The 72,089-nt window shown below is 37.6% G+C and overlaps 1 long non-coding RNA gene and 1 pseudogene across 2 annotated transcripts; both read right to left on the bottom strand.

Annotated features, from left to right (window-relative positions):
• Positions 1-24,152: 24,152 nt before the first annotated feature.
• LOC147910551 (uncharacterized) lies at positions 24,153-26,634 on the bottom strand (annotated as a pseudogene).
• Positions 26,635-29,410: 2,776 nt separating this feature from the next.
• LOC147910550 (uncharacterized) lies at positions 29,411-54,812 on the bottom strand. Of its 2 annotated transcripts, none has more exons than XR_015544224.1 (2): positions 54,741-54,812; positions 29,411-29,735 (listed from the first exon to the last, which is right to left on the bottom strand). It is a non-coding gene; the product is annotated as an uncharacterized LOC147910550 (long non-coding RNA). The 2 variants fall into 2 exon arrangements; XR_015544223.1 differs by lacking the exon at positions 54,741-54,812 and adding an exon at positions 29,898-29,999.
• Positions 54,813-72,089: the final 17,277 nt, after the last annotated feature.

Genomic DNA, 72,089 nt, shown 5'->3' with positions numbered 1-72,089 from the left:
TATATTTCATATACAAATCTTTTTAGCAGTATAAATGTTTAAAGAAATATAAAAGCAAGAGATACTTAAAAATATAATATGAAAGATGATCTCGCCTAATCTTCGATTAATTTAATCGGTGGGAAACTCGATCAGCAAAATTAAAGATCTCTATATATAATTCGTTGTTCTTAATCTTTCTTTGATACATTAAATATAATTCTATTAATTAATTTAATAGTTTTATACATATGTGATAAAATATATTTAAGTATTGTATATTTAAAGAGATTGCTTTATCTATTAATGTAAATTGTCGTTTATTAATTATTATTATATAATTACATCTATGTAACATATATGTGTAATTAAATTTTAATAATTTCATTTAATATAATGATTAATGAATCAATTCTTATATGATTCTGTTAGTTTACATTGTTTGTATTTAATAATATCTACACAAAGAGAATGTAGAGATACACTAGATAGAGATTATGCACGTTTTTTTTTTGAAATTTAGATAAAAGACAACTAATTTTTACGAGGTTATACATTATCGATATTATGATTTATTCATTTATTTGCACATGTTAAAAAAATAACGTCATGATATATATAATACACTAAATATACTAATTCTAGATATGGAATTCTAGATGGGAGCATAATAAATGTATAACTTAACGTTACTGACTAAATAAACAATTATTATTTTAGTAATCTTATCACAGAATTTTTTGAAGTAATAAAATGTCATGTTATTACATTTATAGTTTACTATTATTTGAGTTAATTTTATTAAGAATTATCGATATAAATAATTATATATAAGATTTTATCTAATTTTAAGAAATATCACAAATAGATATGTAAATAGATTTGTGACAAATCAATACATAAATAAAATCATAAATAATTAAATATGCCGTATGGTTGCCACGTACAGAATAGCAGCGATGAATGAGACAGCATACGTCACGTAATTAAATATGGAGAGGGTAAACTTGATGTGGCAAACATCGGGCCGGAATACCGAAAATTAAATCACGTGATTCAGATCGCGCGTTGAGATTTCTCATTCTTGTGAGTGGAATTTGAAATTTATTTCCGAAATATGCAAACATAATATGATATGTATCCCCGTAATATATCATCGTGTTTATACGTTAACATTGCTAATTATTGCTCCATGATACATTATAAACGAACTACTTTAGTGGCCGGAAATAAAAATAACAAAATCTGTTTGGAATGAATGTTATTTCATGTCTAATGTAATAAATGTAAGTGTTATAAATAAATGTAGATGGATTTTTACATTGGTTTATATTAATTCACATTGTTCATTATAATAATATATATAGACATTGCATAGAGTTATTGTATATTTTTTTAAATTTGGATGGAGACAAATAGTTTTTAGAAGAATATATATTGTCGACATTACTTATTCTTTATTTGCACATGTTAGAAAATATAACATCATAGATATATTACCACTAAATATATTAAACTCATTTATATAATACAAGATAAATCAATTCCTTTTTAACTAAATTAAAAATTAATTTTTCACATTTTATTTTATTAATATAGTTTTCTGAATTATCTGTCCTCTCTCTCTCTCTCTCTCTCTCTCTCTCTCTCTCTCTCTCTCTCTCTCTCTCATGATTATTATAATGTACATTATCGTAATATAAATGTAATCATTATAAATAGATAATTTATAGACGATATTTGTATAAAATGTTTTAAAGTACAAATCCGATATATCTAAAAATTCTAAAATATAAGTATAGGCATAACTACTTCGCATCAAATTTTTTCTATGTCCTATCGACAATCTCTGTAACGCTATTTCAGACGTACTTCTCATATGCACTCGTGCATATGTGCGTAAGTGCATACAGACACCGGTAAACGGTGTCGAAATATTTTTCAGGCATCCTGTAGTACGCGCTTATCTTCCCGAGAGATAACGCCTCGATACCGAAAATACGAGCCGTTCGATCGACCGCGTCGTATCGAAAGCCCACTGCCGTCTCTCGAATGGAACCCCACCCGGTATATACATCCCTATGCCTATGTATTGGCCGTATGTATTCACGTATGTACCCTTGGAGTCTGCGGCCCTACACGTACACAACATACATACAAACGCATACATCCGCAAATAAACGCATACACATGTGTACGCGTGCCGGCACGTAAGTGTGCTCGCATCGGGCATACATAAGGGTTGATAGTGCTCGGGCGAGCGAGTCACCCTTACGTGCAGGGCGTGGCCAGGGTCCACCAATCAGAGGACGGGGAGAATCTCACCGAAAGACCAAATCGAACGAAGTAAAAATTTCAGCGGTCGCGTCAAACGCCGACGCCAAAGGGGATGAGCGCGGTTGATCCGGGCTTACATTTTCCTTACTTACCCCTCGTAGGAACCCACACCGCGCTACGCCACGCCACTCCCGAATCCTGTTCCTTTCGAACGATCTTTCATGTGTGACTGTAATTTTACTTGCAGGCTCGTTTTACTGTTTGCGATTTTTTTTTCCGCTGACTGTTTCTTATGAATTTGTACTAGCTACGTTTAAGTCCAGTCGTTTTTTTGCAACTTCATTAATTAGAAATTGATTAAAATCTTGTTTAATTGATTTATTATATCAACATTCAACAACGAGAAAATTATTGGGCATTTATAAAAAACTTGTATTTACGTATACAACTATATATTGCTTAACAACTAAGATATGTGAAAATAATTCTGCATATATATATATATATATACAGAATGTATATAATTCTTCATTGAAATTCATATGAAATAATAGCAATCAATTTTTATAAGAATGTTAAGGAATCTTTCTGAGCATGGATTCTTCTACGGATTTCCTATCGAAATTTTGGGTTGCACAGTTTATATCGAGGGTTCCACAGAAGGGGGTAAGAAGAAATACGTATATAAGGGGAGAGTGTGTCGGAAGAGAAGACGAAGTGGTAGGGTCTGCGTTTAATAGCCATAGTGTTACCTCGGAGGCCCTTCACCATTAAGAATCCCGCAAGACCGTCCCAGGGAGTGCCTCTCTCTCTCCCTCCCTCCCAGCTTAGGCACCCACTCTGGGTCGTCCACCCCCTCGGGCTTCTCCGGGACATATTACACCGCACCCCGGTAACGCAGATACGATACGTGGCTATACGTGCTTGCCTATATATTGCCAGAGAGGGTATACCACGGTATACTAAAATCATTAGAAGCACGTGCGCCTCGCAACGCGCAGAATCCCGATCCCTTGCCATTAGAATGTTTAGACGACGACGCTGTCCTATCCGGAGATCAATATCAAAACAACGGCGTGACCGCCCACAATTGTAAAATGACGCAAATCCAAAGACTTTGTCATTATCTCGCGAATGAATTCTGTCAGTGTAAGAATATTTTTCTTCTCCATACACAGAATTACTTAATCAAGAATTTTTAATGTAAATAGGTTTAAATAATTTTGAAAGTCACAATCTATTAAATTGCTGAAGAAATTAAAAGTTCAGGGAAAAAAAAGGAAAATATAAAATCAAATATAATTTTTATATATTATATAATTTTTTCATATATAAAATTCTTTTCAAATAATTTTTGGAAGCAATTAACATGATCATTAATAATAATAGTTTATCTTGTGTTTTAATTATTAACAAAAATATTTTTTAAGTGCAACAGAGAATCTCACGATAGATCGTTCTTCGAGTAACACCGAATAACGACCTCGCCTATGTCATCATCTTCATGTTTTGACCGCCAAGCCGAAGGAAAAGAACGTCGCTTACACAATCTTGGCGCATCTACTTTTCTAAATTACGTTGCCCTTCTTCACCATCTCGGTTCTTGCATATAAGAGGTCGCCTCAAAGGAGAAAGAGCGAGTGAAAACGAGCGACGGAGGGTGCTGGAAGATATGGAGAGCACCGCGAAAGAGAGAGAGAGAGAGAGAGAGAGAGAGAGAGAGAGAGAGAGAGAGAGAGAGAGAGAGAGAGAGAGAGAGGGAGAGAGGAAAAGAGCGTGTGAAGAGAAGATAGAGATGACGAAAATAAGCGAGCTGCAGAGAGAGAGAGAGAGAGAGAGAGAGAGAGAGAGAGAGAGAGAGAGACCTGGTACTCTCTTCGTCGTGCTGCTTAAAATTCATAAGGCGCTCTGTTTACTTACTAAAGATACGCGGCTTGCCCCCGTCGCACCCCAATCCCGTGCCCCTCAACGTGGTGGCCCACGCCACCCCCGCGCTTTGGGGATGCACGCGAGCGCCGTGCTTTATCGCGGAAAATAAAATTATTGGTTGCACTTTTCTCTCGCGAACGGCTAGAAAACGAGCAAGCTCGCACTGTTCCTTTTTGTCATCACCTACGCCGAGAGAATCTCAAGGCGCGAATTTTTCCGCGACGTTTAAACCAAAGAAGACTCTTTGAACGTTGCTCGTTCGTTCTCGCCGAATACATTCGTTAAGCTATAGAATAGAATCTCGCGTGTGTTCGCATATGTTAATGACGGTGGAATAATTGTAATACTTATTATTAATAAAAAATAATCTGCAAATAACAATTTTTCTTCAAATTTTTTAAAGAAGACAATCAATTCCAGAATTTATTCGAAATTATGGTTAATAAATTTAGAATAATTTATCAATTGCTGATATTTGTACTATTTGTAGATAGAGTTATTATTTTAAGTTAAAACTCTTTTATCTTATTTATATATCTATTATAATTACATCTTATAGATCGGTATTCCACAGTTAGTTCTTATATTTAAGATCATCTGCTGTCATGAATTAATCACATTACTATCTTAAGATATTATTTAATATCTTGAAATAAGAACGATCTATGAATATATCGATCGACTCACGTCGCACGTGCGAATCAATGAGGAGAAACGATCAAAATGTCAACCTCAGTTTTTTTTTCATTAACTGGCACTCATTTATTACTTTTTACCCTCGTTCTGACCACCAAAAGGGTCCGGAGGGCTGTTAATTAGCGCGAGGGCGCGATTATGAACGCCGCTTCGATCGGCGTGAGCAGCGCGCGCCGACAGTAAATCAGCTGCCGCCGCGGGCGACCTTGCCGCGGCAAAGAAGAGGAAAAGTCGTTCAAGGCTGAGAAGAGAGAGATCGGCGCGACTTGAACGCCTTGGAAGGTGGGCGACGGAAACGAGATAGTCGTCTGATTATGTCGGACGAATTTTCTCAACGGCTTGCTCGCTGTCGACAACGCCGTTACGCATATACTTCTTCCGGATATGAGGGAGCGTGTGGTTGTATGTATACACGCGAAAGTACGCGCGTGTATGCGTGCGTGAGTGTAGCTTCACTCACACCTACTCCGCCGCGTTATAATCTCGTTGCTCCCGGCGACGTCGAATAAAGTACTTCCCGGTACTGCCGGTAACGCGAGGCACCAACTATTAACTCATTAGTCGAAGTTCTTCGTATTATCGCATTCTCTTTGAGAGACCGCGCCGGTGTTCCCGTACTTACGGCACCGTACGGTCTTACCCGCCGGGTGGATTGGATCGGGCGTTTGAGGAAGACGGAAGTGGAAACAGAAAGGGAAAGAGAAAGATATGCAAAGGGAGAGAAGGATGGCGTACGTGATGGGTGAAAGGAGTGGGTGGTAGTGTGCGTTGCGGATGGTAGAAGCAGTGACGCCGTGCTCACAGAGTTGAGAGCTATGAGTGACGGGGGGGGGTGGAAAGGGGGGGTGGTCGGAGGAAGAGACGGGCGATGTGGGTGGTCGGTGGTAGAGCGTATAGGTAGCGGTAAGGGTTGGTGTGGTACGGAAAGGATGGTGGCAACGTCGTGGAAGAGCAGAGTGCGACGGGGGTGGTTGGCCGGAGAAAGGGTAGTGGGCGAGCGCGAGGGTGGTTGCACGCCCGGCATTGTTTCGAACAGGCGTGTACACGTACATACATCTATTTGGCACATAGGTAAAGCATCTTAGAGACCGCGTAGAAGGGAACTACGGCAGCGGCCGTAGTGAGCTAGAGGAAGGGTTGAGGCGAGAGGAGGGTAATGGTGGGTGTGAGGGCTAGAAAGGGAGACGACGTGAGTATAGAGAAGCAGAAGCAGAAGCAGAAGCAGTAGCTGCGGCAGCGGCGGTGGCAACAGCCAGCCAGCCAGCCATCTTGCCACAAACTTGACTCGACCAATCAGCGTCGAGGCTGTGGTCACCGTTGTACCTTCGGCCCCTTTCCCTCCCACGTCCTGATGCTTTTCCCTCTAGCTTGGATTCCCTCCGTTCCTCTCGCGACGTGGCTCTTCCTTGCCGCTACTCGTTCCTCGGGCTCTCTTCTTCCTCGGTAGATCTGCAACAGCCCCCGTAACAGCACCTGCCAGCCAACCCTTTAATTCTAATCAATTTACTCTTGCGCGAGACCCCAACCCCTCATGCAAGCGTATCCTCGTGAGCGCGACCGAACCTCAAGACCTCACCCTCTAAACCCCTTCTTGCTACTGATGCCCCTGCCGCACCCCACAGCCGCTATTCGAACGATCCTGCTACATCCGATAACGGAACGCTGTTATTCGACCGTCCGGGACTCTCCCAGTAACCGGCTAAATAATTAGCGCTGGGAGATTAATCGCCGGGAGTTAAGTCGGGGCTGCGCGTTAACGACCCTCTCGTGACCCATACCTATGCACTAGCGGGACATTTTCGGGATCGAGTCCAACCTAGGGATTTTAGTTTCTCGTAATTCGAAAACTCGGACGAGGTATGTTATAAATAAGTCTAGAATTAATTCACCCCTGTTAAATTATTTCTTTAAAAAAGTCTATGCAAAGTAATAGTCGCAAGAACGAGTTTCGTAATTGTGTCTATTTGTGTAATGGTATTGTTTTATTTTCCAAACAGCGGGAGTTCACAATAACTTATACAAAATGTGCGAAAAAACTGAATAACGACGTATATTGATATTCACTATCATGTAATATATGCGATATCTATTACGTGGAGTTTACGAGCAAAAATGATTGCGAAACTTCGTTCTGGGTCGCGAAGGGCTAATGATGAACGTAAGTTAGAGCAGCATATGTGGATGGTATGAATAATTCGATCGATCCAGATCCCAACGCGATGGCTGAAGTTTACGCGTGCTACGTTTGCAGGAGTTCGGTGGTGCTTGCATAATTTAGTTAATGGCTCGTAGACTAATGGTTAAAGTCCATGCTTAAGCGTCGTACCAAGAACCCTTCCCCTTAAGAATTCGTCTCGAGATTCCATATAGCCTTCTCATGTTCTAATTTACAAGCATTTTATTATACTGTTTTCATTATTTAACAATAGCATGAGCTAAGATTTTGCATGAATGTTTTTTAGCATATCTAAGATTATAAATATAATTTATGTATTTCTAAAAAGAACGGTTTTACAATCAGGCAAAGAATGTGCATTGATACACGAATGATTAAAAAAAAGACACAGTGAAAACAACTATAAAAGTAACAATACAAGTTTTATATGTAGAATTAATGAATGTAGAATTACATATTATATATAATTGAATAAACTATTTTATATACAACAATCTATACAACAAATATATACAACAAATTTTTAATTTTGTACAATTATGCGGTCGTAATATATTTTTCAAAAAAACTTTTACATTCTGACTCTCATTCGCCCTTTAAACTGTCTGTTATTATTTTATACTGAAAGTTCTGTATTTTTATTAATTTGAATAAACTATTTTATAGTTACTGCAATTATAAAATAATTTATTCAACTATATGTACATCAATTTTATATATAAAATTTATATAGTTGTTATATAAAATCTTTATAGTTGCTACCATAATGTTTCCCTCTAAGTATAGGAAAAAAATTATAATAAAAAAAAAATATATATATATATATATATGTGCGCACATCACCCATGTACGTTAATATAATATGTCAATGGTATGTACATTACAAGCATGGCGAATAAATTTGTTTCGTGAGCGAGGCGAGAGCGTCGCATACGATGTGTCACCCAGGAGAAAGTGCAAAAATATATCTCCTTTATCGTCGCCGATATATCGGCCACATTGTACGTGGCGGTGATAAAGCTGTCTCAAATAAATCGGGAACGTCGGCCTGATTACACATCGTTCCACGAGACTGGCAGAGAGTAAGCACGGCTTAACGACGGATCTCCAATCCGATCACGGGAGCGGCACAATCGTCCTATCCGATCACTTTCCTTTTTCTTTTTATGCACGCTGACGCGTATTCGCGATGCCTGATCGAGTGGCGGGGATTCCGGGCCGACGGCGAAGGAATAGACGGGAAGCACGATTTATTTATATGTCGGCGATTGGGAGAATCGGGGAACCGAGGGCTTCTTCTTCGCATTAATACCGGAGGGTCCTCCGTAGGATAGCTTCCGTTCCTATAATTCTGATACGAATTCGACGCGCATCGAGCCTCATTTTATCGCGCGAAAGAAAACTTATACTTCTGGAAGAGAGATTCGAGAGGATCATTTAATTTCGTACACATTCTTGAGATTGAATTATAAGCGGAAAAATAAGCATTTTTTTTACTCGATGCAAAGTAAAGAACACATGTACGCGCTTATTATGTCATTTACATAAATATCACAATATAAAGATGCGTTAATGTTAGAATTCTCGTTTTGTAATCCTGTTTGGCGACCTGACAAATGTCTTGAACAGAAGAACGTGAACCTGTCGGCATTTCTCAAACTCGTTATAATAAGCGACGCGTGCACGTGAAACAAGTTTATTACCCTTTAAGAGTTTCTAAGCAGTCCCGACACCCCGAAGAGGGCGCGGGGTGCTCTCGAGGTCTTAAGTTCTTGACACTTTAACCTGACGAGAAAAAGTACCTTAATTTTCCTCCAGAAAAGCTGTTAAAGCTGGAACTTATCGTCTATTCGCTCCAAATTACATACTTAAATATGGTATTACCAAACAATTCTTTTGCAAATCGTATATCATTTGTCAAAAGTATCTAATTGAAGAAAGCTAAGAACTTGATATTTAGTAATAATTTATTAAAGATTAAATAGATAATTATAAATATTTAATAATACATTTTTTTTCAAAGGCTATAAATAAAGAATGACTATCTTTGAACGATAATATAATGATCTTTATGATCATGCCTAATGAGAACTGTCGGCGAAAATTGCTGTTAAATGTGTGTGATTATTAATGAATGAGCGATCGATCGCGAACGAGAATACTTAATTGACGCTGATGATAATTATATCGCAGACACGCTGGATCTCTAACGGTCCTCGAATTCGGCCGTCTAACATCCGAAATAACTCCAAGTTCAACAATGTGTTATATATATACCTATTCACGTTCGTACCTGTGCATTGATCGTCGTGCCGCATAATCGGTCTCAACTCTCGTTGGACAGCAATTAGAACAAAAATTAAAAGAGAAATGGATGAGGATGCGCAAGTTAATAAAGTCACGCAAAATATTCTCTTAATTCGCGCAAAACTACTTAATAAGCGGATGAATGCGTGGCTCTATTGACTATTTGATGGGCAAAATATGGACAGAGAAGTCGAAGTGATTAACCCGCGAAAAGCAAACTGGGGTGGTAACGATGGTATAAATGATAGTGGGAGGAAAAGAGTAAAAACATGGACAGGAAGGAGGAATAGTCGATCTTTTTCCCGAAGGTAGATCTCACCGACGTGCGCGACACTACCATGACGACGACGACGGTGGCAGCGACGACGACGACGACGGGTCGAGTGGTTTTCAAGCTAATAAAAAAATTACCCCGTCGCATGAAACCCGACGATGTATAAAACGTCGCTGAGTACGACTCACCCTCTCGTCGCCACTCCTGTCATTGCCGTTGTCGTTGTTGCTGCTCTGACTCGCCCACCCAAAAAAGGGGAGAAATATATGGAGCCGATACCCTTTCGGTCTACTTTTATTTATTTAGGCGAAGAGTTAGACTGCATTCATTTATTTAGACTACTTATTTCGTCCCTTACCGTTGGAATATATATTTTTGTTGAAATCAGGAAGATATGAACAAATTGTAAACGAATCAATTTTTATTTATTGATAGCAATAATAAAAATGTGTTTAAAATTATAAATGAAATAAATAAAATATTATAAATATAATATTATTTTTTTAATATTATAAATATAATTTTTTTTTTAATACTATTATGCGCAGCTAATAATGATTAAAAGCAATTTTTAGAGAATTAGAACTGTAAACATTAGTTTTTTAATTATTAAACGCATACAGGTAAGATTAAAAAATCTTACCTGTATGCACATTTTTGGTAATAAACTTTTCAGTGAAAATTGGACTTGATATTACTTCGAAAATATGTTCATGATTTATTAAAACGGAAAGAAAGGAATGTGCCAAAAATCGAATGTATTCTTCGGATATTAATCAGCGAATTCTTCGGAGTAAACGCGCACAATGACATTTGTAAGTAAGGTCAATATTTAAATCCTTTTTCTCTCTATTCAAATCTGGCCGTTAAATTGGCAATAGTGCCAAATGCAGTAAAACGGCTAACATTTTACGCTAGATAGATAATGCTGAAATTTTTGTAAATCTGCAATAAAAAGTGATTCTTTATATATTAAAAAGACGATTTTTTATATATTATTTGTTTTGCTTATCTTAATTTGAGCCTACCTTCACTCATGATGTGCTTAATTTCCTTTAACAATCAAACATTGTTAATTATCAAATTTATATTATTGATAAAGACTAAATTATTTGATAAATAAAATATACTATATTTAATAAACAGAATATTTATATAATTCATTTCTACGTTTCACAATTCTAATTAGAATAAGAAGTGCTAATTACAAAATCTTAAAATTGTGCAACAAATTGAAAAATAAAAAGAAAAATAATCACTCAGATGAATAAATTCTAAATTGAGTTTGTTTTTTCTACAATCGCAATTTTGAAGTACAACTTGGTTGCTAATTAAAAGCAATCCTGCACGTGTCTGAAAGCCTTTGCAGGCCAAGCTTACAAAAAAAAACTAGACAAAAGTTTTTTAAGTTACGCCCATCCTCTCTGCATCCTGTTCTTCCTTTTTCTTCATCTCTCTCCTTTTTTTATTTTTCTTCGTTTCTTTTCTTTGCTTTCATTCTGTCTTTCTCTTTTTCCTCCCTGATATTTCCATAGCCTATTCTTTTTCCTCTCTCCATTATACTGTTCAGGTCTACTCTCTTTCTTCAGCTTCATAGCACAACCAGCACTGGCAGGTTGGCTTAATTATCGTTCAAGTGTTCTTTAAAGAGTGAATTACACGCTCGATATTTACCGCTTTTCACTTTCGTCGTGTCTTCCGTCGTGTCGCTTTCTTTTCCCCGTTATTCGCTTCGCAGCAGTGTTTCCTAGGGCATTCAAGGAATGAAAGAGACAGTGAATGGAAGAAGTAAGTTGTTCACTAACATTATTTCTTTTACACCTTACAGAGCTTTTTATGTCCATAACTTTTTATCATGTTTTGCGTAGCGTAACAGTTTTAGTATTCTCCTTTCGCGTCGTGTCTTCTTCTTGGTTGAAAAAAAAATTTAGTTAATATTTCAAAAGTATTCAAGTTATTTTATTTCACCGTAATAAACGTCCCAAATTTTTTGCTCTTAATTATAATAATGAATTTTAGAATTCGTTTTCTTACATGACTAACAGTTTCCAAGTTAAATAATCAGCTATAAATTAAATTTTTTAAATGTAGAAAATAATATAATTATTAATTTCAAATTACATTAATTTATTTTTTCAGAAATATTTTCATACGATCTTCTTTCTATGAATAATTCTTCATATTTTTCAATTTTTAACAAAAATAAATATTTTATTATTTGTTTATGTAACATTATATATAGATACTTAAATGTATACATACACACGGCAGATATTTATTCAGGTAGCATTTCTTCAATTCTTGTATGTCTCGTGTGAGTTGAAGACAGGAAAAGTCTAGACGGAAAAGAAAGAAAGATCTATTCGAACTGTGACTAGAAGACTGCAAGAATAGCGATTTGTATGTCGGAAAAAGAATTTTCTAGTGATACTAGCAAGTTAAGAAAGACAGTTCTCCAAAGAAAGGATCCTTTTATCATTTTTTCCGTAACTGCTATCCTGTTAAGAAAGACAATAAGAAGAAAAGAAGAAACTATTCTACTTTAGCAGAAATTCAATATTTTTATACTAACGACAAATCGTTATGTTTACAATTTGTACACTTTTATAGAATACTGAGAATTTTGTTATTGTTCCACGATGTACAAACAACCATCAATTATTTTAATTTGCTAAAATTAATTGTAATTTAATTTAGATTAGGAAATAGATTAAAACGAAGAAATTTTTGAAAATTAATCAATGAAAAAAAAATTTTTAATATATTTTTTCTCACAATTAGCTTTACATATTTTTTTTATTCCTTTCACAAATACTACACGAAAAAGGAATGCAAGAAGGTGCGAGTGTAAAATATAGTTGAGCAAAAAAAATCGACGTTCATTACCGCTCGTTTCGAGTCACGAGGCGGGAAAATGCGGGCATCTCGGGGTACTTAAACATCGCGTTTTCTATGCTCGAAACGCGAGGCAAGTTGCACTTTCATCTTGAGCTCAATTCAAAGTAGAAAGGAACCGACTCGTGATGTTCATTCTTAACGCAGAATTACGGAAAAATTCGTGTGACTCGTTTACTTAACAAAGTACGCTTTCTTTTTATCAATTTCATTATAAAACGGAATAAATATTTGTTATGTGTTTATAATATATAGTTGTTAAGCTCTAGAATAAGTCCCTAACTCTACTAATAATAAAAATAAGATAATAACTACATATAAATTTAATGTCAGCTTTATAAAAAACAATTTTATTATTTATAGCGATAGTGGAATAATTTCAACAGTTAAAATATATTTTAGTGTCTTTAATAAAGATTTTATTATTAAATAAAAATAATCCTTTAATAAACTAATAATTTTTTGTAAAAAATTACATATCAGAAATTAATTATCTATATATGAATACATGATAATCTTTGAAACTTCGAAAATTCATATGTAAAATATATTCATATCTCCATGATGTTGTCGAAGTCCCATTCTCGATTTCCGACAGAATGTACTTCATCTCAAAAAATAAAACAGTTGCTGTGTAGAAATCATACGAATTTCCAAGCAATCCTCCCAAGTAACAACGAATACGAGTCACAGTCCCTTAGTTCTTCGCATTTTCTCTCTCATCCTCCCCCATTCGATTTTCCACCATTTCCCAATCGTCCGTTTCCCCCTCATCTCGTCCATTTCCATCAGTCTCCAGTGACGTTTATACTTTGGAGAACGGACCCAGGGGCTGTACGGGGCCGAGTTAAGGGGGTGGTCGTGATCGAGTGGGTGCCAGGGATGGGAGTGAGAAAAGATGCGGGAGAAATAGGGAGAAAGAGAAGGAGAAGGAGGAGAAGGTGGCAAGGAAAACGGTGTAGAGGAAGGAGAAGTAAAAAGGGGGAGTACGAGAAAAGGGGGTGGTAACGGCCACCATCGGTCGGGAGCGAAGCAACCCTCGAGAAGGGTCTCCTTCTGATATATTGCCTCACCCGCAACCCTCACGCGCCCTAAACCATCCCTTATAGCCGCCATCTTGAAGGACTCCCCTTACCTGCTCTATTTCTCTCTCTGTCTCTTTCTCACCCTTTCTATCGCGCTCACCCCCTCGGTTCTACTCCCTCTCATCCCCGGACTGCGGCCTGCACTCACCCGCCCACCTACGATCGGAAATCCCGTTAGACTTATACGGGCTTAGTCCATCCATTTTGACGACGAGCTGCGTGCCACCCTTCGTCAGCCACCCTCCAGTTCTTACGGAATTCCGTAGGGTTTTTTTCGCGCTGTCGAAGCATCCGCTGTTTGCCAAATATTTCGTGGGGTACATTTCACATCATAGTTGTATAGTTTTTTTTTTCAACGAGAGTGCAATCATTTAAAAATTACGTTATCCAAAAAAAGTTTAAATAACAACAGTTATCGCATTAATCAACAATATTTCTATTAGTATATTTAATTTAAAATTTGCGTAAGTAGATAGTAAGTATAGAGAATATGTTGACTATTAATTTTATAAAGATGAATTAATTTTGTATATGTTATAAACTTTGTAGTTATTAATTTGTAGAAATGCTTATTTAAATCATAAAGAAAAATAGAGAAAAATTTATAATAGACATAAAAATTCACAATAAATATATTATTATTATACTAATTTACTATTATAATAGTATAATAGTATACTTATTATAATAGTTTAATATATAATAATAATAATATTATATTATTATTATAATGTGTTATTATAATAGTTTAACTTGAACATATACCAGAAATTGTTATAGAAAGTAATTTAAGACATTCTATATACTGTCATATTCTCATTATCCAAGATTGGCAACTTTAATCTCATATTGCTATAATTTTAATGAATACGTTGATTTAAAAAGTTTTAAAAGTTAACACATCAAGTTCTTCGCATTACTTTACTTCATTCTATTTAATGTTATGCGAAACAGTCGCTGTATTCTGCAACGTCGAACGACTTTTAGTGTCGATTTTTAGCTTCGCGCCAAAGATGGGATCATTATTCACGAGTACCTCCACAAGTAGTCTGAATATGTTGCACAGTCAATGTACAAGAACTCCATTTTGATTGCACCGGAGGCTACCCCGAGTTATCCTTACGCTCATCGCCGTGAGGATTCATGGGATCTCGCGCGCACAGAATGGGTGGGTGTTTCCGGTTTATTCCCGGAATTCCGCTACGAAGGGTGGTTGCGCCAACGGCATCCCGTGAAGAATCCCTCTTATGACCGCGTGGGGTCCATCAGTTCATGTAGCAATTGTAGAAGGGCGATCTGCATTTTTCGGAGGCCTCGCGTGTTCGCGGCGAGGTTTCACCCTCTCGGCGCTACAAGGGGTGCACTTCGCATTCTAGTACATTGTCGTGAGATTTGATTATGCAAAGCGGCAGACTCCTTCTTAGCCCGTTTCCACTTTTTCTCTCGATACGCCTTACTTTATTCTCGTTTCGCGCTGCCGCGCCGTTTAGTTTGATAACTTCACAGTTTTTTCCAATTTTATTTATCAATACCAATCATTCAATTTTTCATAGTAAAAATTTTAATTATTTTATTTATATCTTCTCTGAAATTTTAATATCGAAAAAATATTAAAAAAGATATTTTTCAATCATTTTAATGGTAAAATTTTGCGAACATAAATTGTGGATATTAGTCGTTAGCCATTTTTTTTTACTTATTTAACCATTTTTATGTACTTATTTAATCGTCAAGTTATATAAACATACACACACACACACACACACATATATAAAATATACATGAAATAAATGATAATTTTAAAATTGATGTAAAATAATAAAGAATAATATGATTGCTCTTTTTCCGGCTTTATTTTGTAGCGACAAACGAGACTCACTTCTTTCTGTAATTTTCGCAACCTGATATAACGACGCGGCAAACACCCACCGTCATTTTAAAAGCGCGGCTTGTACACTTTATCGAGGCAAGTTCTCGTCGCAATCATAAATCTTCCCAGGCTCGCGACGAGGTACTAAACAAAGCGTTCTTCCGACATCATATTATTCAGAAGTAACGACCGACGCTTCGAAATATCGTCAACGAGAGATTCTTTCGACGTTTCTTCTCTTTGCGCTTGCCTGTCCGAAGATCACTTCGGTCCAGCCGGAAATGGACTTCTCTCTCCGGCGTTCGGTCATTACTTCCGGCAGAATGAAAATCGATTTCCATAACGGCGCCGGTGTTTCCGCAAGAATATATTCTCGCGAGAATTTCTGCTGGCGAAGACATTCTTATATTTAAAGTAAATTATACTTAATGCTCTCAATTAGACGCTCTATTTGTTTTCATCAATATCAGTATAGTTTGCAAAATTCGTAACAAAATTATGAAAATATTAATATGAAATACAAAATGTTATAAATAAATTTATTTTAAATACGTAACGGAGTTTCATTTAGCAATTATTAAATGCAAAAATAGAATTAAAAAGGTCTAGTCTATCTTTGATGTACTATGGATCACAATTTATAAATTATTTTTTTTCGCTAGTATTTTAATCATGATGCTATCAACGATATTATTTCGTATTTACCACTTCCTTTTTTTATCTTTTGCCACGCGAAAGCAATTGAATTCCTTTGAAGTAACCGGTAAACCTAGAGCCTAGATACCTAGATTTGCATATTGTCGTTTCGCGATTATCGCGGATAGCACTACACTATCGAAAACACATCATGCAAAAGAACGAAAGATAAAAAGGAAAAAGATATAGTAGAACTCAAGAGATGAGAGAGTTGATAAGACGCGCGAGAAGCAAAATAGAATATCTATATATAAAAACTTGTTATGAAAAAGACGTTTTTAAATAAAATAAAATAAAATAATTTTTGTTATAAAATAACTTATATGCTTTAAATTAATAGCGCTGCAAAACTGAATATGTACATTGTACATTCATAAAAATATTCATAATGTTTAACACAAAATGCAGAAAATATTATTCTTTTTATCTGTATGTTTTCTCAAACTATACGTTTCAAGCACATATTATTTAGAAATGTTTAAAAAAATTATTCTAAGATTATTATCTCTGGCACTTATAATCATTTTTATGTAAAATTTTAAATTTCAAAATAAGTGTTTACTTCCTATTTTATTCTAAATTCAAATTTTATAAATAAAACTGTCGTATTACTAGAATTCCATTTATTATTTATATTTATTATTTGTATTTATATTTTTATATAAAATGTTATTAAGATTAACTGGATTCGTATAAAACGTGCTTAAGAATGTATCACACGTACAGTTCCTGCAAAGAAAATTAAATTTGGAAATGTGTTTAATACTTACACTTCAAATAAACTATATAAATATAAAAGTTGTATGAATAAAATTACATTTTTATTTAATAATACATTTTTATCATTTATTCGTTTTATTTGTTATTAAAAATGTTTATTATTAAAAATTAAAATTTAAAAAATGATAAAAGTATCTAAATTTTTTTATATAAGTTCTTTAAATATTCAAAGTAACTTATGCAAAGTTTCATTGCGATTTACTGATTAGTTAGATATAGAAGATATAGAACAAAATAAATATTTTGTTTATTAGTGGATAACTAATTCATTGCAATGTAATTGAATACGTAAATAATATTGGATATATTATGTACTTATATTAAAAAATTGAGATTTTTGTCATTTATTTCATAATACATTTTCATACATTTTTATTAGCACAGATTAAAAAAATACTACTATTTATTAAAATAATTTATGATCCAAACTGTCATCAAATTTATCGTATTATTTTTAAATGTGATTTAGAATAGTCTGTAATTTTTTCATAATTTTATTATCATTTTGAAAATATGTATAAAATATCCTTAACTTCAATGTAGTAAAATAAAATGTTGATCTTACTTTATCGAAACTTCCAGAAGCAAAGATTGTTACACCGCGCGTAACATTAAGCAACGGCATAAGTCGCGGATTCATGGCGCCCTGGATTTAATCCGGGTCCCCGTAAGCAACCCTTGGATACATCGACGAATTTGAATTCTATTATCGAATCTCGATTGTTATAGATCGCACGCAAATGCAGTGCCGAAAAACGTGCGCTTGGCAAATGAGAAAAACAGAGAGAGGCGAGCTGCAACGAGCGAAGAGGGAAAGAGAAAGGTAAACCAAGAAAGGCGGCAACGAGAGAATGGAAAAGGCGATGTATATAATTTGGGTCCCCGATGGCAGCTGCGTGGGTCCCGATATGCAAAAAAAGGGGTTGCCGCACGGAATTAGAATATCCTCGCGGTCTCATTTGAATTTCAATTTCGACGGCGTGGCGCGCGGACACTTTTCGGCGCGGTGCTTTCACCCCTTGGGGGCCCCCGGACCGCGGGTTATCTGCCTACCTACCTACCTAGGACGTCCTCAGGTAAGAGACGAAAAGGGTTGCTGGGTCGCGCGGAGTGAGGAGAGATTGAAAAAAAGGAGAACGCGCGAGAGCAATGTGCCCTATTAAAAATCGGGCGCGTCTACCTGACGCAGAAATACCGGGTTACGACAAGAGTACGCGGACGCACCTCATTAGAGTCGCGCTAAACGTTAAATCCGGGGCACCAACGGTGTTTCCCCCTGTCAGGGAAATAACCGACGGATTTTTCTGCTTCATTCCTGACGCGCAATAGCGACATGTATCGCACCATTGAGATCAAAATACTGATCAGCCTTCAGCTACTCGACTCATTTTCTATTTTACAATTTTGAGAGACTCCAAAGATATTTAAAACAGAAGTGTTTTTGCTGTAAATTATTTTATTCTTTGGTGCATAATTAGCCTTGGTGTCGAATAACAGAATTTCTTCAGATAAATTTGATTTTTTCCTATTTCAAGAACTTCGTATTTTTGTGCGAAAAACAGACAAAATTTTTCTTGACTCTTCAGATCAAGATTTTTTTAAGATCTTTAAGCACATCTATGTATGTCTTACAATCATTTTTTATTAAATTATATGATCCATTTGTCACTTATGAACTTTCTTTACACTTTCCCTTGTCTTCTTTTATTTATTGATAAGCACTATCATTATTAAATAGGTTAAATTTTACATAAGTCTACGAAAGAATGGATTCCAAATTATGCAAATAGGCCACGTAGAAATCAATATTACAAATATCGCAACTTTGTGCATATCTGAAATAACTTTTGACTTCACACAATGCGTCCGAATCTTGATACCTCTTACCAATAGCTCGCAGCTAACCCTCCTACAGGATGCTCAAAGAGCCCTACGTCGCATCAGAGGGCGTTAAAGAAACGAGGTCACGTGGGGATCTCCGTCGTCGAGTGCTTCACATCAAAAGTTTACGACGCCCTGTAACGGACGAGCGTGCACCATCACCGGTGCATTTTGTTATCCATATCTTGTAGCATGCACGCGCATCCAGACGGAAGGGGAGAACGATGGGAGAGGAAGGGAGGAGAGGTAGTCGCCGGAGGGCGAAACGGGGAGAAAAAGAGAGGACAAGACCGAAGATGGGAAGCCATAGCCCCAGGTCTTTCCTTCTGTACGAAGGGAAGACTCTATACGTACTTCCGAGATGTACAGTCGATGGTAAAGTATTCACCTCTCCCTTGCAAAATTATTCTACCTTCGTTGTTTCGATACGATGAGCTCGATTGGGAACTTGAAGGCAATTAAGTGGAACAACTGTCGGAAAAAAATGTTAGAAGAATATTAATACACAAGTGTGATAGGTGAAGAAAAAGAAAACGTAGTATTTTATATGTTTTTATCATTATTTTCACCTTTTTTCAATTATAATAAACTTACTCGTTAAAAGAGTAAACTGAAAAGCATGATTCTATTCAGACATCAAAGATCTATCGACAAGAATTAGGAAAAGAAATTTTATTTTAACTTTAACCGAAATATGGAAATATATAATAATAAAGGACAAACAATTATGTATAATTAGTGACGTAATCGATGAAATTATTCGTATACGTTTGTATGTTTAATGACAGCATTTTGCTTGTAACTTCTGATAGGCTTCGAATTTCGGAAATATGGGGAATAATAAAAGTAAAAGACATTTCTTATATTTGAAACCACCGTGACACTCTTATTTTCACCGATATAGAACTCATGACTTCGATTGGTTGTTCGAGGGTAAATTCGAGAAGTACATCGATATGCGTAATGCATATGCTGTAAGAGAAATATGTAAAAGGAAGAGGAAACTCAGAAAGGAAGAGCTTTCGTCGTACTTTAGCCTCGAGTTTTTCTTGACGTAGAAAATATTGCGCGTATGTTTGAGAAATCGTCGAATTCGCGCGCAAATGTGTTTGCGTGTTCATCGTGCGAGCCCGGCTAATTCAACGCGCAAGCTCCATTAGTATTAAACGAGATTTTGCACTTTGCAGATGTATTTGTGATTGTCGTAAAAATTTCGCAAGACTCGTTCCGAGATACAAATTTTGTAGCGTGCATTAAAAAAAATTAAACGAACGAAACATGTGTACACATTCACAGGAATCGACAATAATTTAAATAAGTTTTTTAAAAGCCTTCCAAAGTATTGAACTACTTGACGGCTTTACATTGAAATTAATTGTCAATTTTCTTAGCTCGAAACGCCACTCGAAAAGAAAAGGCATTCGATAATGGAACATGCCCCAACAATGAAATTCCCCTTAAAACGAATACTATAACATGATTCTTAAACATATAATTGTTTTTAGAGATTAAAATTACCAAGATTAAAATTAGAATTAAAATGCGAGGAAGGCTATTTTTTAAACAAAATTATTGAGGCAACTATAGGATATGCCTCCGATTCTTGATATCTGATTGTCGCGTCCGCCATTATCTTGAATTCCTCGGAGGCGTGAGAGGAAAAACTGAAAATTTCTCTTCTCCCTTGGATTCCTGGCGGATTCCTGACGGTAGCTATACGACGGAGCGACGTCGAGTCCGTCAACTAACTCGCTCGTGAAGTCATCCTCGTCCTCTCGGAGTTTTCGTGTGCGGACCGCGCGAGTTTACGAACGTCAACGAAGACGGGACGACATCGGCAACGTCGTTTCTACTCGGGAAACTTTAGTCCCGGATGCGCCTCCCGTTCACGTTCGCGGCTGCATGTCGAGCGAGCGTTCCCGTGGCTGCACGCCTAGAAAGTTTTGCCGTACACCCCCTATGCGAACCACCACCGCTTCACCCCCTTACCCGTTCTCCACAGAGACCGCCCTTATCCCCGGCCCCCTCCTTCCGTTGCCCCGGGGATTTTGGTTAGAATATTGAATCTCGTAGAGTGGAGGCGCTGTAACGAGAGCACGAACGCCACAACCCGGGCAACGTCGTCGTCAACATCGTACCCCCCAGTCGGCCGGGGTACCATTGCTGAATAAAATCATCCGCTACCGTGTAGATGCACAGCGGAGAAAAAAAGCAGTGCATGAATTTATTCAGCCTTTTTAGTATTAAACGTGTCATAATGTGCAAAATTTTACGAAAATTTTAATATTTTCTTTTTGTATAAAAGAAATTGAAGAATTTTTATATTTAAAAAGATTTAAGGGACGTTTAGATTAAATGATGTTTAGATCATCAATTTTTTATCGTATTTTAAAATATTCGTTTGATCACATTAATTCTAATTCTTGTAAATATTATAATTCATTTAGATGTATTATAACAAATATAAGAATTATAAATTCTTTGAATATTAGTATATATTATTAATTCTAACACCTCCATTTTGTTGATGCGTAAGGATTTCATGTTTATAGATAACCGTGGTTTAGTGTAGCGGTTGCGAAAAGTTAATACGCTTTCGTGTAAGTTAAAAGGAACAGTCTAATATTCGTGCAATGACTAAGGAGAAGCTCTCTTTTATATAAATATAACATTGTTTTATATAAATGTAACAAAGATATGTAAATTTTATTTTGTAGCTACTTCTAGAAAATGTCACATTACATTAATAATATATAAAGAAAATGATACAATAGCATAATAAAGTAAAATATAGCGTCTCGAGAAATTTGGTAAAATAATTGAATATCAATAATAAATATATATAAATATTTCAATGCTTTAGAACTAATTTTCGTATTGCATATATTTTACACTCTAATTGATCGTAATATTAGCATTGACATTATTCTGTATATATAATTCGTATTAATTTTATGTTAGTGAAATATGTAATTTAACTCTTTATCTGATTTACTTAATAGTAATATATATGGTTATTTTTATCACACATATAATATCCAAAATATTTGTTTATTAAGTATTTTTCACTCGAGACAATATAAAAATTAAATTATTACTGAAACAAATATACTAAATTTTAATAAATCATTTCTTTGAATAGTGTCAACTAAATATTTAAAGGTAAAAATGTATATTTGATACAAGAATCATTAATTCGATTTAATTATCATTTCTTTTTATTAAGTAAATATTTGTAAGTAAACGTTTAGTTGGTAATATTCAAATAAATATCTATTAAAATTATACTTTTTCTCACCGTATTTATTGGTGCTGTTATGTTACAATTAATTTGTGAATATTATATGAAAATTAAATGGAAAGAATATTTAAAAAAATCAATTCAATCGTCAAGGAAATGAATTTCCTTTTAATTGGTCAACGCCCAGCGGAGGTAAAATCTTTTGGCGACTCATGATATACGAGGGTCAGGCCATGTTTCCGCCTGTTTTGACCACCGAAGGGGCCCGAGGCTGGGCCGCACGCCCAGGGTCAAGGGATGATCCGACGCGGGGCAACCCGGTCGCGCCCTGAAATTTCGCGCGGAAAGGGTTGCTAGCACGCGCCTGGTCTACTTCGGTGGCCTGATCTAAGTTGAGTTTGGTAGGCCCAGGATTGCGTCGCGTACCGGTCAGAAAAGTCTAAATTATCGGAGTGTCCACCGGGCAGAGCGTCCAGGTAGACAACTAGGACAATCGGAGGACGACACGGACGGTCGAGATGTAGGTCATCGTGAAACGTACTAACGTTTTCAACGATCTTGTAGGGATCAGATAGCGGCGTCGAGTATGTGGACAGACGAGCACCTGCGTCATTTTCAGCGAAACTGGATCATAAATTCTTTTCAAAGCGGCACGTGGAGAACCGTTGGTCGTGGTCGGCAAAGGTTACCTTTTTTTTAACTTAGATCAGTCCCATTGACGAGACTTCCCATCTACCTTTTTAGGCTAATACATTTATTTTTCTTGTGGCCACTTTGACTATGCACACAGTCTGCTTTATACGTATTTCGAGAATGAAAAAGATTTCTTGTCAAGGATAAGTGAGTTTCATTGTCAAAATCTCTTCGAAAGACATATTTCAAACTACATAAATCACTTTCTTCGTGACAGTTTTTCAAATTCTTTTTATTTATTTAATTATATATTATGCATTTTTATCGAAAACTAAAATTATAAATATTTAAATTATAAAATTATAAATAAATATTTGAAAATTTTTTTTACGATTTGTTCAATTATAATTTACAATTCAGGATTAAATTCGAGAATACTTTCGTTAAAATAATATTTCGTTATTTTTGCCACTTCAAACTTTCGTTCGTAGCATCCACAAGAGACAACCAACGATAATGCAATAAAACGTGCAAGTGGCGACGTACTTGCACGCTCAAGTGGGTATACACATATACATATTCGCGCTCGTATGTAAAAATATATCGGTAGCCAGCTATATCGACAGCAAAATAAGGGATCGTGGGAGGGTGGTTACACGAGGGATGCCTCAGAAAGCCATAGACGTTTGGCTCCGTTCGTCCGTCCCTCATCCTCCATTTCTTTCCCAGTCGCCAGCCCTCGATATTAAAAATTTCAATATCCTAGCCCCAGGGGTGGAAAACACATAATGTATTCAGGTGACGTCTCGGCCATTCTATCGGCGAGAAAAACGTACAGTTTTCGCGGAATCGAACTCACCCTCTCCTGCCACCCTCTCACTGTTCGGCAGACTTCGGCATCCCACCACCGTCAACCCCATGTCCGCTCTTGTTCCCTTATACATCTACGTGATAACCCCCCGACGACGACGCGGGTTTCTTTGTTTCTTTCTGAATCCGTATAGCACATAGAATATTTCCACTCATCTGAGGATCTCGCACGTTTTACGGAGCGTCTCTTTCGGAGAAAATCTACCTAGCCCATACATACAAAAAACGATGATAGCACGAGATTTTTATATGATTCGATAAGTGCAATATTTGAGATTACCAAATATAATTGAAAGGGTCCTTGGAAAAATGTCACAAAGTCTGAATCGAGATCCCTATTCATAATAAATATGATGCAATACTTCAAATTACGTTGTCTAATGTAATATGTAGCTGTCATGATAATTAAGCACTTTTGAATAAGTTCGGTACATATACAAAATATAATGTAACCAATATACAAAATAAGTAATATTCATCTTAAAATAATTCCAGAATTTGAAATATTGAAAAAAAATATTATAGATATGAAATCATATATGATAAAATGTTTATTAATCTTATAAATCTGCTCTCTTTTACAAAACGTGCCATTAAGGTATCAAATAAATCTGCAAATTTGCATGAAATATTCTGAAACATTTTACTTTCTTAATGTTTTGCTATAATATAGAAATTCTACATCAAACTCGATCAGAGTGGCTACCACTACTTTTCTACAGAACGAGAGTGGTTCCTTTCCAAGGGATCGACTTCGTGCGCAAAAGGAATTCGATCACCGCGATCGTCGAGAAGCTTCCTGCCGATAGAATGGCGCTTCCAAGAAAGATACGATTTCGCTCAGTCGTTTCAGTTGTGCGTCCCGTCGAGCGTATACATAGCTGAAGTATCGGTGGACCCCGCGGGATCGGGGGCTGAGAGCAGAGAAATTGGTAGAAAGTGAGTCTTCGGAATCAACCCCCAGCGCAAGAAGGTAGGAAGACGAAGGGACGCGAGCAGGGAATTGGGGGCCAAGGAGACCCGAAGGGGGATAACGTAGAACGGCTCGAGCAGTTTGCGGACCGCGGGGTCTAAACAACTTAACGATAAAATTTATAGTTCCGTAGCACGCCTACCCTTAGCCCTCCCTGGGGCCTGGAGGCCGGGGAGGAGGGTCGTCTCCGGCAAAGGACGACCGTGGGCTGAGTGTCGGATGCCAAGGGTGGAAATAAGAGCCAAGACGGGAGTGAGAAACGAGGGGAGGGAGGGAGGCGGGTGGAAGGGACCTCAGTCGTATATAGGAGGTCTCTCGTACAGGACTTTTACCCTGCAGAGTTGCGTCGTAATTTATGGATGCCGTTCCCTTATCCGCAGGATACGAACTCCACTCTCCCCACACGTTTGCTGTCCTTCTATCGATCCTATATACCGCGACGAAACGGGTGTCTGCAAAGTGTCGCTCGACCAGACTCTCAGAAATTCGTGTCGCTCAAGACTTATCGGTTTTCTACTTTTGCTGGAACGTGGTTAGAAATAGATAATACCGTCGATTTATTTTCATTTCGTGATTTTTATCCGATCATTACGTTACCAATTTTATAAAGAATATCGTTAGAGATACATTAAACAGATAAGGAGTTCATCGAGATATGTACAAACATAAAACATATTTTGGAAACAACATGATATAATTGAAAATAATTAATAGACATATCGATCAAATAAAAATCTATTTCAAGTCAGAATTAACTGATAATACTTGACAAAAATTTTCTAATGTACCAAATGATGTGATGAGAATATTAGCACGTTAAATTTCCAAACTGAATATAAAATATTAATATAAATGTTAAGGAATTGTTGTTTTATATAAATTTATCGTTATCAGTTTTACCTAGTAAACAAATTTATCGCATGCCACTAACATCAGCAGCACTCATGGGTCACCCGTTGCATAGCGAAACACACCCTGTACAGAAATGCTTGGTTTGCTAGCGCGTTGGTGCTTTCCGTACATGTACAGCCGTATGTTTATGCATGTGTGCGTGTGTATGTGCACGTGTATGTGTGCTAGTCCACCCTCGAGGGAACATGGTGCGGTAGAGAGGATGAGGAATGTTGGGGTTGAAGAGGTAAGAGAGGGTGGAAGGGGGACAGCCGGGGGGTTAGAGCTAGAGAACGAGAGAGGATGAGAGGGTGAGAGAGGGCAGAGAGGGCGAGAGCGAGGGCTACATAGGAGAGGGATGGAGTACGTGGAGGCCCGTCTTATATTGATTTCTGTCCACGCCACCCCCGCCGGGCCCCCCCGTAACCTCCGCGCGAGCCGTCCTATGCTTGAACGGGAGGTGGCAGCGTCAGGTATAGGGGATGAGGGAGGTGGAGAGTCAAAGGAGAGAATAAGAGGGCGAATGAAAAGGAAGAGAGAGAAAGATAGTAAGAGAGAAAGAGAGAGGGTAAGAGCACAAGAGAACAAGACTGACAGGAGATAGAAGGAAAAGAGCGGGGGGAGAGAGATGGGGCTCGCTCGCCGCACTTTCCACGGGCGGCGGGAGAGGCCCTCGGGGGTGGCACTCTGTCACATTCAACCCCAACCACCGTCGGCAGCCCCTCATTCAAATAACAGGCACCGCCGCTTCGAAGGATGGATGAGGGGAAAGGAGGATGTAGGTAGAAGTTGGGTAGATGGTAGCGGTGGATCGGGGGAGGCGGGCCGACAGAGGGTGAGTTTCGTCCGGCCGAAGCACACCTCGATCGATTGGGCTTGTCCAAGGGTGGAAGAGGTATCCCTCTCCCCTCTCTTCCTCCCGTGGCCGTCCTCATCCTTTCCCATAGTACTCTCTTCCTTCGTCGTCCTCCCCCTATATCCCTCGACTCACTCACGAAAGCGCCCAACGCGAGTGGCGCACGTATACATGTATACGTGACTCTACGCGCGCGTATATGTGGCATGGCGAGGGGTTGCTATGGCGACCCACCCTCGGTACGGGGGTGAAACGCCATTGGCCGGTACGGGGGTCTCGACCGATCCCCCCCCTCCCGTACGTGTGCGTGAATGCGTGCAATGCATACGTGTATGTGTATGTGTGTGTGTGTGTGTGAGTGTGTGAGTGTATGTGTATGTTGCGTATATATATGTGCGCGCGCGTTTGCTTCCTCTCGCCACTGTCCACGTTTTTACTCATACTCTCGACACCTTTTCTAGAAAACATTCATTTGGAAGAAAATTCTTTCAATGACTATTTGTGTGACAACCTCCAATCTCTTATCATACATTACCAGTGATTCATAATTAAATCACAGACGAATATAAAATATGATAATACGCTGTTTTATTTACAACTATTTAAAGGCAAAATTGCTTTTGTCTTGTCGTTTATATTCAGATAAATAATAACCGATAAAAGATGTAATGAATAGCGTAAGTAAACATAGTACAGTAAGATCGAACAAAAATAGCAATGTTCGAAATAATTTCTTTGCGTGTTATCGTGGCTTATATACAATATAATTACTATTTTTACAAAAATTTGTAATCATTTTAGTGACAAAGAACTCGACAAATGTGTCGGATAAAAAAATTTCTTTGCTTATAATAGTTTCGTTTATATATTTGGGCGCAAATAAAGAGTCCGAAATATCGGCCGGAAATGATCGCATCGTTTACGCGCGGGAAAGGTGTTGAAGGTCGAAGACTACGTTTTGAGGCATGATTCTGTTTGCCGGCACCACTTTGTTCCTTTTTGCACGAGTAAATGGAGAAACTTTATAAAGTTCTCCGTGGCGGCTAAGTTTTCTCTCGTCGGAAATATCAGGCTGGCTACGGCGGTGAATTTATTTAAAACGGAAGTCGGCGGAAGTGGCGTGCACTTTCCCGAGAAAATCTCTACGGCTTCACTATCAACTCTCGTCACCTAATTTTGCTCGTTAAGCGTTTAGAGCTTAAAGTCGCGTGTTTAAAGATTCCCATTTAAGATTCCGGTTAGCCGATGGAAAATTTTTTTTTTACTTAAGCGTTGCGGGAGAGTTTAATTATTAATGCAACATTTTATGATGCAATATTAAGTGAATTTTAAATGAGATAAATTACTTGGAAACGTGCTGTTTATAGAATTACTATTAATATTATATTTTATATGTTTATTTTGTAATATTATATGACATTTGCATAAAAATAGTGATTTTATCAATAAAATAATTTTGAGAAATATTATGTTTGTTGTAACTTTTCCTACATATTTTACTTTTACATTTATGAAATTAATGAAATATTCCTAATATACAATGTAAATTAAATTTTATTTTTAAAATTTGTTTGTTTTTAAAATATAAACAAACAGTAAATATAAATAAATTAAATTATTTGGGATAATATATTCTAAAATTGTTCTAAAATTAAGTGTGTGCTATTAAAAATCATTGTGAGTGATAACTATCGAAGATCTAAATATCGTTTCACTTAATCTTAAAATGAAATATTAGAGACCAACAAGTTGGAGCAGCAGACGGAAATCCAATGAAAAAGTTTCCACACATCGCGGAATTCGCGGGAACAGCAAAAGAAAGTAGAAACACGAATCGCGGTGGAAGAAAACGATAAATCCAACGAGAAAATAAGCCTCGCTAAGTGCACGTGACACCGTCGCGCATTGCCCATGAAAGAATGAGAGAGGGGAAGAGACAAGAAAAGTGAGAGAGAAAGAGAGCCGCCTGTGGTGAGAAACTGGCGTTGAAAGTCGTAAAATAATTTAACCCACTTTGAGAAGAAAATTAACAGAACGGCGAAAGTCTTTAAGATTCGCCGCGTCTCAACTCACCCTCTACCTCGCCTGCCATCTCTGCCACCATTTGGTTCCTCCGTCCTTATCCGCCAGCATCCTCGCGCTCTTACTCTCTTATTCATTGAGCACCGACCCCTGCCCCTCCCCCCAACCCGAACCCCCGCTCTACTACGCCACTTTCTTCATTGACTCTTTCTTTCCACTACGCGAGCCATACTGTGCTTTTCTCGCTCGTGCTGCTTTCGTCTCGCTCGCTCTCGCGCATCTCGTTTCCTCTTCTTTCCTCTTCTTTCGCTTCTTTCCGAGACGGCGCGCTCTTTCTCGCTACTTCTCTGTTTTTTCTCTAATTATGAATGAAAGCGTCGTGAGGCGTGCACGTGAGTACGCAGGGAGGGAGCGGAAAAAGTACAGTAGTAGTAGTAGTAGTAGTAGTAGTAGTGGTAGTAGCAGTAGTAGTAGTAGTAGCAGTAGTAGCAGTAATAGTAGTAGTAGTAGTAGTAGTTCGCCATCCCCGCGGCATCGCGAGAAGAGAGTTTGGCGCAGTTAAGCGCCGCAACTGAGACTACGTAACCCTGCTTTGCATACGTCTTCCTCTTTTTTCTTTCGCATTTTCTTCGCCTTCGGTAAGGTCAAGGATTCCATCGCCGATGACGACTTAATTGCGGCACGCTTCGTGCTTGAGAGATTTTATTGCATAAAATGTTTGTTTGTTCGGCAAGTTTTACACAGCTTTCATAATCAACGGCAGCAGCCGGTAGACTGATTGTCACTGAATGATAATGGATAATCGAGAATTTTTCTTCGACTTGTTTTGTGGGGAGAAAAAAAACGTCAGCAATTTGTATGCAGTAGCCGAATTATCGGGAAATTGTACCTTTTAGTTACATCTAAATATCCCGTAATTAACGTTATAGAATTCTGACATTTTAATCCGTTATGTCATAAAGAAACATTATAATTTGTGCGCACAACAATAATATTGCTTGTACGAATGTAAGTTATATGAATCGCCGATGATCATTTTTTCGTTGTTTCTCCATTCTCTTGCATATCATAATCCGATATTATTAATAAGAGCGTAAAATTCACATTTATTGAACATATAATTCAAAAAAATGTAACATTAGTAAATAAACGTAATAATGGATTTTACAAAATGACTTGATAGTATTTCCTATTTTATGATAAGAATATGTATATTTCTCTCACTGAAGAGTTTTAACTAGTGGAGTTGGCAGTGGTGGTAGTGGTAGTGGTGGTGGTGGTGGTAGTGGTCGTAGTTGGACAGCAACTTTTGTTATGATCACAGCAACAGTCTTCTTCAGGGAAAAGCCAGCTTAATAATGGACAATGTTCCAAAAGAGCTTCGAGAAATCCTGGTGTAGCATTCTGTGAAAATAAAATATATACACAATATATAATGCAAATTCAAATATAATATTAAATATTAAAAAATGTAATATATATAATACGTAATTAAATTAAATTTAAAATAAATTATGATTTTTTTATAAAAAAAATTAAAAATCTACTTTCTACATTAATACTTACGGCCACTTCGAACATGACAAAAGTCATGATAACGAATAGTAATATCACACGCATGTTAGGTTTGCTTATTTAGTCTTCGACTTCTGATGTTTTGATACAGAATGATGATGCTACAGCGTTTTTATACCGAGTTTCGAAATGTTAACCTACTTTTCACCATTGATATCGGATAATACGCTTTTGTATTACCACTTGTCTCGCAGTTATGCTTTGTTTCAATTATCTGTCGCACATAGGATGCGTCAATGTGTTACGCGTGGCAAGAAACGACGCAGGAACTAATTAGACTTTTCCAGATCAAAGAATTGGCTATCGCGTCGTATCTTGCCACTCGTAACACGTTGATGTAACACATTCTGTATGTAACGGGCCTATATTATAACAAAGTATAACAAAATAAGTGGTAATATAAAAGCGTATTATCCAATATCAATGGTGATAAATAGGTTAACATTCAGAAACTCGGTATAAAAATACTGTAGCATAATTTTGTACCAAAAGTCAAGTCGTAGGTAAGCATAAACATGCGTGCGGCATTGCTACTCGTTGTCGTGGGTTGTGTCATGCTCAAACAGGCTATAAGTATTAATGCAAAAAATAGATTTTTAATTTCTTTTATAGCACAAAATCTAATAATATATATATATATATATATATGTGTGTATCTATTTTTAAATATTTAATATTATACTTCAATTTGCATTACATGTTGCACATGTGTTCTATTTTCACAGAATTCTATGTCTGCAAGACATTTCTTCAGGCTCTTTTGGAACATTGTCCATTATTAAGATTTCTTTTCCTGACTGTTGCTGTGATTGTGACAAAAGTTGTTGTCCAATAACTACCACTATCACCAACATCACTACCGCTGCCACCACCCTCTACGGATCTCCCAAAGTACAAGTAGTGGAGATACAGGAAGTGGTAATGGAGGCGAGTCGACACATGAACATTAGGATTCGGCTCCGTCTTCGAATGACAAAAGAAGAAAGTTGTGCTATAGACTATTATAAATTATAACAACTTACAACAACTTATCAAATGTGAGACGCAATATGTGACAAACAAACATGAGTTTATACTGAATACATTTCAATATATAATATTTATAGCAATGAAGTGAAGTATGAATGAGTAAATAGGTTAAGATGGTTCTATAATAAATCGAATTATCATAGAAATGTCTAATTTTTTTATATAATGAAGTTGAAATAGCGAAATTGATGTGTGCAAAATTCTACGATAGGTTAACGATGAAATAAGAGAGAAAAAAATGTTGAAAATATAACTTATCACGTATAACTTAGTAACAGATAAGGCTTGCAAATGCTTCTTTGATTAATTGCACACAAATCTTACATAGACTTTTTAAAAAAACGAAATTATAATAGTATAAAAAATTACGATTTTAATGGTCACCAAAAAGTAATAGGTCAATGGCCATTCTGGAAAGGTATTTAATTAGGTGCATAAACTTGCATATAAGTTTAATTTCGAAAGTAAACATAATTTCATGTTGGTTTTGTTCGATGCAACTCTTGATTTACTATCGTATGTTCCATACTATGTTCCATACTATTTCTCATACTTTTATTAAGATATACAAATTTATATTTCTCATACTTTTATTAAGATATAGTTTTAATATTTTATCCAAATTATGCAGATATTTGTAATTTTGGGCCCTAGAATGAGGCACCTCAAATTTTCGGCACTTTACCAAAGAATCACCTTAAGGCTGTATACGTGAATCAAGTCCCTTTTTTGGCTGTGTATACTGAAGTATAATAAATTTTATTCTATTCTATATTTGTAGCAATGAATAATGGAATATACATATATAAACATGCTAATATCAGATTGTCTATAAATGCTGGTTAAATATTCTTGTAAAATTTAAAAAACATTCATCAGTTCAATGTTAAATTCTATAATATATATGACACATTATTACATGTTAATTATTTAATTGCAGATTACTTAATTGAAGATTATATTTAGGAAATAATAATGTGTCTCTCTTTAGAAATAAAAAATATCTAAAAATATTATAATAGAAATAAGATTTTTAAAGCTGCTAATGGAATTAAACCAATGTTCGTGAATTTAACATTTCAATATTACAAATTTAAAGTTAATTAAAATAAAAATATATAAATAAATAATAGTAAATAAAAATTTACAGAGAAATATTCAATATAAATGAACTAGTAAAAAAAAATTATATTTAGTCAAAGAGGATCTAGATGTATAATAATATTTTTGTGTTAGATTGAGTTGAGATTCTTCTCAATTATCCTTAATCAATTCGGCTTTTTAACTTCATTTTCTACAGTCTTATTCGTCTAAAAAAACGTTTTTTCAATACATACTGATTATTGCGACAAATTACGACAAATGTCACCATGTCTTGACAGTAAGATGTTCGCGTTACGAAATGAGAAAGATCCAGGTTTGAATTTTGACTATATGTTTAATATTTTTATAATAATATTTTTCGTAATAAATTCTTTGCAATGTTTTACTTATCAGTATCGAAGAATTATTAAATTGCTTGTCAATTTAATTTGAAATATTATGTACTCAAACTTCATGTTAGAATTATATTTTACTGACAAATAATCAGCGTGTAGTTTGCTTAAACTAAAAATTGTAAAATTCACATAGAAATATTATTAAGACTTGCTTTGATTGAATAAAACCTCCTTCACTCATTTGTGATAAAAATATATATTTTGTTATGTCTTCTTATTACTTAAAAAATATTGTTCTGTTTATACCATTTAATAATTTTTGACAAATTCATTCATTATCATTAATATATATATATTATTATTAATTTTTTATTTTTTCTTGCAATTATGAATGAGAGATTTAGCCACTCAAACAATTGCGAAAATTTTTTCTGCTATTTCGATATAAGAAACAAACAAGTATAGGCTAGTAGTATTTTAACTTTTACAATCTAGTCTACCCTGTAAAGTCAGTCGTTGCCCGTTAAACTCTCCTTCCGCAGGAAAACTGCGTTATTATAAAGTTTCATGCTACCCGCCGCAGAAAACAACCCTTTTTTACGAACAGGTAGTTCCTATTCTTAAAATTTAAAGCAAAATTGAATACTCATTATGATAACTCTTACACAGTATCTTGATTACGATATATTGATACAAAATATACTCATCACATGTAGTAAATTTTAAATGCAAAAAATGATTTTAAATGAATACAAGTGGAATTACCCGACAAATAAAATAAATTTTTCTATGATTATTAATACCTAACACTGATGTATATGCCAACCAAAATTATTAGTCTGCATTAAAAATTCAATATTTGCTTGCAACGATTTGTACGTAATAATTAATTCCAGCTGTCGCTCTTCTACGTCGCTTTTACGTCATCCGTGCGCAAATCCTCAAGACTTACGGGAGTCGCCGGAGTGTCGTTTTCCATTATGCAGCTTAAGCCGAAGTGTACCTATGGGGGTCTGTTTCCATCTACTCCTTAACGAATCTTGGGAGCGTGCAGGCAGACGACTGTGCACCGCGCGATCATATATGTTTGCACGAGCCGCTACGCTACGCGCACAAATTGCCTCGTCAGTATCAGCCAGCCGCTTTCGCTTTGATAAGACGACGGCCCCGTTTCGTTTGTCTTAAACCCGTCTTGCCCGCGGCGAAAATTTAAATTACCCTGTGCCCGTTGAGTGAAGTAAACCGTGTCTTATCGCGTTCGGTGTGTATTTGTTGCGAAGTCATAAAGTCTTATCACATGTCATGCTTTATGACATATTAAAAACACAAGATCGCACAAACATACATGGAAAGAACGATTTTGCTGAAGTGTCTAACATTTTTTTTTTTTTTAACTAGATACAAATCTGAAAATAATTTTGTTGGACCATCAAAATAATTATAGAATTTTAATAACTCTGTATCTAGCTAAACCTTCAGACTTCAGTAAAAGCATATACCTAACAGATTCGTGAAATCTCAAGAAATTAATGATTAAAATTTAATTCTTGTAAGTCATAATTTCTTAGTCTTGACATCCAATGCGTCACAAGCAGTGAATTTATTAGTAAGCGAATGAGACTTATTGAGTGCAATATTGAAGGTCTCTCGACAAAGGGTGAACGATTTATTCAATATTCAAGCGCGTTGCACACGGGGCATAATTAATTCCATGCGTTTAAGTGGCACCTCATCGACTAATTAGCGACCTATCAGGCGACCGCAATTGCGACGACCATTTTCCAAAACGAATGCGTTCCCGAAGATATTAGCTACCGATGATGCAGCGTATACAGTGTATGAGCACGGTATGAGGTACTCGGTTAATCCTACGGGAGACATACGCGAGCTAATTGTCGTTAAACGAAGAATGCCTTTGCTCGAGGAGACGATGTCGTTGGCGATATTGCATTCATAACGAGGAATGCGGCGTTGCGCGCAGTGCCTGCATTAAACCCCGATCGACGATCCCATCATGATCGTATTCTTTGATTTGCTGCTTAAATGTGGAATGCGCTCGGTGCAATTAGATGTCGAATGCCGCCGAGGCGAAGAAGTATTGGCGGCGCTGGATCTGAAGTGGGAGAAACATAGATCGCTTCGCGGATTTGCGTAAACGACGCTTTATAATTGTTCCGTTCGGAATGCGAAAAAAATAGACAAATCCTGGAAAATATAATTTGTTCAAAAAGATATTGAAAATAATATAGATTTACACCATAAAGAGTGAAATTTAAATGAGCATACTTAATAATTTGATATTTATGATGGATATTGTGACACATTCTGAACAATTGTCATTTTAACGTGGCCAAAAAAACAATTAGAGAACGTTAATATTAGTATCATCATCGCAATATTGATTGCATATTTAACATTTCATCAGTAATAGAAATAATGCTATTAAACTTTGTTACTTTAGTGGCTTAGATTATTCTCAGTTTTTTAATATACAATATCTCTTAAGTTTGTTAACAATATTAAATTCATAAATTAATTTTATACGCATGAAATTTTGTTGAAATTGAAACCTTCTTTTTAATTTCTTAAAAAATACCTCCTCTTTCGACAAATTATTACTATAATCAAATGCCGGTCTTTTATATTGATTTTTTTTGTTCGATGTTATATATTGACATTTATCGAACGAACGACCATATTATTTTCCTGCCTATCTAGCGTACAATTTCCGGTTTCTTCCTTTCGTTCTAGCATCAGACGGGCAAGCAAATGAGGATTAGACGGAGGTGATGTTCTCGTTTATCGACGATCGTCACGAGGGTCGGATAACGTCGTTACTCGTCCTCATCGCTCCACATCCGCATTCGGATCTATATGGCTAATTAAATCCATTGCATCGCTCGGCATCTCTAACTTTCCAATAACAAGCTGGCAATTGCAGTTGCGTCGTCGGCGACAATGTCGGCGACGAATGAAAACGGCGCTGATTAATTTCTCATTCGGAGCTGCCTGTCTTGTCGATTAACTGAATACTTCGCTATTCAATTCTTGTTTTCGCGGATTTCTATGAAAAGCGATCCATTTATTACGACATATATTTATTACGATATGTCACTTCTATAATTTTCTAATACCCATTATAATAAAAAAATTTCTCAAGGAATTATCAAATTGTCTGGTTACTTTAAAATGAAGATAGCTCTTTAATGTGCAATAGATAAATAGATACGTACTATATCAATTACAATTAGACTCATAATTAATATTAGATTCAATTAAAATCAAATAAACAAGCAGCGTTATTGTTTCTTAAAAGTAAGAAAAAAGCAACAAAATTTTATCATTTGCTTTATGCCACATATCTAGAAAAAAATTAAACATTCGTAAAATGTTAGAATTAAAATAAGATAAAATTGAGATTTCGGTGGCGTCTCGATAACATAACTTTAACAACACATTTTCATGCTTTTAACATTCATGCTTTAACATTCTAATCATGTCAAGAATTGTCTCAACGCATAATTAAAAAAGTCTCGCTTGATATCGTCATGAATATGTAACTCATGTTTTGCGAAGGATAAGGTCAAAGGTTCAGTCAAAGTTATTTCAGATTAAATCCTACTATGGTTGTTTTATTGACGATATAACTTGAGTTTGGAGGAAACGCGTATGGTAAATTTATCGCGTGGCTTCTTCGAAGCAAAATCGCTTCTGGACGATTACACTCGGAATGTGTGTGCCGTCCGGTAAACCCAGTTCCGCCCTTCCGGGTCCGCGCTGAGCTCCGCCGCGCTCCGGCAATTTCCTCCGCGAGGAGGTCGTAACCGGGCGTAACGTATTTAATCGGATTATAGAGAACAGCACGAGAGACGGTAGTTTCGCAGTACACCGGCGAAACTTAGCGAGACCGCGGCGCGCGGCGTGGGCTAAGGCAGTTTTCAATTCTCGACTATTCCACCGAATTCGGTAACAGTGTTAGGGGGTAGTAGGTAGAGTCTCTTTGCCCGGCGTTGTGCGGCCCACACTCCCGCACCCTCCTGTCCCGCCGGCTGCGGTGGTGCCACGGTGGATGTACAGGGTGGCTGTGTGGCACGAGGGGAGCTTAAGACAGCGTGTGTGGGAGTGGGCGTGGCGTTAGGGTGGCCGCTGGCCAATCAGCAGCCGGGGGCTGCTGGCCACCCCCGACCCACGTGGTCCATATCCCCCAACATACATATTGATCTCGTGGTCCTCGCCGACCGTCGCACACCACCCCTCCGTACGCCGTCACCATCGTGTTCCCCCCTTCTACACCTCACCCTCTCTTATGCTCGTCTGCGTTCTGCTCCTTCGTTCTCGCCGTCAACCTCCGAAAAAGATCGAGCCTGACCAGCGTGTAATGTAATTCCGTTTGTGACGTTTGAACTTTTTCGTACTCATTCACGGCATACAGCGATAAATTACATATATGTATGTATAATATATTATATAATCTTCATTGAAATATTCCCGTAATAATGTCACCGATTTAGTGTTATATCATCGTTTTTATATTTTTATATTTTTTTATATTTTTTATGTTTTTTAAAAATATAAAATCAACTAAAAATTTAATCAATTATTTTTATATCTTTTAAAAATATACTAAGCAATTATTTATTATTGTAATTTTCATCTACTGTATACAATGATTATTAAAATAACGCTTTAATTATTGTTGGCATTAAAAAAGTGTGGCCTTTTTTTTACTATTTCTTAGAAAATTTTTAAATCCCGAAAAGAAATATTTGAGCTAAAAGTCATTCGGCTATATATCATATAACTTTTTCCTCGAGGTCTAAAGAATCTATACCAAATAATTAATGCAATTGTTCATTATTCAATCGTTCTCAAACGCGATTATCTTGAATTGGTCACCGGATAGTTATTACATTATCGTGCACCGGTATTATTATATTTGCACCGGTATTATTCTATTTTCGTCTGTATTAATTAAAACATCTGGAAATTGGATCAGACAAAACAAGGATTTTGAAGCCCGGAAACTTGATATAAATCGGCTCGCTTCGGCTATGTATAATGCAATTTGCGAATTCGGTCCAATTAGAGGCATCTGTACGCACATAAGATATAGCGACTGTTAATATTTAATGAATCCTTTAAACCGCATCGCCATTGTCACATTAACGTCACATTATCAAACGAAAATATCGGAAAGCGATAACAAATTTGTGCATCGCGACAATTTTTGCACCGAAATAGAAATTAAAAACAATGATTATTTGAACTGTTGGATGAATCAGTCGTATCTGCCTTATTTTAAACAGACGAATAGCTCATGGAAATACTCAATATAAGATATAATTACTATAAAACATTTTTATGTGTCAATAAAGAAACAGATCTATAAAGTTTTACATCAAAATATAAAATTAAATATAACGTTACATAAGCACGGAAACTGAGTTAGAATTAAATAGTGTGTATTCGGTTTTCTTCTCTCAATCATGTTTTAATAAACATAAATGTTATTTTAACATCATTTAATAATGCTGTTCCATTTAATCTCAAACAATGCCATGTAGTTACTTCACTTCATATGGAATTAATTTTCCTTATTTGCAAAACTCAACTCGCTTATATTCATTTAGCGTTTTTGATAGAATCGATTCAGATTAACGTTCTTCATCTTCGACGCGAGGTCTTCGTCCTCGGCTCCGTTTCGAAGCGACTTTTCGGCATCTCTCCGTCGCCAGAAATTTTACGTCGTTGAGTTATTCGTTATCGTTCATCCCAGTGGCAACCGCGCAAGAAAAGCGAGGTTCCGAGGCTGCCGGAGAGCAAGCCTCGTGAATCTTTGAACGACGTCACGTTCGTTGTCAGTTTACCGCGAAGGCGCGCGTTTGCACGTTTAAATTGCAAGCTCCGTCTCCACTCGCCTTCCATCTGCCCTCAATCTCCCTTGGCTTCTTCTCACGGCTTTCGTTCCCAAAAGCCGTTTTATCGCTCCCTTCCTCCTCCTTCCCGCCCCCGTCGCTCTTGAAAGATTTATATTCTTCGAGTCGGCGGCCTGACAAATAGTCTCGTTAATTAATCGGCTCGAAATAGCCGTCCGACCTAGTCGATTCGTCGGTATTAAGATTAACCCGTCTGCATCCTGTGAGCCGCAGTAACTCTCTTTCGCAAGATCTAGTTGAGTCATTAGTTCTGCAAAATTTTACATGAATATTACAGGAAGGAAGTAGAAGAACAATCTGCTTCCGTATTGTTAAGTCAAACGTTCAGTGATGGATGAATAGCATCGAAACAGAAATCGGATTAAACAGTCTGAACTAAACTATTATTAAACGTATTAAAAGAAGTACATTTAACAATTATAGCAAGTGTAGTTAAATCTGCTAATACGTATTTGATAGTCCAGTAAACGGTTTTTAACTTTTCTAAAAAATAATATTAAAAATCGGTCGATTTTAAAATTAAAACTACAGTATGATAAATATTATTATTGTTCCATTAATATTCCGCGAACAATATATTATTGTTTGACGTGAAAGCGCGGAATTTATGGCCTGTAAAGAACGGTTGATGATTAGTGAAGGCAAATTGTTGTTTGATCTCCTGGAGTCCAATCGTGCCGCAATTTCTACCGATTGGTGCGACTCATACGCGAACAAAAAGGAGAGAAGAGCGAGGGTCAGTGAGCGAGAAAGAAAGTCATAAATGTGCGACAAAGAGCCGGTAAGGCACAAAACAAAGCCGCCGGAGGTCTCACAAAACCCCTGGTGCCCAGGCGTTCCCGCTCTCTTCTCTCGTGCCGTCTAGCCTAAAACAATGCAGCTCGCCCAAAAACAAAGAAATAAACACCGAGAGACAAAAGCCGGCCGTTTGAATTCGTAATTTGTCCTCGTAGCTCTTTTGTTTTATGCTTTTACCGTACGGTAGCCTCCCCCATAGAATCTGCACTCGTTCCACCTGCCCGTCTTTTAGAGCCCCTCATACATCTTTCTTTCAGTTGGCACCCTGAAAACTTTTCCTCGAGCTCGAATTTTATGATGTCACAACCCTTTTGATTTTTTACCTATATTGATGATTTTACTGGTTATAATTTTCCTGATGAGTATTTAGATTACTACTGATAAGACTTTTGGTCAGAAGTAATTTTTGAATGTCAAAATATTGTGGAGAAACACATCCAATAGAAACTGTGCTCTAGAGAAGTATCAACATTTCTTAAGAAATTTTATGAAACATTTTGAGATTCAAAGATAACTCAAAGATATTTTGTATAAATCAACGGTTTGTTTTTCCTGGGATTAATTGGCTCAAACGAAACGTAAAGGATTAATCGTAACTTTCTCCTTGACTTTCAAGGTCACGGCGATCAAAGAGGAGCGGAGCGTGTAAAATTCTTCGCGGAAACTTCTCAACGAACTCTTTCCTCATTTCCCGCGTAGTTGAATTATTCACAAGCTTCTTCTCGCTTTTGTTTCTGGGCCAGGGTCGCTTGCAACGATCCTCCCCCCGTTCCCTGCATCCCGCATCCACCCTTTTCCTCCCTTGTCGGTCGACGAACTTTCTCTTAAGTAAGATATTTTCCTAACTACTTTGTGCCATGGATTCTGTGCAATGACGAGAGATGTTATTCTAGCTGCTTATTCTTCGCAACGAAACCTAGCATTCATTATTCCCAGCGACTTCTGAATTTGAATGTTCGTGTAAACTTGTTGGTATTTGCAAATTGTTGCAAATAAAAGTATATGATTAAATATATACCTATCTGGTCCATGCGAAGATCTTAAATGCGATCACTTTAAATTTCGAAATATTACGATCTATAATTATATATTGTTTTACAAATAACAATCAAATAATTTGATACTTGAAATATTTTTTAAATATTTTCTAACATGTATATTAAAAATTAATGTATTCAACATATATATAAAATAAAAAAAATTACATACAGTTTTGAAATTATAAAAAACTAATGTGATTTCGAGTCAATAGAATTGTTAATTTGCATTACAAAGGAAATAAACATAAACCAAGTATCGTATTCTTCTTTCACGCGTTTGACTATTGCTTCAGGCTTTTCGTAAAGAGAAATCAGAGAATTATTCCCATTTAAACTAATTTTTATTTACATGGGAATATTTTTCGATGTGTCTCGTAATCCATTCGTCTCGTGACCCTTTGAAGTGTAATCCATAGAAGAACAATTCTCAAGAAACATCCACCGGATGTGGCATCACGTAGAAAATTTTCGGGCCAACGAGGGAGACACACAAGGGAACCCGGAGATCGTATATGGTTTCCACGCGCATCCTCCGCGAAAGGGTTGCGAGGCAAAGGGTTGCGTGAAAAGTCTCCGAAAGGGTGTGTCTCGAATTTCTACTACGGTCTCACCGCGCCGTCTTTTTCACTGTTTCTTCTCAACAGAGAGATCGACAGTCTCTTTCGTTCCCGCTAACCCTTTATCGGGCGGATTCGTAGCTCGGAGAACTTTCCGCTCCCATTAGCGACGCTGGTAATATCTGTCTGCTCGTAGAAGTAAGAGGCGCGTGTGTATGCGTGTGTATGCGTATGCATACGTAAACGTATATGCTTATGTGTGTCACGAGGGTTTTGGGACCTCAAGCTCTTTAAGCGGAAGACGAATATCAGTTATTGATGGCACAGCCGCGTCTTTAGGCGGAGGCAGGGATCCGACGACATCAAGGGGAGACATCAGGGGATGGAGTTATGCTTCCCGAGATGCTTACGGGGCCAAATCAGGCCGGGTTAGATCGGATCGACGCGACACGTGGAATTATGTACGTGGTTAATTCCGAATCGCGATTCCGCGTGTCGTGTGTCCCGATAACTCGCGGATCAGGGGAGTACTCTCTGGTTCTCAAGTGACGTCTGCGGTGGAAGTGCGGATGTTCGCAGGCGTAGAATGAAATGTGATGGAGGAGCACGCGTCGTCGACGTAATTCACGTCGTAGATGAAGAAACGTGCAGCGATTTTCTCATTAATGGAAAATTAGATGCGATACAGGTAAGGGTAAAAATGAAAATTAAAAAACACATAGCGTAAAATAGCAATCAATACAATTGCAGATAAAAGACGTAGAAAAACAATATTAATTGGGCGTAAAGTAGAATCTACTTGAATTTTTTTTTTTTTTCAATCAAACAGTTGCAGTTGCAATGCTTGGAACTTTTCCAACCGCTCATCCATCCGTCGAAATATTTATGTGGCTTCAATCGACGGAGGACGCTTTACGAACAATGCCTCGGGCGTTTCCGTGCGATGCGCGTCATCAAAATCGTTTTCATATTCGCCGGACCAAAAAGGGTGACATAAAAGGCGACGGAAACAGGGAAAGGGATGGGATTGCGCAGGGGGTCCCTGAAACATGGAGACGAGTGCCGCGCGGTCTTCAGATTCCCATATGCGTACATATATATTATACACACACGGGAAGCATGAATTTATAATTTCCACGCATCCCGCGATACCTCCTTCCACCTCTCGCTTTCTCTCATCGGTGATTCGGTGATTTGAGCTGTCGGTCGCGTCATATAAATCAAAATCAGACGCATTGTGAGGGGTGGCACGCGGTAGAGTGGGATGGGAAAAAAAAAGAATGGAAGAAAGGAGGAAAAACTCGGTCAAGCTACAACAAAACCCCCCGTAGGGTTAGCCAGGTAGAAACTGCGATATGTGTGCGAGTGTGAGTCGCGGGGAGAGAAAGAAAGAGAGAGAAAATAGATAAAAAGAGAAACTAGGAAGGAACATTTCGACATGAGAAAGAGGGAGAGCAGGGAGGGGGAAGAGTATCGGTCGGATATACATATGTATATTGGCCCAGGGTACAATGTATTCAAATTGCGAGAAAAAGGGTTGTACCTTCCGCGGGAAGGTTATATAGGTGATAGGTAAAAAATGCGACAGACTGGTTAACGAAGCGCGATGGTCCATTGAATGGATCTCAATGGGATGCTGGGACGACCGTCTCCGATCGTATGGCGTTCCACGCCAAGTATACCAGAACACCAGGATGCATAAGCTAACGCTAACTAGGTAGATACCGGCAGCAGCCATATGCCAAGATACCCTCCCTAAAAATACAACCTGCCCCACTTTTAATCCCCTTATCTTTCTCACAGTCACCTTTTTCTAATACGAATATTACGATCAGTTAAATATCTCTTCAATAATTTATGTTGTAACACTAATTTTTATGTAACTACTTTCGTAACTACTTACGTCGAACAATAAATTACACAATCGTTGAAAACGATCGAAGGATAACGAGCTGGTAAGAAGGATAAAAAAAGACAGAGAACATAAAGCTGTAAGCTGTATCTGTTGGCATGAAGCTAACGGAACAGACCTTACCGCATTTTCCGCTCGCGAACCATCCCTGAACTTTGCTCGCGGTGGGGATAACGGTCTTGCCTCCTTAAAGCGGAACTTTGCTGGTGCTTTGGCTTTTTAAAACGAACAAAAGAACGCCGACACGTCTTAAATGAACGCGCTACTTGTTGCACAGAGAAAAGGGGTGGGCCATGCAGACAGGCCGCAGTAGCATGAGGAGGATGAGAGGAGGCGGAAAGGGGGCAGCTCGACAAGGTAGGGGGCAAAAGTTGGCCCCCGTGTGAGGGAAGGAATAAGCGGAGAGACTTAACGTGGGAGAGGGAGCTCGGTAGGCGGACGCCGTGGCAGAGGGGGTGACTATGTAGGAGATTCGAGGGGGTGACGAGGTAGGCGTCTGCGGCGGCGTCGACAGAAAACTGTTTTCCTTTTGTTCTTATCGTCCGGAGGAGCTCGCTGGCATGCTGATGGAAACGAAGAGAGCTGCACGAGGAAGTCGCAATTAAAAATGTAGTTCAAGGCCGACGCCTCGAGGGAGGTTCACCTTGGCTCCTCTTTTTCGTTCTTTCAACGCTTGCACCTTCACTTGCACTCCCTTTCCTACTCTGCCTACCACTCTCTCATATTCGCTACTTCCCTGTCTCTTCATTCATTTTCTTCCTTTCGCTCGCTCTTTATAATACACTGAGAGAAAAATGTTTGGTATTTGTAACCATAATTGTGTATTACTATAATTATGATTATTATTGCTATGATAATAATAACAGTAACTATGTATATAGTTCTAGCAACAAATGTATGTAGTTGGCAACCTAAAATGACTATAATTATAATTATTATAATAATAAAATAGAGTTGAAATTATCATAAAAATTATTCAAGTGAGTAATAATTTTACAGTTATATTTTGGGACAATCAACTGTAAAATTATAGTCACTTATCAATAATCATACCTATATAATTATAGTTATAAATATCAAACATTTTTCTCTCAATGTATTATAAGTGTAACGTCGTTCGGATTTTACGCAGCTTCTCCCTTCTCCATTTTTACTTCTCTCTCTCTCTCTCTCTCTCTCTCTCTCTCTCTCTCTCTCTCTCTCTCTCTCTCTCTCTCTCTCAGAGAACTTTTTAATAATTTTTGGAAACTTGGAAACTTGATGTTTCACATGAAAGTAATAAAATATTTTTATTCATATTATTCATATTATTTAATTTTATGCAATAAACTATCAGAAAGACAATTTAAGCAATAATAGAATTTTTCAAATAGTTATAGAGGGACTTGTTTAGTTCTTAAAAATATAATTTTTAACAAATAGATAATAACTGCTAAATAATAAAGAAAGGGAATAATTATTGCATATTCAGTAACAAACGAAGAATTATGATTTTTATCGTGAGTATAGTGTAACTTTTTATAAATTATTGCAAACTGCGTCTTTATTATTTCACTAAAATATATATAATTTTCATATTCGTGATGAAAAAGCATATGATAGCGTATGTTAATCCACTAAGTACACGCAAGAGTATGCACCAAGTTCATGCATACTCGCTGTCATCATTATACGCCGAAGTTTATTACGCCGCCATTATTATGGAACTTTCCGCGATACGTCGACTTGTAACTTGACGTTGAAGCCTCGATAAATGAAGTTTAAGCATTTAAATGAACGATCGAATACGCCGATCTTCGAAAAAGTGATAAAATTAATTTCCAAACTCTAATTGATACATCACGTCTTGCATTTTTTAATTTATAATTAAAAGACTTAGCAACATATAGAAATGCGTTTCCATCTACAATTATTTAATGTAATGCACTTCTATCTGCAATTGCTTAATTTAGCTCTCATACTCTTCTCTCATATTTTTGTAAATCACATATTTGTTTGGATACGCGAAATCTCTTTCTACTTCGTTTCATTTAATACTTTCAGTCTTGAAAACGATAGTTCACATAAGACATCGCAGGTATTCGCAGATCGTGACTTCCTGATTCGCTCGACAGGTAAGAGACACCTTTTTTTTAACTCATGTACATGTAGGACCCTCAGCGGCACCACTCGAAAATTGGCCTTCGCACATTCTGTCTACCCTTCTGTCTATCTTCCTCTTCAGATTTTCCGATACGCGCGATAAAATGCAGGTATATATTCGGATATTTTCTCCTCTTCACTCTCTCTCTCTCTCTCTTTCTCTCATGCCTTCTGTCTTTCTTCTTTCTACCCTTCGAAAGAGACAGGGTTAACCCGTTATCTGAATTGGGAGTTCCCCTCGCGACGGATTTTCCGCAGCAAGTTCCGGACCCACTTTTTTCCCACTGGAAACTGCATCACCTGTGTCGTTTTCGGGATTACTTTTGTCGGTTTGTGTTGTCGGGACACCCCGTAGAGAAAAGGATGAGTGAACGTAGCGATCGCGAAAATCGTGTACGAGCGGGAGCGAGAAGGAGAAATCCGTCACCAGAGGAATGAAGTACAATGAATGGGGAACAGCATTATTGGCTTTTCAAAATGGTATTTACCGAAAATAACCAATCTGAAGGGATAATGGTTCGACTCGTGACACCCAGGACAAACGCAGGTCGGCACCCTTTATTTCCCTTAAGTTCCATTCTCGCGAGTTTCCATCGATCGTTTATATTTTGGCTTTAGAACTAATTATTTTTTGATTAATTGATATATTTATATTATTTATTGATGAGTTTCAAAGTCAATATTGATGACTTCAATAGTCTATTATTTACAGTAGATCTAATACATTTCAGAATGTCTTCAAATTCGATTGTAGACTAATTTTTTAAATTTATGATTAATGCAATATTAATATAAGTACATTTTATTGAAAATTATTAACAAACAGGAAAGATTCAAAGGAAAAGATGAAGAAGAAAAAGGTGGTAATATTCATTTTATAAGGTATAATATTGTTTCAAACTGGAATATTATATGCGCAACATTTATATGAAAAGAATCAAGTGGTGAATTTAACTATTTGGAAATAAAAATATTTTGAAAATTTTCTGATACATTATTTAAGTTTATATATTTATTATAATTATATATTTATTATAATTATTCTCTATGGTAGTTATGAAATATTCAAACAAACGTTCTCTTATTACATCACATAAATATTAATTTAATTACAAATTAAATCTAATACCAATATTATTGAAAAGATTCTACATTTCATTATTAATATTAAAACATTATCATAATAATTATTGTTAAAAATATATTTCCCATTCAAATTTACAATAAAAATACTCAAAATTATTCTTTTTCTTAAAATCGACGAAGAGAGTTGGCTACAGTAAAAGGAAGTCTTCTCCAAACGAATTTTATCCCGTCACACGACAAGCAGTCACGAAGTCACGAATCGTTTTTTATTGTCAAGAATTAGTTCTCTCGCTGCTTTTTATGTCAGACTCGAGTGGAATTCCAGGACTGTAGGCTTGCGCGACTCTTGACGTAGCTCGCGGGGGAAATTGACCCCCGAAGGAAAGGAAATCGTGCGTATTCGAGCGTGTCACGTACACGCGGCGCCAAGACGTTCCTCCGACGCGTTATATTGCTTCAAGAAGAAAGAAGAATATAGAGGCCGCGTACGCATACGGGCGTGCATGCAAGGCGGCGGGAGCGATGGGCTGGAAGAAATCGAAGGGCGAATTTCATCAAAGGCGGCTGCTAATACGGAAATTCTGCCCTTTTTTCCTCAGCCTTAAGTTATCCCTGTTTGTACGCTTCTGTAGACTGAAGCCTGCCAGAATTTTTTGCAAGAAAATGCCGAGTGCATGCCAATAGAATACATAATATATATTTTGTTTAAAACTATATTAGAACGTTGTATTTTATATGTACAATACATTTCCATTTTACTATAATTAATAATGACTGCTTAAAACAAAATGCTCTTATATTAATTAATACTAAGACAAAATTTATATGAATAGTCTCTCATTAAATAGTTACGGTAGATTATAGTATTATTCGTTTGTTGGGATTAGACAATTGTTATACGTCATGCTTCAGAATAAACAAAAAAAAAAAGAAATGTTGTATCATGTAACCACAAGTTCTATTACTGAGTCATAATTTATATAAAAATATATCATTTTATCTACGTGCTTTCTAAATATTTTTGAAAAATTATTATTAAATTATTAATTTAATAAAATTAAATTTTATTATTTTTTATACATTAACGGTACACAAAATTTTATACGAAAACGTAATTAAAATACAACATTATTTTTTACTTCTTCTTTAGAATTCATTGTTTAAAAAACAGAGGCACACGTATTTTTCAACTCTTTTCGTACCAATCATGTTATAAGAATTTGTACGAATTTCTTTCAAGAAACCATCCTTGTCGATGATAAAAGATGGACAGAGAGAAAATCATTTGGAACGGATGGATGCTGATAGATTCGGCAGAAGATTCAGGAATATTTTTCCGCCCTTTTACTCTTCGTCGGCCCAAAGACTTCCGTCCCTTCAGGCACCCTGATTCGAAGTTTGTCTTTTCGCGCGTCCTCTCGTTACGTATTCCCACCGAAGGATAAGGTTCTGGATCCGACGGATTGCAGAAAGAGACTGGTAAGTGGGAACAAGGCAAGGAGGATAAAGACAGAGGGAATGATAAAATCGGTAAAAAGACTTCGTAAAAATCAGAGCGTGTTGGGAGTACGGAATCGGATCCTCTCCAGCGTTGCGTCGCAACGCGTCGCGTCGCGTCGGGAAAATGGCGAAGGTATACCCGGGCGAAATCAGAAAGGACAGCATAAAATCAAAGGAGAATGGAACGATGTGTCTCATAGATGCGAAAGAAATGATAGAGGCACGCGATTTTATATCTTCCATTTTTCGACACGCAAACTTTTTACTCGTCAAATACGCATATTATTGAATATTTGAAAAAAATATGCAAATATACCTTAAAAAAAGACATATTTATTACTTTTACACGTGGCTCATATCTGTACGATCTATAATAAAACGAAATAAAATTAAAAATAGTAGCAATTTAGAATCGTAATATTCAGCTGTCATTAAAAATGATAAATATAATTTTCTTCACATAAGCTCACATCAGCTATTACGTTTTTCTTGAGTAACGTATCTTTTATGGTATAGTATCTCCAGCATTGATAAATTGTCGATTTGCAATGGAAAGTATACTTTCAGACTACTTTAACATTCTTGATGAAAATCTTGAATACACCCATTACGTAGTTTTAAGAAAATGTATCAATCAGGATAATACATAATCTCTCTCTTTCCGATATTCGCGGATCAGATTGGATATTCCTCAGGTCGCGATCATTTCAATTTTGCCTAACAGCATTTGTTCTCCATATTTCTCTCTGCACTTTCTTCTCCATCACATGTCGTCCTACACCGAGGACCACATTCTCTTGTGGTGATCTTGGAAGGTGGAAGCCCAAGAACAGAGAGAAAGAGAGAGAGAGAGAGAGAGAGAGAGAGAGAGAGAGAGAGAGAGAGAGAGAGAGAGAGAGAGAGAGAGAGAAAAGAGAGAAAGAGGAGATATGACGGCAGAAGGTGTAAGAGGAGAAAGACCAGGCGGTGGCGGCGACAGTGGCCAGGGGTTGCGAGGGTGGTAGAAGGACGTGCCTTCATTTGTTTCAGCGGGCATGGCAGTGGGTGGTTACGTCACGTGTTGGTCGTCATGGTAACCTTCTGGGCTTGCCAAAGAGGGGATCCATCGTGTTGCCGGTTAAGACGGCCAGAGACTCTGATCCTACGGGATCTCCCATGCACATGGATTCCCAGTTGCGGAGGGTGGTGGCGAAATGGAGGAAACGGGGAAGAGAAGATTCGTCGTCCCTCGAGCGGAAATCGTCGATTCATGCGTCTTTGAAGTCGTCATCATCGAACATCAGGATGTTCGACCGATCGATCGCGTGATAATGCACGATGTTTCGCACGATGATGCCTACGAAACGCGCATGGAATCCGTTATCAGGCTCGCACGCGTTGCGCGAGCGTCACAAATTGTTAATAAATGACGAGGGTGCTGCGCGTGAATAACGCATTACGCGTCGAGTTTCCTCGATGTTCTCGCGACATACCATCACCATGCAAAATCCCGGACACCAGTATTGTCGACTGGTAGGTATGAGAAGAAATAATAGTGGGAACGATAATAGAAATTGTGACGAGCGAGAAAACTGAAAATATCATTACAGTTTGATAATCACAAATTTTAAATCATTGCATTTATCGTGAGATTTATCTCGTACGATAGAACCTCTTGATATTAAATTTTGGTATCGAGGCAACATCGATTTAAGAGTTAATTGAATTGAAATGACTTTTGGAGGTATATTTTATGCAAATAAATTATTTCTAGTAGTAGTTTATAGATAGCTAGATCGCAATCTCATTTTCAGGATGTAGATTTTTATTGTGGAATCGTGATGTAATAATTATGGCACACAAATTTCTCTCGATAATCATATATTTAATATAATCTAATAAGATTCTTGCTAAAGGAAGCATTTTGAATAAAGTATAATCCCATCTTTTTCTGCTGTTATTAGAATTAATTTTTTTGTAAATACAAAAAATGTTTCAGACTTTTTGGAAACATCTAATTTCCCAATTACATTGTGACTATTGCAGACTATTGTGTTAAATCTCATCATGTTTGGTCACGATAGTTCTTTGCTTCTTATCGAGCAACAGTGAAATATAAATAAAATTTTACGTCTTATTATATGCAGGTATCAGAGAAGAAACTACTGTATGACCTTATTAAATGCTTCTTCGAGAGATACATCACTAGAGAGACGCATCAGTATAAGAAGACTTCGGGCTAGTTAAATTCTCCAAGAACTAACGCGAACTTTTAGGTTGGTACACTAAATTTTGCGTGCGCATCTGACGAGTATCGGCGAACAAGATGCGACACGATTAAGTGTGCAAGAGAATTTCGTGGAATAGAGGAGACCTCGTGCTCAACGAGACCCGGAGGCACCTCCAGAAAGGATGTTTCATGTCCTCAGGGCTGCACGAGTGCCTGCATTTGCTGGCACGGGAGCGTCCTTACCAAAGTACGAAACTGCAGCAGCCTCACCGAGTCTTCACGTTGTAATTACATAAGCTCTCTCTCTCTCTCTCTCTCTCTCTCTTTCTCTCTCTCTCTCTCTCTCTCTCTTTCTCTCTCTCTCTCTCTCTCTCTCTTTCTCTCTTGCTTTGCACGGCGGTTCGCATTTCCTTGCCTTTCTCTCTGTTCTGGTAGATAGAATCTCGAAACCACCTCGTCCGGGTCGAATTCCATTAACATCACGCTCTCGTATTTCGCCAAACGGTACTCGCTATGTGTGCAATTAATATCTCCGCATGCACGTTAATCCTTTGCACGATGCAGAATTTTCATTAAGAAAATTTCAACTCTTCATAGCAGATGCACTGGTGAAATATTCATTACTAAGAAATCAGAACAATAATTCTACTCGTCCTTTGAAAGATTCTAATGATTAATTTTAAGTTTATAAATTTATTTTGGTTTCATGGAAATTGATAAAATTAGAATTATAAACGTGCTCCTCGCATCTTTGATGCGACAGGTAAATTTCAAATTATTGATTTTAATATCACGGCATTTGCAATGATGGAACGGATCTTTTCCTGGTATTTGAGATTCATATTGAAAAATAATTATCATAGAACGCGACGTGTGATTTGCATAGGTATTAGATATTGTTTCTCTCTGTGTTTGAAATTAATTTGAAGTTGCCTAAGCAATACCTCCCCTAGCGTGCCACAAGATGTCCTGTTCCCACTGCCTGCCAGTCAATAAGGAATACCCAACGAAGCAGTTTCGAACTTGCTCGCCGAGGAAATACCTAGGGAAGTGCTCGAGCCACTCGATCCCTCGGAAGTTTCTCTAATTTCCGCTCCTTACGCGATTCTCGGAAAAAGCCACAACCGATAATAATTCTGAGGTAATCCCGACATAGTAGAGAATAATTGTACGTGTTCTCTTATCATCAATATTGTCAATGAAAATTATTTTCTGCTTAATTACTTATAAATATTTCGTATCTTTCAAGTATTATTATTGCCACAATGTAGTCTTCATCTTAAATGTACAAGCAATAAGTTTACCTATAAAATGTTTCTGTATAAAAAAATTTCCTATACTTTCGTAGATTTCGATTCCAATTGATATTTTTGTAAGACGTTGTTTAGGACATGTATAAGTATTAAACATTTCTCGATGAAGTACATGAGACGTGGATCAGCGCCATGTTGTCGGGGCGGAGAATGCCTTGAACCGGTGCAACGCCGGCTTGTGACCCTCGCTACTCGCGAGGGGGTGGTTTTCGGGGTCGAGACGCGAGAGGATGGCTCTGCCAAAACCACCCTACTGTTCTCGCGCGTACATGTACCGGAGAAGCAGAAGGGGCACGCTGTACGTGCAACGGTGCACGATAAAGCCTCCGTCGTCCTGGCAGGATGCAAGACGTAAGACGCCTAACGATCTCTTCCTTGCTTCTCTCTCTCTCTCTCTCTCTCTCTCTCTCTCTCTCTCTCTCTCTCTTTCTTCTATCTTGTCTCTTCTTGTCCTTTACCCTTCCCTTCCTCCTGTCTGTCCCGTTTCACCGAAGCTGCCTTCTAAGGCTCTACCTTCTGTCTATTCTACTTCTCTCTCCGTCCTCTTTCGGTCTTCACATCTATACTCTGTACGGCTCGATGTAGCCAGACTTTGCAATTGCTTGCCGGTGGCTTAGCGTCTTATACAGTGCTTACGTCGTGCGTCCTGCGCGAAAATCGCCGCCAATTTGCGCCAATTTGTGTTTGGCATCACTTCTTAGAAATCTTCATTGCTCTAAACCGCTCGCGAATTCTCGCTCGTCTTCCCGCCCCTTAGCTCGCAGAGTATTCGCATCAGGGCTTCTTCTGAAGTCGACGACGAATATATATTCTGGTAATCTCTTTCAGAACGTCTCTTATACATATCGCTTCTTCGTAAGACTTCATCGGTGTATGTTCGCCACTAATTGCCTGGTTTTTGCCAATGCCATCATGTATTAACTTAATTAGCGTTTGATGATATTAATATATAATAATTAATTACGGTATCTTTGCTCTTTATGAAATATCAAGATCCTTTATTAAACTTTATAATTTATTCTGAGTAAATTTATGTTTCTTATTGTCTACATTTCTAATATAATAAAAATATAATGGTCCATTCTTCAGATTTTAATTTATGTATCTCTTCTAACATACTTATTGTCTTTTGTTTTATGAAGAATAAAAATTATTATATGCAGACATATAATAAATTATTATATGCATTCTATGTATTAAAGAATATTCATTGTCATGCCATGATCGAGCGAAATACAATCGAAATTAATTGAACACTGTTGGATCATGTCACGTCAATCATTGGGTCACTTTCTGATCACATTCGATTCTCGGCGGTCTGCGTAGATCGAGCGTGGAAACATAGGCCGTAAATCAGAATCGTAATGCACAGTGGGCTGACCCCGAGGAAAGGTTGTTTGGGCTGACCCTCGACCTGGGTCAGGGGGCCCGACTGACCCCCGCCAGAGTGGCCAAGGGACGCGAAACCGGAAATTCAACCGCCAACCAGATCCTCTCTCTTCCTACTCGTCCTTGTCTCTCTCCCTTCGTCCAGATTGACCTGGACTCAAGCCAACGATAATGCTCGGTCACTCCTTTTCACGGCACACGCCCGACACCATATTCCGCGAGTGATTTATCGGCGGGTCGATGTTTAATCGTTTATTAGCACCTACCGTCCCGTCTCGAGCCCGCGAAAATTAATATTCGCCCCGAGCATTCGGCAAGTCTACTTGGGGGAACTCTTTTGAGTTTTTGGTTATGCGAGCCACGTGATTCGTAACCGAGTAAACTGTATCTTGTCGAACAACAGTTGCTGCGACGTCAGAATTTTCTATGACAGTCTGTCGCGTAATTTGAATATTAGGTGCGTCACCGTAGCTAATTCGCCGACGTTAATAATGAATAATGGAAAAGATAAGCGTGACATGGAAGAAGCGACGATGTTTATGTAAGGAAAATGAATATCATAGCCGAGGAATATTAATATATTCGTATGTATTGATTACTGTAATGAAATCTTAGATCAATCAAACAATCTTCTTTAAAGTATTATTAATTATATTCCACTATATATTAAGTGTACCATCGATTGTACTTTCTTAATTTTTAAGTAATTATTAATATTGCAGATATAAAAAAAATTACGATAAATCAGGCCTACGCTGTGGGTGGTGAAATGTTTGTTGAATAGCTTATTTAACGTCCGATCGAATTTCGCGCTCGCACGACTTATTTCTAAGGGTTTCTCGTAATCGTTGAGAATCAAATTATTCACGGTCAAGCGAGAACTGACCAGCGGTCAACTGCTTGCCAGCGGGAAGTCTGGGGGAGAAGTTGGCAAACCACGCCAGTTCGAGGCAATTGGACGGAATGTGACCTGATGGATGGCGCTCGCGGGGGTGCAGAAATGGCCGTCGAAATTTAGATGAAGGGTGATCTTTACAAAATGGCTCCTTGCTGCACTTTCATGTCAAGTAACTGAACTGTTAACGTGCCTCAAATAAAATGATTGATTGTTGAAAGTCTGAGACATTTTCTTTAAATTTTTGATAAATACACAAAAATATATTATACAAATTAACATTTAAAAGATTTTAGAGAAAATTGAAATAAAATTAAGAAATGATTGATGTAAATGTTTTACAATTCTTACATTGATATCAGATGAATTTTTTAATATGATATGTCTAAAAGTGTATTTTAAAAAATCTATAAAATGAACAAAACATTGGGCTTTATGATATATCACGTAATATGCAAACTAGAAATAAATTAGCTATAGGAAATATTTCTAAAAGAAATAAATATAAGGTATCTTTTCAACGTGTATATATACAATCATTCGCTAAATCATTCAATGTACCTAATTAAATCAATTTATATATCGGAATGCAAATGCGAGAAATATTTTGAAGTTCTTATTTAAAAGTGTATTTTATTAACGACATCGTAATTGTATTAATGTCAAACGGAAATTTCAGAATGTTTTATATCATTGCAGTTGCATCCTTTTTACGAGGCAAAACTCACGATAATTTTATTTGTATTGCATCCCTCCAAATAAAACGGTTTATTGCAGTGCAAGAATTTGAGTATTGCTTAACGACCGGTGACTCAATGAGAGATTTTACCGCGCCATTTCGCGTCGATAGACGTATATTTTTAAGGCGGCTATTATATGCGCGCGATGCTTTCCGAGCGTGATATTACTTTTGCATTACCTCCATCTTTCGTGACACATATCGCACACATACTCGCCATTGCTGAAAGCTATTGCTGAAAGCACTTCTTGGTGTGTCAATATGTAAGCATTTGTAAAAATACGACAAATCAAATTGATTTTTTCCTATGAAAGAGAATAAACATATTTTTTCGCTCGAAGAATTTATCTAATGGATCGTTCTACGCTAATGTCACTTGCTAATAAAAAAATGTTATTTATAAAACAAATATAACATAACATAAATAAGGAAAAAGAGTCAAATATAATCTAATTAAAGATGTTACTGCTATTTTATGTATTTTTGAGAACATCCTGTTTAATCGTTACTGCACTGGAGGACAAATTAAAAAAATATGACAACTAATTTAATTCCATTATTACATTAAGATTCACGATAACGTGTTTATATATCGTAATTTTATAAATTTGCATAGTTTATCGTAATTCTATTTTCTTATTATAAAACTATTTTAGATATTATTCTAAATAATATTTTTAAGTAAAATTTGTTAAACGCGAACGAGAATTTAACGCCAGTCCATGTAACAGAATTCGTCGGTGTTATCTCAACACGCGAATATTTCGTCATCGCAAACGATCTCCTTACGGCAATAACCGCAAAACGCAACGCATGTCACGAACCAAAAGTATAGAACGTAAATTCTCACCTGAAGAGACGTGACGGACGGTCGGGAACATCGTTGCTCCATCCGAGGTGTTGCCTCCGCGACGCCAATCGAAAGACTAAGCGAAAGGGTTAACATATTCCTGAATACAAAACGCATGCATATTCCATGGGGTCCCATGTGCGTCTCCTACCCTGATATGAACGCGCACGCACGCTCACATTAACGCCATGCGTGTACGCGTGCGAGTGCACACGCACGGGGCCCAGATGGGGCCCCCCGTGTACGTATACAGAAAACGAGCTACCTGAAAGTTTTTTTCAACTCACAGAAAAAAAGAGAAAGAGAGAGAGAGAGAGAGAGGAAGGGAAGAAAGAAGAAGAGAGGCCCTATGAATGAGGCCCGAAGCAGTCATTCTGACAACTATTGCTTACCGTAATGTGATTTTCATACATCCAAACATCTTCGAATAGCTACGTCTATAATTAATGATTCGTCGAATAGCTATATCTACAATTAATGATTCGTCGATCTCTTGAATCGTTATAGTTATTTATCCGCCGTAAAAAATACGATTCGATACTCCTCTTTTGTGACCATCAACCGGACTATAATAGCTCGATTTTCTAACAAGATAATTGAAAGAATGCGACAAGTACACAAGCAAGTAAAGAAAACGATATAGCAACATTTCGTATGTGTACATATTTCGAAAATATTATTTGATATAATATAAAAAACATCATGTTGAATGATTAAAAATAAAATATTTTTTTACTTTTTATTCGCTCAATTTTTATAAACTGTTTTGTCATCTTAATTAAATTGTCTTTCCTCAAACTTACTTGTTCTCGATAATAACATTATTATTAAAATTAACATTACTATTAGACGTTATGGTTTTAATTTTCTCTTAAAATATCAGAATTAACTTTTGTTATTTTAATAATCATACGTTTATAATGCACGAAATTTCTAGAAATTTACATCAATACAATTCTTTTGTCAAATAATAATTTGCCCAACACTGTTAAATCTATAGTGTCAAATTTAATTTAATGTGAGTCGCCACTGTTCCTACTCAATCATATAATTATTTTATACTAAACAATGACCATATTTGACACTATATAGTGTTAATTTGATACTATATAGAGTCAAATTTAATTATCGTTGGTGACGTTAGATTAAATTTGACAATATAAATTTAACAGTAAAGTGAAGTAACAAAGTGAATGGTAGAGATCTCGTATGCTACATATAAATTAAATGTACAGTTATATGTACGAGTGTGTGATTAATATTTCAATTACATAGTTCTATCGAGCCTTCGTCAATGTTACATTTCATTCGTACGTTCTGTCGTGACGTTGAATTGTATTAAAGCCATTCACTGACAAAGATCTGTCCTAATTCCGTCCGTGGACGTCCATCCTCATATGGCAGATGTGAATCGTGATTTCTGACCGATGGAGTATCTGGGCCTTGGCCTAGACGATGAGCGACCCTTTCCCTGTACGTACGTATGTGGGACTTATGTTAGTTAAGACGTCATCGGGACCGACAATGCGGTCACCCATGCATGCACGGGCTTCGCACCTCTGCCGCTTCGCATAGAATTTGATTTTTATCTTCGAGGGCACTCGATGGGCCTCGCGATTTGGAGATAGTCTGCATCGCGTTGAGGGTACTTCAGGACACTCGGCTTTCTCGCCGCTTTTAATTCCTGTCCCGGCACGCTCACAAATGCGCAGCCCGTCGTAATTTTTAATACCCTTCAGGCTCTCTTATTTTTGCGTAACGGTAAATAAAAAGTTAGGCCGGTTTGCCGTTCGAAGTTGTCATCTTGTTTAACTAGACTGGTATCACTGCCTGAATTTGATTTTGTATTTAATGTCGCATAATTTACACATATTTCAAGTTATTATATGGATATATTTAATAATACATATCTGTACTATATATACTACAACAATATTTGTCTATTTAATTAAGATTAGATAGACAAATATTATTCGAAGATTGCCACGAAAAAACACAATTATTAATTATTAATAAGTTAAATTTCAAGCTATAGAACTCTCTTGCGAGATCTCAATTTCAAAATGCACATTTTTCACATTTTGATTTCAGAGTTGCTCATTCTCTACCCTTTCTTTTTAACTGTACTTGATTTCCTTGGTTTTACTGTATAAGATGTAGTTAAATATATTTACTACATTAATGAATATACAACCATTGAAGAAGTGCGATAATGTACGAGAAAAACTTCGATCTTTCTCTGTGATAGCGAAACGTAGAAACTGTTTGAAATCGTAGAAACTGTTTCTCTCGTGAGAAGTTGATTTGATCTCGGAAACGGGTTACCTGCCGATCGGGACCCGATCCCTCCGATATTCTATATTAGTCAAAACCGAACGCCCGTCACAATGACGCTGATTACTTTAATAATGGAACAGAATGGCCTCGGGGCTGGTGGCTGGGTGTTGGGTTTTCCTCGCGGATACAATGCCTTTCGCGAAGTATACAAATAAAGAAAAAAGCAAGGGGGAGGTCGCTACGTACCCCTCCCGGATGCCCCCCTTTCGCTACTGTACCCCGACGATACGTCCTAGTTACCCTAGCGAGAATATTCAAATTGCAACCCTTTCGCAATGTGAAAGAAGAACTTCTGCCGAACCCCTTCGATCGGATTCAATGGGCATCGATATTCAAATTTATTTGACGGAGGTTCCTCTTCCTTCAACCCTTCCTTGCCCGCCCTTCTCCTGTACTCTTATCTTCTCTCTCTTTCTCTGTCTCTCTTTCTCTCGTTCTCTTCAACCTTCGCATTTTTCCCCGCGACGAAAACCGTTACACGTAACCGGTGCGAGTTACCGGGGGTTGGCAAGGGCATAAGGAAAAAAGAATTTGCATCTTGCTCGTTTTTTCTCTTCTTCGGCCGTCGATACTCGCGGTCTGGATCTGGAACGGAAGTCGCGCCGACAGATGCGCGCTTCCGCACATGGTAACTGTTCGTCGTCGATATTTCGGGCGGCACGGCAGCGTTTCCTTTGCCGGAAGATCTAGAATATCTAGATCGAGAAAAGAGACGGTGTCATATTACAAGGTCCTTCGATGCGAACAAGAGTTCTAAAGCAGATACAATGGTCGTACTAATTTTTGAAATGTGCTATGGAAGAAACTGTGGTAATGTAATTGGTAAATCGGTCAGACAGTTGCATTTCTTGCTTTTGGAGATTTCTGGTATGATAATATTACATTGAGAACATTTTTAGATATAGAATTTTTTGAATGATACATACTGAGAAAAGTTTTTAGTACTTGTGACTGGTAAAATGTAGGTGCATGGTAAAATAATGGTTCTATTTTCATAGTTATTACTGCTGTACTATTAATAATAATAATTATATCTGATAACGCTTTTTAGGCTTTTCCGCAAATCTTCTGATATCTTTGAAGAATAATTATATAGTTCTTGTATTTATAGTTCTCTTAAATCTAAATATAATTATATATATGTATATTCTATAATTTTATAATCATTATTGGGGATAACCATGTATTCTGTTCGATAGAATATAATTATACTATAAATATAATAATTATTACTAATAATGATTATACATAAGCTTAATCATTCTGTGTTCTCTCATGAAATTATATTTGTGTATCATCATTCATGACATTCTACATTCTAGAGCTCGCGAACAAGAAAATACTCAAGTGAAATGTACCGAAACAAAGTAAACAGATCACTCCAGGTTTCAATATATCAAATAGACTATCGTTCAAGAAGAGATCCAAGGATATCAATTTTCAGAAAATTCAAACAGATATATCGAGAGGGAAGAATAGAAAGAATCGCGACAGAGTATAACTTCGGGGTGAGCATCGATAAGATTCGTCAGTCAATCGCTCTGGAATTGGGAGATAACGCTTGCGATTATGAGAATTCTTGGGGCACCCGGTACGTGAATATTACCGTGTTCGTTACTATGCTCGAGTACTCGCTCAGTCGCGATGACGTTCTTTTAAAGCGACGACGTTCAGCTGTGAGCAAGAGGTGCGACCTGCTAAATATTCTATGGAGCATTGTAGTACCCGAGGGTAAGAAGTAAATGTGGAAAAAGAGAAGATGGCGTCTAGTGGGAGAAAAGAAGGGTAAGAAGAACGAGGGAAGATTGACGACGACGAGGAAAGGTAAGAAGAAGTACGAACAAGAAGAAGAATAAGAAGAAAATAATGACTGTTACGAGTCTGGGGCGTCGGGGCGAGCCTGCGTCTGGGGGTTGCTGGGGGGGTGGCAAGCGTCGCGGGGATGGGACGGGAGCAGGGCAGGGGCGTCGTCGTCGTCGGCGTGTCTACGGCCGTGACCTGGTTTTTTCCGAAGCAACAGGTCCCTTCTAATTAAGAACACTTAAGAAAACTTCCCTCTTAAAGTTGACGCCTTTCCCTTCACTCTCTCGCGGCCGTCCTGATAACGCTATTATATTTTAATAAACTCACTAGTTTCCTCCTTCCTCTTACCATCTCGCTTTTTCGCCGCTCCTATCGTCTCCTTCCATCTTCTTCGATCTTGAAGTACGTTGGATAAGTACCTTCACCTCGGGGAATACTTATATATTTAACTCCAAAAAAAAAACAAATTCAGTTTCTTTAGCACATATTATCACTCATCGGTCTTAACTACTTTATCATTCACTATTATCGCAATTAATATCTAGTAAATTTATAAAATATGATTTGTTCTACAATTAGAGATAGTCGCTGATTCAATTTCGCTAAAATCGTATGTATAACAAACATAACAAAAAATATATGTAACATACAGAGACATATTTCTATCTCAAGGCGCGTCAGTAAAACGAAGAATCTAAACTCGCCCTCGTGCATCCAAATTGGATTATGGCCTAGACTGCTTCTTGGCCCCTCGTTTTTCATCACGACTCATGCACGGCTTGCGCGATAGTCGCAACACTTCGCGTGCAGCAATAAATTTTACAGGCTTTATCTATCTACGAGAGCGTCATTTTTGAAAGTAAAAACCAAGCCCGTTCACCAGAGGCGAATAGAACAGATATCCAAGAAAAAAAGAAGAGGATAAAGAGAAATGAAAAAGTGAGAAAGATAAAGGAAAGAAGATGAGAGACGGATAAAGAGAGTAAATTCAAGAGAGAGAGAGAGAGAGAGAGAACGAAACACCCTCGCGGGACGATAAGGGTAGTATTGGCTGGTTGGCAGTCAGTGGCTGGGTTTCGAAGTTAAAGAGCTTCGGGGGCATACGTGAGAGGGATGTAGAGAGCTCGACGGGGGTGAGGGCTGTGGCTGAAAAGGGGGAAGAGGTGGCAAGGGGTACACGTGGGACGGGGCGAAGGGAGATTTGGAGTAGGGTGGGTGGCGTTCCTGGCGGCCATTTTGAACGCATATATCGATTGTTTGGCGGCCGGGCTCTGCTCGGCCATTCGCAGGGGTGGCTCGTGTGTCACATAACCAACCCCCGATCGGCCGTTTCCCTCCTTGCCTCTCGCAAAGAAAAACGTGGTGATGTGTTTTTACGCGCGTTATTCGTTCATCGTGTGGATATGACACTGGACTCGTGTGTTCGAATGCGTCCCGAGTGATTTGCAACATCTGAGCAAACGTAAATAGAAATTACCGAATAAATATTTTTGGAGTCGAGGGTGAGTGAATTCGTGCAAAGGATTAATCAAGATATAGATTGATGTGTCAACTTCATATCTCATGCATAGCTAAAAGATACATACGAAATTGAATTGACATATAGGATTAATATATTGCACATAACCTGTTGAAAAATTGATCCATTATTTATGTCTTTTATTTATAATAGAATTTCTCTATAATGACTGTATACAATGTGTTACGCATTTCTGTCTCTCTCTCTCTCTCTCTCTCTCTCTCTCTCTCTCTCTCTCTCTCTCTTTCTTTTTTTTCTCGTGTAGATACAATATAATAAATGATCTCGTACAAAATATCATAGACATTAAAAGATTTTTAAAAATAAGTCCTTGTTAAAAAAAAACTCATAATTTAAAAAGTTAGAATAAAAACGGAATATTTAAGAGCGTTTATAATTAAAAACATTATTTTTAAATAATAATAATATATACATTTCCATAAATAAATAAAAAATTAATACTTCGTCCTAATGCAGATTCTATGAATTTAATCTTGCATATCGAGTAATAAGCAAATGTCCTTCGACCATAATAATTATGAAAATTGACCAATGTCTATCGTATACCGTTCTCATAAATCTTCGCTGTCACCTGACAGCACGCGTGTAGCACGTGCCAAGCATGACAAGGGAGTTATCGCGTCTTGTCCAACACGTGACCGTAGGTCGGTACCACCACGGCAATGCCACACACTCGCCATGGTCAGGGTGGTATGGGAGGGTAGCTTCACGCACAAAGTGCCTCTAAACCGGCTTAGAACCCGCCCCGACGAAACCCGGTGGCCCAATCGGATCTCGGGTCTCTACCGTATGATCTTGCCACGCGAAACGCGCAGGTCCGGCACTAGGCGAACTGGACATCGGGATGATCTTTCCCCGTGCCACCCCGTGACCGCACGTGCGGAATTTATGCGGTATTTTTGGTATTCGTTATATGTGTATGCAAGTCAGTAAAAAGAGAGAAAGAGAGAAAGAATGATGGATTATCGTGCATTTATACAAAAATTTAATGTGTAATTTTAATTCTTTCGAACAAATTGCAAAATTATTTTTCAATATAATCATTTATATTACAGATTTATGTATATATTATTTATAATACACACACACAATATATATATATATACAATATATATATACAATTTTATATATACAATATATAAACAATATATATATATACGATATATATATATACAATTTTCTCAGCAATATATAATTGCTCTGAATATATTGATATTATACAGAATATATTAAAAAGTTGGTTATTTCTTTAAAACAATTATTTTTCGCATTTGAAACAGATCACGATAAAAAGAGAGTTCAGCACGCCTGAGGCATTAATTTTGATACAGGTTGCCTTAAAATCTTTCACCCCACAATTGTTCGCGCTACAAACCCTGGATTTATTCCGCAAAACGTGGCAATTTGTTCGCGAAGTTGCTTAAAAACAGAGTCGGTGGAGACGAGCGAAGTAATTCCGGGGATAAGCGTGAAGTAACGCAGTAAAATGTCGTTCGCGCCAGCGGCAGTTTGTGGGCCGTTGCGTCTTAAAGGGGAAGTTTCGCACCCCCGTAAGGTAAAGTTCCTCGGCCCGGTATTCTCCCACCTCCCGCAGCTTTTTTTCAGCGTCTCACCCCTTTACCGTCACTCTGGCAGCGCGCCAACTAGGTGAAAAGTGCGGAAAGTGAACTCGCGATTTACGGCACCGCCGTCGCAAAGAGAGAGAGTAACGGGATAAGGGAGGGGTTGAATCAGGCTTGAGGGCGATGGTGGGAAAGAAGTTAGACTGAGGTGGAAAACCGCGAACACCTTCCTTCGGAAATTTATTCAAATTAAGGTACGTCGGACGCGACTTCGCGGCAAAAATCGAAAGCGCCGCGAGGCGCCGCACCCGTATAATTGGCGACGGTGAAAGTCAACGACGACTTTGAAACCAGCCCCCACACCGTTGCACTATTTCATCGTCGGAGTTTCGTTCGACGGTTGAACTTTCATTTGTGGAACTGCCGCGAAAAGTTTTCTTCCGCGATCGCATCGGTACGACGGAGGGATAAGCCTCGAATGAACGATTGAATCTTCTTCGTAATAGCATAAGTAGGTTTCACGCTGTAAATCGGAAATGACGTTTCTAATTGGATTTCAGAGATGCCGTATCAACTGGCACGATTGATTCGCAATTGATAGATGTTATTGCAGTTTGACATTCTAGTCTGCTATCGTGATCTTTTATACGATTCACGGAATGCTAAAAACAATTAATAATTTCGAAACGTCAAATTTTATTATAAGTATAAACGTATAAAAATGAAAATTGTGATTAGCTTTAGAACGAAATGTGAATAAGTTACAGGAAAGAATAATTTTTAATATTGCATGTAATAATACAGAATATATATATTTAATCTGAGATCTTTCATCAATCGCAATTAATGAAAGATCTCAGATTAAATATCCTCTTCTTCCGATTAATATATTCCGTACTGATTCCGATTTGAAAGACTTCTAACTTTAAGTTTCTGCAGTTTCTGCTTTTTTGAAACACTTTTATTCTTTCGATATCTGAAATTTACGTGGATCAGTAAACAGATCGGTGCAACACGTCAAAATCGCGAATGCGTTCTTTAAATCCGCGTAATACTCCTTGTCAAAAACATCCGGGGTCGCAAGTGTGCTCGACATATCTTGCAAAATGTATCTTCTTTCGTCCCTTACTCTACCTCTATCCGTTCGTTTATTCACCTATGGCCCACGCTCTTTTCTTTGATCGTGTCTTCGAGAATCCGTTCTTTCGGAGAGACTTCCTCCGCGCGATGTTCGATGTGCTCGTACACCCCTCTACGTACGTATTTACGTTTGTGCATACGCCCCACACAAAAGCACACGCAAACGCAGATTCACGTACATTCGCACGACGTGATACGTGTCTGCCAAGGTGTGCGCGTGTGCGGGCGTATATCCTGGAATACGAGGAGCTCTAATCCCCTTTTAGAGACTCGGCTCATACCACACATTGAGATATGCCTTTGACGGGCGCTCCTGCCGTGCTATTGGCTCGGCGTAATCTCATGTAAGTTGGGTTGCCTAGCCGCAGGAGTCCCCACATGAACGCGGCACATATATATAGGTGCGCGCGTTAGGGCCCGTTCACATAAGGCCACGGGACGGGAGTTTCAGAGCCCGGGCTCTTTCCCGACCTGGTCTTTCGGAGTCTTCTATTACCCCTGTCGCATACACGATCGATAGGGCAGATGCCTGACGTACAGTCAGCGCATGCCCCGCCTGGAAACCGGATCGAGCAGCAGAGATTTCTCCCTTTCTACGTCAGAGGGCACCTACCTCCGTTTCTAGGGTGGTTCGAGGGTTTAATCTTGAAAGGATGCAAATCAGTTTTTCATGAAAAACTCACAATATAGATAGAAAATGTACCTACGTGTAAAAAAAAAATTCAATTACACTTGTGTGTTTCCCATAAATTCGACTAGAAGTCGTTCGTAATTACATTAACAATCTCCTCTGCAGAAATAATAATAATAATACGGAACTACAAATAATATTAAATGATACAATATTAATCGAAATATACTTATGTACATATTTTCCCGTCTTATTAATGTTATTCAAATATACGTGTGTGTATAAAAGATTGTAGATGTTAAATAAGTCTAATTAAACATAAATAAGGAGAAGGATGAAAGCAAGTTTTTTTAAATAAATATTACATATCATATACGATGTTTACTTCTTATTGCGTAATGTAAAAAAATTAGGAAAATGACGTATTATCTTTTACGACTCGATTAGTTTGCGATATTACGAGTCAGTGATTCACGCGTCGTTCTCTTTACCTAGCCACGGAGATATGATAATGATTAATCAACCTTCCGTCCAAACACAATTCCGCCAAGACGGTTGCAGGAATGCTAATACCGGCTCGCAGGATTGCACCTGCGGGAAAGCAACCCTACACACATGTTCGCGAAGGACCTATCCTAGGGCGGTACAATAAGAGCGGCGACAATCACAGAGGCAAGTACGTTTGCGATCCGCACAATTTCTATTTGCATTGCACATACGCTCGTAATGTACGATGAAAATTTAATGAAATTTTTGACGGTAAACCTTAATTAGTATAAATATTACTTGTGTCGAGAATAAGATATCGCACTTAATCGTTAATCATTTTACAGTTTACGTTCCATCAAATTACAATAATTCGCTACAATACTTTGCTTTTCGCAAATTGCATAAATCGTAGAATAAAGTTTGAATATAACAGAAATACTTAAAACTTTTTTTAATAATTTGTAAAAATTTTATTCAAGTACATAATTTTTGTCACAGATTTTTATGTCTTAAAAGTAATAAATATTGTAAATCTGCAATAAATATTGTAAATCTTAAAAAGAATGCACCATAATTACTATACTATTTTAGTAATTATTTTAATTATTTAATTTCAATTTTTCTTTCTTAATTTAAAGACGTAAACAACGTTCTCATAAAGTAACATTTCATCAGCATACCGCGAGATAAATTTTCGAAAAGTTTCTCGTTATCGTTCCACAGTCAGGGACAATCAGTTACAGCACAAAGTTGTTTGCGATGACCCAAAAGCCACGTGTCTTCTCGCCACCACACACCTCTTGCATTCCCTCCTTGTGTACACGAAAAGCGCGCGGTGCGCATGTTTTTTCTCGCCCGTCCAGTTTTATCGTAATTGCCAGCTTTACGTAAGGTTGTTTGTACATGTGTTATCATGAAATACGGCACTATTTGTACAATTGTTTGCTCCCTCACTCGTGGCGTGGCGACGCGGCGCAATGCCACCACCTTCTCTGCGTGACCACAGACGAAAAATTCCGGGCAGGTTCTTTTCGGTGATTTAAATCATCTGGGATTAATTTATTGTTGGTATCAAGTACATGGACTCTTTACAATGCGCTTGAGATAATGGCATTTGATAGGATATCTTGTTCAAGAGATGACGTTTGCTGCGAGCAAACGCGAATGCAGATCGCTTAATCAACACTGTTAAGTCTATAGTACCAAATTTAACTTAATTTAAGTTAATTATCGCCATTAATCCTATGAAATATATCATTATTTTATACTAAAATTAAGTTAAATTTGACACTATAGATTTTTTAGATTATTCTTATTTATTTATTTTTATAATATTTATTAATTTAGATGTATGTGTTATTATATGCAATCTTTCAATTATTCCAGCGACTTGCACGAATTGCATCATTTCCGCTCGATACTGAAAGAGTGCATATTTTTATTCGACTTATCAATTGCAGCCGCGCTCGGATCGGTCTAAGTACGGATACGTGATTATTCGTTGGATTAAACGGCACAGAGCGACAATATTCCCGAGCCAATGACGTCAAACGCGAATATTCCTATAACGATGATAGTAGACTCATAAGACTGATAAGAATTCGAATTCCTCCGTCATTAAGGCTTAAAAATTGAACTCGTAATAATCGCAATGGCGACTATCACTCTGATAATAAATACGTAAGTAGTAACTTCATGCTATACGTATCTGTATTAAAAACAATGTCATATTCAACTATAAGAAAAGATTTTTTTCAACTGCATTCGACATTAGTCGATCGACGATTGTTTAAAGTTAAAATCTTTGTTAAAATTTTAAATATCAATCAGTCACAGTTAAAACTTTTCCAAATTCATTTTTTGCAAAATTTGCTTTTAGTGTCCGTTATTCGAAAACACCTTTCCTCCAATGTGTAAGTCGAGCGAATCCATTTCGTTTCACGCGACGTAATCCCATTCGACGTCTGTAGGAGCAGGCATTTAGTAAGGAAGATCGATCCCCCATAGAAAATTGTCCGAGCAATTTGTGATCTTTCACGATTCTCGCTGGACCACGAAAACGAATCTCGTTTGAGGACGCCCGGCGTGCTAGACCATGTGACATAATCCTGTCGGACGCTTTCGTGCACACTTTTCTACGTTTCGCGTTCTGACCGAGGACATGAATTCCGGGAGAGGAGCGAATGCGACCAAGTTTCGTATAATACAAAAACATGTCGTCGTACAAAGGGACTTACCAAGAGTGACAGAACTCGCTGCAGGAAAATACGCAATGATCCGCCTTGACAATCTTTGTTTAAAAACACACGCTTATTTACGTTTCATTAAAATTTTCTGATACGATACAGTCGCCGCTAACTGAAATTTATAATTTATTTGACTTACTTGGTAATATTGACTTATCCTATAGAGATCGTTGAGTCAGCAAAAGATAATGCACGTAATGAAATATGTATGATATTCGCACGAAAAATAATAACTTTTGTATATAATGATATTTTATGCGTATATGACATGAAACAATTTCTATTGTGTATTACTATTGTATATAAAACTCTGTAGAAAAAAATTCGACTATTTATACGGATCAATTAAAATGTTGATCGAATATTTTTTTAAAAGAAGTACAATCTCCATTTACTAAAATAAATATTTGATCAATTTATGTATATTTATATAAATGTTACGACTAAACTTGAAAAGTTTTGACAACCCTTTTGATTATACCTTTCGTCACAATAGAATACAAAGCTACGACAAAATGATCGCATATGAAATACATATCACACCGTGGAGGTGGGTGAGAATCAACCCAATAAAAAAAAAAGAAGACACGTATACAGAAGTCTCTGAGTCGAGGGGACATAATGGTAGAAAGACCGATAAGTGGAGGGCTTCGCTCGATGTGAATCGAGGGCAGCAGTAGAGGATGAGGTGCAGGTCAGAGGCATCTCGCATGGACGCAGGTCCTTTGGAGCTTATTCGTCCAGGGAAGAAGAATGGACCCCGAATCCTTTTCGTTCGTAATTCGGGACGGGGCCAGCTGCAAAAACCCCCTCGTTTCTCGGGCCCATGATCGCCGTGCGTTCTTAGCCCTCGGGGTAAAGGATATCGTAAGGGCGCACCGGCGTGAGGGGGACAAATCTTTTTTTATATCTTAGATCCTAGCCGATCATTTTTTTACGAACCCTTTTTTCCCGCGTCGCTCTCGCTCTCCCAAGGAACCGAGGGTCCCATTCGCGACCCGTAGGGGCCCATTCGCGCAACTGTCGCCTCTCGCCTCGTCCTGCCTCCTCTTTCTCAGTGGCCGCGCAAAAGAATCGCCCCGAATCTCCTCCGGTTGCGATCGTGAGCGTGTGAGCACGCGTATGTATTACATGCGCTTCCCATTCACGGAACGGATGCACCTCCGTGAGAGAGAACTCGGCCGTCGCATCGCGTCGCCTCGCCTCGCCTCGCCTCGCCTCGTTGTCCTGCCGAGTGTTTCTTCCAATTTCATGGGGACAAAGGATCACGCGCATTCGAGATATCCTCTTCTAGTCCTTATGACTACCGAAGCTAAATGCAACAAAAGCGAAGGGACTCGGAAGAGACGAATTAGACGCACTCAAGTAAAACGAGACACGGACTTTTCCATCCAATTCTTTTTAATGTTCGAAAGTTTAGTTTTCTTGGCTAATATTTTAAAGCTTAATGAATAATCATAGGTTTGTATGAATTATAAATAAAAATACAATTTAAGTAAACTAAAAAATGTATCCTTGTTATTTGAAATAAGGAAATCAAAGTTGCCAATATAGCATTATTTACAAAGGATAGATAATAAGTGAAAAATATCAGTTTTTTTGAGATACAATGTCTCCGATATGTCGGACTAAATCTTATAATCCCTTCACTTGAAAATAGTTATTTTTGACTGGCCTATATGAGTTGATAGCGCGTCTCATACGATTTTGTAAGATCCGAGCACGTCATAAATATCATACGAAACCGCTCCGATAGAGATAGTTCTAGTATCTGCTAAAATATTTAATGTGACATGCACATGTCAAATTTTAATCCATTGAATTTTGGAAGTACAATCCAGTTGCATTAAGCAAACATGTAATTTTTAAGAATGATAATACTTTAATGATAATACTATAATAATAATAATAATAAAACCTTGCATCTAAAAAATACAGTATCTAAATAAAAAAAGAATCTTCACATCTCAATATATATTTTTTATGTATTTTTAATACTTTATTATCCCCCTTATTTAGACATTACAGTAATTATCATCACTTACAGTAATTATTACCATCTATATATTTTTATTTTATTATTAGATACTTCTTATTTATACTTCTTATTTATCATGGCTATTAAGCTGTGCACAAATTCCAAGTTCGGCGTCTGCTAAGTCTATCGGGTAAAGTGCTTGCGAGGGTTGGTTTCAGTCGGATATCGTGACTACTGGTCAGTTTGTTCGATAGTCGGTGCCAGCCAGTACGGATGGCCATATAGCCGCTGCGCCTTACCGGGGGCCTTGGTACCGAGCTGTGCCAAGAGGGCCACCGGTCAATACCTCCAGACCTTCGGAACACGCCGCGGAAACGAGCCGCGAAAAACGTAACTACTAGTTAGCTCGATGTGGACGATCGTGTGTCACGCTTGACACCGATTACAAATACACGAGAATGGACGGAAAAAATATTTTTTTTTTTATTTATCTTAACACTTTTTATTATAACACTTCATAATATTATAAATCCTAAGACTTTATATTTTAATTTAAAAATTTTATCTTATAAATTTCGACGAGGGTATAACATAAAAAAGTTAAATCTCTATAAAAATATTTTATCTATTATAATATTAAAAATATAAAAGTTTTATATTTTAAAAATATAAAAGAGCTCCATTTCTCTCTGTGATTTAATTATTGTTAGACAATATTTTATAAAATTTCAGAAGAAGTCTAGATAATTCTTTAAGTTTTTTTTCTAAATAATAAAATCAATGTGATTATTCTAGAGATATGTGTCAAGATGGATAATTAGAGACCATCACTCCGATTACGGTTTTTTTCTCACTCTTTCGTACTCTCTTTATGTGTATGTGCGTATGTGGAAAGGCCTCTCGTCGTTAGACTCATGACGACTAATTATTCTAATTACTTCCGGCCGGGCTAATTATAATTAACCGGCCGCGAAACATCAATTAGGCATCAATCAGCCTCACTGTCTCGCGCAATGCCACAATGTATTCCCAGATTCGCGGCGTCAGTGAGAAAGAAAAAGTCGCTCTCGAGCGCGTTGTGTTTCACCGCGAAGTCTGAAGATCGCTGCATACGAGACCGTCGAGAGGACGTGACTTCTCTCTAGGCATATCTCTGTGACCAGGCTAATTATTCCCATCGGAGGATAATTAATTGTGCTCGACCGAAGGCGATAAATATCGTTGCGGACGCGGGCGCATGTATACGTACGTATGTATACGTGTCGTTGCGAGGGAGTCACGTAATGTTGCAGCTCTCTATCGTTTGTCAATGGCTTGTTTATTATCGACGATCGGATTCACGTGCGATATACCTGCATACATATGCGCACGTGAAGATGATAACGGGTGTCTTCGGATACCAGTCTCGGCCGCCTGTAAATTCTCCGACTCGATACACCGAATTAGCATCAGATATACGAAATATGTGTTTAATCATGGATATTAAAACTGAGAAATGGTTATCGCGAATGCATTTGAAAATACATTATTATCGTATCCCACTACTTCTCGGTGTTGAAAACATAAAATAATTTGTACGCCGATTAGAATGATAAATCAGATGAAGTACGTAAAAGGTGGTGACGTTTTGTAAGACAAGGAAAATGAATTCAATTTTCTCACGCTAAACTCTAATTAATTATAAATCCTGTTGCATGTTCGAAACATATGAATCTTTTAATTTCATGTTTAAGTAGATAAAGAAGTTTTTAGTACATCATGACGTATAGGTATATTTCGAATATTTAATTTATTTCTTTAACATATTAATTCGCGGATATACATCTCAATTTTTAATTTTAAACATCATAACATACTTTTTAAATATCAAATAAATTATTGTTTCATAAAACATTAGATTTAATAAATTAATAAATCTGTTGGTTATTCAAAGCGAAGAAATTGAGTGAAGAAAGAAGCAAGAGCATGAAATGACGATGTGGACGGTTTGATGTCCCCGTTGTCGGTTATTTTCGTCGTTCTTATCCGTGGCTACGTTAAGTGAGTCAGAACGAATGGGCAGACGAGAGAGGATGGGGCTAGGGGTAGGTGTCCGATAAGGAAAGCAAAGGGAGAAGGAGGCGAAGGCAGGGTGAGGGATGTTAGGATTTTCACGCGAGACAAGACATAACACACGGATCTGTGAACCAGCACAGAAATAGTCACCGGGTAGAACTCGGGGTTCCGTTGCGTGCACGCAGTAGCGCAGCCCCTGCAACTGATGTATGTCCCGGGGCTATTTTCAAGTTCCCGTCTTGAGACACGGTCGACAAAATTCGGGTCTTTCACATAGATATGGAGAAGACGACCTCGCTCTGTGCCTTGAGTGTAATTATCTCTCAAGCGTTCAATCCATGCGGAAAACGAGAATTTAGTCAAAAGAAAATGATAGTGTAAGAAGACGGCGAGTCTCCAAGCTTTAACAGTGCGCCATTTTACTTATAAAAAAGGAGCAGTACATTGTTTTTTTCAAGAAAATATTTCCGGTCAGACGTAGCCAAAAAAGCAGCAGCAGATGTCTAAAGAAATGTGCTTAATTTACGTGATACATTTCTCCAGTTACTACGAGTTGCCGAAGACAGCTGACGTCCAGTGTTAAAAATATACTACGATGCGCGTTAGAAAGCTTTTCTAATAAAAAATTACACATGAACGAGAGAGAGAGAGAGCTCGTGAGAAAACTTCGTCCGGCGGGGGCAAAGCATTCCTCGAAAATTTTCCCTAATCATGTGGTTTGAGACTTCGTGGCGATATTCGCGCTGCTTTTTTTCCATCGAGCAGCTGAGGTACTCGTGAGAAATTTCAATCGTCTTTCGCTCGCCGCTCATTTTTTCTTGCGTCACTTTTTTCGAATTTAACGAGACCAAACATATCGTTAAGAAAAAACGCCACGAACGAGGGAAAACATCGTAAGTGACCGGAGTCGCGTTTGTTTCGTATTCATGAGCGATCGAAAGTGACGAGGTATCGATCGATTTGGACTGGCTATTGTGCATCAGTCGGCACACTGTCCTCTTTCCCCCAATCTCCCTCCCCAACCCCCCCGCGTTGCATCTTCACCCCATACGTGTGCCCCACGTGCACACGTCATTTGAATACGCGCGCGTATCCCCGGCGTAGTCTCGTCTTCCTCCCCTATTATGTGTAAATTGTATTATTTTTACCCCAAATACATTTCGCCCCCATGCGTCGCGCCACGGGCCTCCGGGTCAACAGGTCAAATTGCACATGTCCATCGTAAGTCACCCCCGGGCATGGTCAGCCAACGTACCCCTCCATTCTATTCCAACATACCCCGCAGCGCCCTATCTTTTACGTGGGTCTTCCCTTTTTCCCGAAAGTCACGTATATTCGCACTTAGCCCAGCACTCTGTCATTCTTCACAATTCGAGAATCACGCAAAAAGTTGAAGTTGACAATCATAATTTTCGCGGTATAATAATTTTTTTAAATAAGCAATAAGATAAGAATAAAGTGTGGGAAAATTTTTAGATGACTCAATAAAAAATATAGGTATACATAAAGATATTCGATAATTCATCAAGCATATTTAGACAGTTAACATTAATGATATTATTTATTAT

Source organism: Acromyrmex echinatior, chromosome 2, assembly GCF_024713525.1.
Source record: "Acromyrmex echinatior isolate Ae372 chromosome 2, ASM2471352v2, whole genome shotgun sequence".
Classification (NCBI taxonomy): domain Eukaryota; kingdom Metazoa; phylum Arthropoda; class Insecta; order Hymenoptera; family Formicidae; genus Acromyrmex; species Acromyrmex echinatior.
This window is presented reverse-complemented; position numbering and strand designations above follow the sequence as displayed.